This window comes from Myotis yumanensis, unplaced genomic scaffold (assembly GCF_028538775.1).
Source record: "Myotis yumanensis isolate MYYU_CA2020_CCGP unplaced genomic scaffold, mMyoYum1.0.hap1 SCAF_11, whole genome shotgun sequence".
NCBI lineage: Eukaryota > Metazoa > Chordata > Mammalia > Chiroptera > Vespertilionidae > Myotis > Myotis yumanensis.
In genome coordinates this window covers 7,810,170-7,882,258 of record NW_027223762.1, presented here as the reverse complement: position 1 = coordinate 7,882,258, position 72,089 = coordinate 7,810,170, and the positions used below count along the sequence as shown (strand labels likewise).

Sequence of the window (72,089 nt, the reverse complement as noted above, 5' to 3'; positions counted from 1 at the left end):
GTGATTCTGACAAATCCACTCCACATGGAACAGAGACTGAAACTTAGAGACATTAAAAGGGCCTCTGGACCAAAAACAGCCCCTAAAGCCCATGCACTCACTAGATGGTAAAGAAAAAGCAGGACCACCTTTGCATCATTCCTTGTGGACTAAACGCTATGTTTAAAAATAAAGACACCTTGGGCAGTTTTCCTAATCCCAGGGTTAGAGAGGGCAGTGGCAAGGGCCATCACTAACACAGACAGCATTTAGAGGTGAGAGCCCATGGGGACAGTTTCTGTTAGAAGCTGCTGGCTGAAGTTTCAAGCCAGAAGGTGACACCGTATTAAAGCCCTAGGACCACATGGAGACTCCTACGGACCAAGAGAACTGAGACCTCAGGAGGGGCAAAATGGACTAATAGCTTCACTTCACAGATAGTAAAACTGAGGCTCGAGGAGTCTGGTAAACTAGGGATAGAGTCAAAGTGCTCTCACCCAAAGTCTATCAGGTCCACTTCCCCCGGATAAGCCACACAAGCTGAAATAGAGCCCCAACTGATAGGGGCAGAAAAAGAATATTGGGGACCAGCTACAATTGTAAGAAATCTTAATCATGCTCTGTTAACTGTGATTGCTTTGTTCTGATTAAAGAAGCGCATTCTAACCTGGCTGCAAGTTGCATGTGGGACCTGGACGCTCACCTGGAAATGTGGCCCATCCTCTCCATCCGGGAGCTGCCTATTATCAGGAAAAGATTAACAACCTTGTTGCAGAAACCAGAGCAGCCAGCCCTTTGAAGAAGCCCAGCCTTTGCATACCCTCAGGCCTTTGGAAATCTCCAGCCTGCATTACCTGTAAACTGCCCATTTGGCAAATCCTTTTGCCTACTTCCCATGTAATCTCTGTCCTCCTACCCAATATAAGTGGTGGGTTTATGGTGAGCTGCAGAGCAGATTTTTGTGGATGACCTGCTGCTCTCCCATACTGCCGGCAGTATTGGAATAAACATTCATATGATTCAACCCTGTCTCTGCTTAATTGGCTCAAGTCAGTGATGGCAAACTTTTTGAGCTCAGTGTGTCAGCATTTTGAAAAACCCTAACTTAACTCTGGTGCCATGTCACATATAGAAATGTTTTGATATTTGCAACCATAGTAAAACAAAGATTTATATTTTTGATATTTATTTTATATATTTAAATGCCATTTAACAAAGAAAAATCAACCAAAAAAACGAGTTCGCGTGTCACCTCTGACACGCGTGTCATAGGTTTGCCATCACTGGCTCAAGTAGTGACAGGCAGCCCAGACCCACTGATTGTCCCGTTACACAATGCTGTTTTAAGTGGGAAGGGCAGACAGCAATATATCTCTTCCAAAAAGTTCCCGACAGCATGTGCTTCTAACCGAGGTGACTTCCGTGATCTGGAAGACACTTTTGTAGAGCAGCTCCTCCCACAAGGACACAGGGTAAGCAGAGGTCCCGTGCCTGTGGGAGAGGGGCTCACATCCAGCCGTGAGGAGGCAGGCAGCCGCCCCAGCTCTGTGAGGTACCAGCCAGCAGCAGCAGATCTGCCTGCCTATGATCTAGCCTTCCATCTCTGGAGACCTAAGGAACTAAAAAGTACGTATGGCCAGAGGCAGGGAAATCACCCAGCAAGCCTTGGGCACGCTACTGGATTTGTGCGGCTTCTCTGCTGAATGTTAATGAAGTAATTAAGAGCTAGATAATAGAGATGGGGCTCTGCAGAGCGATGCTCATGGACCTAACCTCTTTGATATGTTCCTGCATCAGGAAGGAAGTCTATCACTAGTTGGCTTCATTAATATTCCAGCCAGCTCTCCTCTCTTAAAGTGAGCTATGCCAAAGTTTGTTAGTCTTTTAAATTACCTGCTGAGCTCCCCTGAAAAAAAAAAAAAGGAAGGCATGCTTTCTTTGGAAAGAGTAGTGTCACAGAGGGGTGCTAGAAGCAGATCCATCGGGTGTGCTGATATTGCCTTTGCAAAATGAGCCTGAGTCATAAAGAAGAAACAATTCTGGGATCAGTTCCCACAGACTGGCCGGGAGCCTGGGACTGTGGTGTGGCAGCCCGGAAGAACAGGAAGCCTGTCTTCCCCTGGGACTCCTCTCTTTAAGAGATGACCCTATGGAGGATAACTTGACACCTGGACAACCAAGCTGTGAACTCTTTGGTCCAGGATGGAGATAAAGACGCCTGCTGCTTGGGTTCCATGTGACTCCCAGAACTTTTCTCAGAGAAAAGGAATCCTCTACCCCAGAGGTGTCCCTTAGGCACCTAGGGTCAGGGAGCAGAGAAGAGCAGAGATGGGCCAGAGAAACAAAAGAAGAAGCCCTTCCCCCTTTAGTTCAGCTGGTGTGTTTTCCCCTCTTCTCCTTTGCCCTCCTGTTCCTCAAGGTGCATTTGAAACCTTGCCTTCATCGGGGTACCTTTCCTATATATTCTTAAAAGCTTAGAGATGGGACCTCAGGTTCAATGTACTCCTATCCCCTCTCTCTCTCTCCTGTATTTTTTAGTTAAAGAATTCCTGATAAAGAAAATACAGCTTCTATTTGAATGCCTCCAAGGACAGGGAGCTTACAATTTCACAAGTTCAATGTCAGGCATTTCTTGCTTGAAACATATAGTTCTACTGAGAACTCTGTTTCCTACTTCAATGAATTAAAATGAGTTGTCTGGGATGGTAATAAAGGAGTAGCAAGAGGGAGCCTTTTGGTCACTTTCAAGTTCCATCTTGAATGTGGCAGTGTTTACATAAAGCTATGCACAGATCTGCACACACACACACATACACACAAACACACATAATACACACACTTACACACAGATGGGTATATGTAAAACTGGTGAGATCTGAACCAGCTCTGTAGATCAGGGGTCCTCAAACTACGGCCCGCGGGCCACATGCGGCCCGCCGAAAACATTTATCCGGCCCGCCGGGTGTTTTTGCCGCCGCTGCCTGTCCTGCTTAGCAGCCGACTCGTCCCGGGCCCACAGTGCACATGTGTGGAATGTCTGAGGGACAGTGAACTGGCCCCCTGTTTAACAAGTTTGAGGACCTCTGCTGTAGATTGTACCAATGTCAATTTCCTGGTATCAATACTGAACCATAGTTATACAAGGTGTTAATTTGGGTGGGGACCTGGTGAAGAGTACATGAGATTTCCCTATACGTTTCTTCACAACTTCCTGCAAATCTATGGTTATTTCAAAATACAAAGTGAAGAAAATAGCTTGCATCGCTTGAAAGATTACTGTCTGCCATACACTGTTTAAATATTTTTTGGATGAAAATTCAGGTATTTGTTTTAGGTATCAACTCACTTAAATTTGACAACCGCCATAAATAGAATTTAAGTGCCAAAGCAGGGATCTGAGCCCGGCCGTCTGGTCCCAGAGCATTCCTGCTTGACTGCTACCTTGCCTCATGACACTCCACCTGAAACAGGGAGTGGAAATAAATTTCACCAGCCATAATGCACTATGTTGATCTCTATAATCACTCTGTTAACAACCAATAGAGAGAGAATTCTGCCCCTCAAAGGGCTTTCACATACTGTATCTCATCTGATCCTCACAGCAACCCTGTGAGACAAGGGTTTGTTCCCTATGATTCTCAGATGAGAACCCTAAGCTTCCAGCACTCAGACCCTAAATTGTAGGCTGTGACCCCTTACTTCCCATGCTTCGCTGCTTTCCTGTGCTGTCAGAAAGAAACACCGTTGTTTTCAGTGCTGAGCCTTTATTAAGTCCATCCAGACTTTACCTGCAAATAATGACCTCAAAGCCCAAGCCCTCCAAGGGGCTGGCCAGAGGAAGAGGATGGGATGGCGTGTGTCAGGGGTCAGGGCTGGCTGCCTAATGAGGCGGCAGGAAGCAGTGTCCAGGGCCCCGCCTCTTGCAGAAGTCCCAGGTCATCTTCTTACCTTCCAACAGCAGGTGTCAGCACAACCAGGTCCTCTTAAAAACGTGTGTGTCCTGAGGCCCCACAGTAAGTTTAAATGGAACCAGCTTGTACATTTCATTGTCTGCCTCTCTACCTCAGTCCCAAGACAGAGGAAAGGGGTCCCAGAAGCAGGTGAGCAGGTCTCATCCTAACACAGGAGGATTTAAGGAACCTTTATAGTGGGATTGGGGTGAGGGGAGCACGTGAAACTCTCCACCCCAAAGGGCTGACCGCCTAATGCCATTTTTGGTATTCTATCATTGGTGATTCATTTCTCTGCCTAGAGAAGTCTTCTGCAACTCCTAGAATTCCCTTTAAAAATACCAATATCTCTGAGAAGGATTATTTTTCGTGTCTTTATGAATTCAGGTTAGTGGGGATGAGCTGACAGCCAGCCAGCCTTTGCTGGGATGAAACATCACAGTGATGCCTGAATTTTGGGGGGAGGAGGATTGGGGAGAAAAAGAAAAAGGAGAGAGGCAAAGTCATATGGCAAAGCTCATGAAGGTACCATTCTATTAAAGGGAAAGAAAAAGTTACGATCAATAATATATCAGTCAGTAATAACTAATATACTATTTGAGACAACTTCCCAAATCCTCAGATACCCGTGACAGAGCAGGGCCTCTGAGGCCCAGGACATGAGACAGAATCAATTGGGTTCTCAGTGACATTTCCTTCCCTGGTGACCTCGCACAACAATAGCCCATTATAACTAGGAAGCAGCTGTAGACACAAAGGGAAACATCCTTCATTGTGTCTCCCTGGCTTTGTTCCAGGCCCCAGCAGAATAGACCAGAATCCCAGGCAGCCTTGGCACTGGACTAAGGCGAATCATCTCTGTAGCCAGTCTGACAACCAGAGAGAGTAGAGACATAGGGTCAAATGCCAAACCTCCCTATCCACTCCCTGCCACTGTCCTCAGACGCTCTGTGTCCTGGTCCCCAGGAGCAGCTGTAGTCACCCACTCTTCAAAGCCATACATTAACAACTGCCATTTTCAGAAGGGCACACTTTGTGGCCGCACCATGCAAAATATTCTCTTTTGATATACTCTTCTGAAGACCCTGTGAGATGGGCATTGATGACCCCACTTTCCAGATGAGGTTCAAAGAGGTTAGATCATTTTCTCAAGGCTATGTAGCACAGACCTGACTGGGAGCCAGAGTTAAAGATGAACTGGATGGAGGTCATGGGGCTGGACCCCAGCTCTTACGTTAAACAACACCCAAGTGGTTATTTCAGTTCTAGGGTCTCATTTCTAGCACTTGTTGCCAACATAAAAGTTGTAAGAGCACTACAGTATAAATTAGGGAAGAGCTCTGGGCAGAAATGAGCTTTCAGTGTCTGTCACAGAACAGACACAGGAGTTCCTGGCCCAGGACTTCAAATCTCACCTTCCATCAACAACCAGCCCCATTCTCTGGTGATGACTAAAAACATGGTGTCAGCAGAGACCATGGTGTCATCAGGAGAGCGTTATTGTCCAGCTGTCTGGAGGTCGTCTACTAGAGGAGCCCTGGGGTGCCGAATGTGGTAGATGTGGGGCCTCCTTTTGAGTAATCCAAAAGGCCTGGCAGGGAGGCCCCCAGAAAGAGACAGGGCTCTACCTGGTTTAGCCATTCAAACCCCTCTTCCTTCTAAGCCCCCAATTTTACAGGAGTCCACTCCCCAAGCTCAGAGGGGCAGAGACAACTGGCCTGCAGCGTTGGTGTAGCTGGGGAAAGTGGCGGCATATTTCTTCTTTGATGGCAGAGTGACTGAGGCTCCCACTGCATTCGTCTTGTGGGCCAGACACATTGTTACTAATCACTCAGCAGAGGGCAAGCCCCCCCCTTCCTCCTAACCCCCCCTTCCTCCTAGCTCCCCTTCTTCCTAGCCCCCCCTTCCTCCTAGCCCCCACTTCCTCCTAACCCCCCCTTCCTCCTAGCCCCCCTTCCTCCTAGCCCCCTCTTCCTCCTAGCCCACCACTGAACAGCCTGGTGGGAAGGGGCTCGGCAAAGCCATTCTGAACCAGTAAGGACAGTCAGACCCAAGGGAGAATCTCTCCCCTTCTGAGCCAAGCTTTCCTTCCTTGTGGCAATCAACCCATCAGCAGATGTTCTCGTGAAATAAATGAAGCAGATGGAGTCATTTCAGGCAGAGTCTCAGCCTTCACAAAGTGCCCTGTTTGGATGGGGTAGCAAGACTCACACAGAAGCAGCCAAGGACATCACACTATGACTGTACCAGTAACACAGACCCTCAGAGCAGCAGGAATTCACAGGATGGGGAGAGACCACCTGTGACTCTCAGCTCCTAAAGGTGATGAAGCTTGAGCTGGCTCCCGAGTGAAAGACATCAATTTAAGTAGAGAGAAGGCTCAGAGAATTTTAAGTGTGAAGCACCATGTGAGCCTGGGTGTTGTGTAAGATATGCAAACAGTAACTTTTCAGCAATGGCAGAATGGGCCATTCAATCCCACTGTATAAAATGGTGCTGTCTTCTTAGGCTTGATATTAGTTTAAAATAAAATAAAACCATTTCCCGCTTGATTACTGTTAGAATCAGAGAAGGGTTTGCAGTGTGACCCTCGGTAGTGTTTAAAATAGTGGAAACGAGCAGATAAGGCATTGAATAAAATAAATGTTTCTGATCTCAATCCAGTTACTGCTGAATGCAGCAGCAGACTGGAAAGGTAGGTTGCCTCTGGCATTCTCAACCATAAGAAATTTAACGACGGATGAAAATGGATAAAATCAAGATGCTCTGATAGAATGGGGAGGCTTCAATATCTCAGAAAATTAGGATCCTTGTAACCAATTTTACAATGGTTGGATTATAGCTAAATAGGATTTTAAGTCTATTGTAAATGAAAGGAAATCTAATTTAACTGGGCCACATCATTTTTACTGAAATGCGATAAATGCTAATTTCCTTGCCAGGCACCAGTGACTTGGCTTGTGATAGCTGTTCGCGGGGTGCTCAAGTCTGACCAATCTCAAATTGGCCTTTCCCAGTCCCAAGGCTGAGCCTGGAATCCACGTGCTCAGGACGGGGTGGGAAATGAAGGGAAGCTATCAAAGTGGTACCGTGTTGCTCCAGGGCCTTATCACTTGTGCCCAAGATCATTCGGCCACTTTTTAGAACCAACTTGAGGCTGAACAGAGCTGAAAGACAGAAACCCTGAGCACCTGCTTTTAATTATCCCTCTTTACGTTTTTAATTATTCCTGTCTGTGTTTTAAGCAAAGTAAAAATTACCCCTCCCCCCAAAAATATCCAAGGCAATGTTTTCTGATACACAAAAGCCAAGAATCAGAGAGGGACAGGCCAGCATGGCAGACAGAGAGCAGTGAGCATGGCTGGCACACAAGGTATCAGATGGAAGGCAATGGCAATGTATGACTGAGATGTCCCCAAGCATTCCAACTCAGGAGTCATTCTCCCTCTTATATTCAAATAAAATCACTGACTTGGGAACGCAAACATGTGGTGGCTGCTAGTCCCCTACACCAGTGCAAACCATGACTGACACTAAATTATTGTTTTTAACCAACTTTCATGAACACTTGAGGATGTCATAAAATATTACATTACTGAACAAGAAAATTTAAAACATACGTACTCCTAAAATCTACTAGATTATCACTTGCTGCATACCTTTGCTGACCCTCTCTCTCCTTAGCCATGGCCGTGTAGCTGAGATCTGCCCCTGGCTCAGATCAAGTTTATTCTGCTGGCTTGTCTTTGCCTATTACCTGGGCCCCAGTCCCTGTCCCGAAACCATCTAATAATGATAATATCATTCATAATTATAGCTAATATTTACTGAGCATTTCCATACGACACTGCTTTAGGCCCTTTATCTTCATTAATTCACTTAATCCTCCTAATAGTCTTATGAGATGGGTAATCTTATATTCATATTTTACAGATTGAGAAGCTAAAGCACAAATAGACTAAGCAAATTATCCAAGGTTTAGAAAACTAGTATATGGTAGAGGTTAAAATTCAAAGCCCGAGTCTGACTCTAGAGATGGTGGTATGAACTACTTTCTAATACCGCACATCCAGAGAACAATCTCTATGCCCAAGGAAGACCTGGTTCGTGTTCATATGTAAGGCACTTTAGCATTCTGTGATGGTATGGCCAGGTGATGGTGCCCAGTTGTTTGATCAAGCACCAGTCTAGATGTTTATGTAAAGGTATTTTTTAGTTGTAGACTCTGAGTAAGAAAACCAGTAACTCAGTAAATGAGCAAATAAGTAAATGAACAACTAAATAACAGGCAAATAATTGATAAAATCAGTAACTAGTAGACTTTGGGTAAGTTAATGTGGGTGGGCCTTATCAAAGCAGTGAAGGCCTTAAGAGAAAAGACTGAGTTTCCTGAAACAGAAGGAATTCTTCTCAAGACTGCAACACAGAGTGTATTGTCCACTTAAAATCTGCTGTGTTCACATTTTTCTTATCTCTCCTGTTCATTGGAATATCACACATCCTATAAGTTTACTGTTCCTTTAAGCATCCTATGTCTCTCACAGGACATAATTCTCCTTCTGAGTCTCCAAGCCCTCTGTTCACTCTTCACATTCTGTACCGCACCTCGGTTATCTGTGTGAATGGCTTACCTCCTCCTCCCCCAGGATACAGGGTGATCCAAGAGAACAAAGCTATTGTGTAATCATGTCTCTCGGGGTCGACACATCTGTACTCTTACTGACGTGAGTTCTAACAAGTAATGTCAGGGCTCTATCTTAGACCATAGCAAACCAGCATGAAAGCCTCTGCTTATCACCGGAAGCCAGATTAACTTTATATTATGCAATAAAGGCCGCAGGAGCATTTCTGAGCCCATGGGAATCACAAGTGGGGTTGGTAGCATGGGTTTGAAAACCAGAATTTTGTCAATCTATCCAGGAGCTAAGCTAACGCATCCCGATAGGGAACTTATGCTCAGATAAACTGTCCACTTTCCTATGGGCCAAAAGAACTGGCCTGCCATTACCCAGGTTTTTCAAGGCAACGTATTATAATTTAAAGAGCGGGGCAGCCAGAGAATGAGGAGACACCAGAAGTGGGGACTTAAGGGCTAATCTGAACATATAGATCCAACGGAGTCACCAGGCATGCAGTCCCTCAGGGAAATGTCACCTGACTGTGGTCTCACCTGTGATAGGAGGGCATGCTTCTAGGCCAGGATGACCAAACACAGGAAGTGAGCTGAACTCAGGAGCCACTGATGTGGATCTTTTCATCATTAATCTTTAAGATGCCTTCAAATACACTTCTTAAGGACCACCTAGGCGCTATTGCTGGTGAATTAACCAGCCTCCTCCAACTAAAAGCTCTTCTTACTATTTCAAACTGACCACGTTGTAAGGTTGTCAAGCTCCTTAAGGTTAGGCCTCCTATCCTACTCATCTTTGTGAATCTACTCTACAGAAATGCTCACCAAAATGATTGCTTAGAACTGACAAAGCAAATTTCTCAGTGCAACAGAAATCTGGGACTAAAGAGCCCATAATTCATCATGCAAAATGTAGGCAGAAGAGCATTGTGACCTTAAAGTAATTTATATGGATTCTTTTTATGGCTTTATGATTTAATATTTTCAAATGAGAATATCCCTTTTTTATTATAAAAGCAATGAATGTTCTTTATTTTAATAAATCCAAAGATACTGGCATATATAAAGAAATATAAATCTGAAATTCCATTCCTCAGAGATAATTAATACTTTTATGCTACTTCTGTGTATTACTATGTACATATATATTCTTGAATATCTTATTCATATTTATTTTAAAAATGGAGTCACTCTCTGCATACTGTAAAACTGACTTTCTTAATATAACAATATATTGTGGGCATGTTTCCATGTAATTACACTCAGTTATCTGTGTGAATGGACAGTTTAACAGAATTTAATTGTATGAATATAACATCATTTATTTAACCAATATTATATAAAGATGTTTAGGTGATTTTCACTTTTAGTTAGTACAGTAGTCCCCCCCTTACCCACAATTTTGCTTTCTGCAATGTCAGTTACCCGGGGCCAACCACAGTCTGAAAATATTAAATGAAAAATTCCAGAAATAAGCATAAGTTTTAAATCATGAACTATTCTGAGCAGCATCATGAGCTCTTGGGCTGTCCCACTCTGTCCTGCCCAGGACATGAGTCATCCCTTTGTCTGGCAAATCCACCCTGTATGCACTACCTGCCAGTTAGCCACTTAGTGGCCCTCTTGGTGATCAGATCACTTATGAGAGAGAGAGAGAGAGACAGAGAGAGAGAGAGAGAGAGAATGAATGAATATGAGAATAGTCACATAAATTTTATTACAGTATACTGTTCTAACTGTTCAATTTTATTATTGTTATTGCTAATCTCTATTGTGTATAACTTATAAAGTAAACTTTATCATAGGTAGATATCTATAATAATAAAAGCATAATATGCTAATTAGACTGGACAGCCGAACGACCTTCCGGACATCATTCCAGTCATCCTTCCGGACTAAGCCGACGCGGCGGGGGCCGAGGCAGAGGCGGTTAGGGGCCATCAGGCAGGCAGACAGAGTTTTTAGGGGCAATCAGGCAGGCAGGCGAGCAGTTAGGGGCGATCAGGCAGGCAGGCAAGTGGTTAGGAGCGATCAGGCAGACAGAGTGGTTAGGGGCGATCAGGCAGGCAGGCAGAGTGGTCAGGGGTGATCAGGCAGGCAGGCAGGCAAGCAGTTAGGAGCCAGTGGTCCCCGATTGCAAGAGGGATGTCTGACTGCCAGTTTAGGCCCAATCCCGCAAGGATCCCTGTGGGATCGGGCCTAAACCTACAGTTGAACATCCCCCCGAGGGGACCCGGATTGCGAGAGAGTGCAGGCCGGGCTGAGGGTCCCCACTGGGCCTCTAGTGTACAGGATAAAGCACAGAATATACAGGGTTAAGACTATCCACTGGGGGTCTTGGGATGTATCCCCGTGGGTAACGGGAGACTACCGTATAAGCATTGCTTCAATTGAAAAACGTTTTGCATAAATCTCTGAACACTTGTAGTTATTTCTTTAGGATTCATTAAAGTTATGCACATTTTAAACACTATTCCGCATTGCCAAATTGATCTCCAAAAGCTGTATAATTTATATTTTCATAAGAGAAGTTGAGATGCCTATTTGCTTGTACCCTTACCAGCACTGGGTATTATCAAGCCTTTAAATCTGTATTAACATGATAAGTGAAAAGCTATATCTCATTGTTGTTTTAAATTACATCTTTAATTACAGAACTTTTTATTTTTCCATTGACTTTTGGTACTTAGAAAAATTACCTTTACATGTATTTTGCCTATTTTCTCTTAAGTTGTTCATTTTTTTCTATTTATTTGTAAGAATTTATTATACATTTAAAATTTTAACTCATTGTATGCCATATTAACTATCTATTGTTCTCATTTCTGCCTTGCATGTCATAGTTACACAATAAATACTAGCTGACTGAAAGAATGAATGAATGCTATACTTTGTCATATAGAAATTCTAAACTTTAAAGTCAAATTTATGTTCTTTTCCCTTGTGGTTTCTGGCCATGATACCAAGCAATGGAAAAAGCCTTTCCCACTGAAAGATTAGAAGAAAAGTTTCTTCTAATAATAGATTAGATTTAAAACAACATGCAATCTTTAATCCAGGTGGACTTTCTTACTGTGTAAAATGTAAAATAGAGAATCAATTTGAATTTCCTAATTCAGGCCAATTGCTCTAAGATCATTGACTGAATAATCAGTATTTTCTCCACTGACGAGAAGTGCTGCCTCCATCAATATAAAATTCTAATACAAACTAGGCTCTACTTACAAATGTTCTCCTCTCTTCCATGTATCTACTTATTCCTTTCCCAATACCACATTATTCCCATTACATTTACTTCACAGCATACTGTGATATCTGAGAAAGCATATCCCCCAATTTTTCCTCCATATTTTCATTGACTTTTTGTACTTTGAAAAATTACCCTTACATGTATTTTGCCCATTTCCTCTCAAGTTGGTTATCAGTATTCTTTTTTTCTTCCCGATGAAAGCAAAAATCGATTTATTAATTTTTTTAAACTTGCAATTTGTTATGAATCAGCATTACAAGAATACACTCTATTGGCCAGAACTGACATCTCTGCAGTAGTCTTCTACTGTAGAGAATACATATATCAAAAATCAACTCCCAGCATTACCCTGCATAGCTCTGAATGCATTCTTCATTTTAAGCTAATAACAATAATGTCTAATTATTACTGTTAAATTATTCTATCCATTTGATAGCAAATATTGAACATTAATTATAAGATACATTAATTCTGCAATGACATTTGTTTTAGGTTATTGGATTATGGGTTTGTTAAAATATGACAGCTGTTTGCAGCCAGGTCTCTTAATAATTAAAAATCTTGTGACCCCATAATGGACAGAGTTCTTCCACACTAGAGTAGGGTCATGATGAAATCTGTTCTTTCAGGTGCAAATAATCATAATAACAATGATAATATTTAGATGATAGTGTTCTTACCAATTTATAAAAGTTAAAGGCAAAAGTTAGAATAAGATCTGATTAGCTAGCTCCATCTTTCTGGAAAAAAAAATGAGGCTTATGGGAAATGTTTCCAGTATCTAAAGGAACAATGCTGGAGTTTTGGGCAGTTCTTATGTTACATAGTGAAACCTACCTTCCAATCCTTTAATCCTCCCCTGTCTAATAAGCATCCAGATATTGAGTAAATTAAGAGAAAAATCTCTAAAACACAAATATAATGCAGGTTATTTCTACTCTGGGGAAATTTACCACATAAAAATCTGCATCCCATAAATTTAAAATCCTATTGGATAGATAAGTCTTTATAAAAAATATGTTTTTATTGATTTCAGAGAGGACGGGAGAGGGAGAGAGAGATAGAAACATCAATGATGAGAATCATTGATCAGCTGCCTCCTGCATGCCCCACACTGGGGATGGAGCCTGCAACCCCTGCATGTGTCCTGACCGGGAATCAAATCGTGACCTCCTGATTCATAGGTCGACACTCAACCACTGAGCCATGCCAGCTGGGCTGGATATATAAGTCTTGAATTGAGAAGCTTCTGACATTTTCCATGTTCAGATTCTCTTGAACTATTCAATAATCTTCCCATTGCCTTTTTTATCTGCAACAACTAGGAGAAAGTACATGACCAAGTGACTAGTTTTGTGGCATAGCTATCAAGTTCTACAAGCTTTAGAAGAGGCTAAGGAGGCATACACACATGCAAAGTTGCAGCAGAAAAAAATGAACAAAAATAATAAGGGAGAAGTAGCCTCTGGTTGGGGAGTAATGAAAGATAAAAACTGATATACAGGAGAGAACCAAGATGGCAGCATAAGGTATATACCTGTATGTGCTGCCCCCCACAACCACATTAAAACTACAACTAAAAGACAAAACGGCCATCATCCAGAACCAGAGAAAGGCTGACTGAGTGGAAGTTCTACAACTAAAAGGAAAGAAAAAAGCGCATTGAGACTGAGTAGGAGGTGCGGAGGCGCCAAGAGCAGAGGTAGGGAGGCACGCGAAACGGCGGCACCTGGGTGCACGGGTTTTTTCAATTGGAAGGGAGATACAAGCTCACTACTGCACTGAACTCGTTTCCAGCGAGACTCTGGGGACCCAGACTCCTACTGGGAGAAACCGGGCTGTCTGGCATTGGATCGGAAAGTGGAAAGCGAGGGTGGCTTTCTCGCAGAGCTGCTCGCAGGGATCATTGTTATTGTGGGGGCGCGGGACACCAGGACTCGGGGGAAGCAAAGACGCGGAGGCGGCTGACGGACAGCCATGGCTGTTTGCTGCGCCCTGGTAATTCTCTGAGACCCCACCCCACCCAATTTACAAGCTGTGCGCAGCAGCGCAAATGAATCGCCTGTCCGCCCGCAGCCTAACCTAACAATCCGAAGCTGAGTCAGAGAGCTCCAAAAGTTCCAAACCCCAAAAAAAGAGGAGAAATCTGTAGATCTTGCTGTAGCTCCTGCTGAGTGGGTTCACACTGCAGCTGACTTTGCACCTCCTTAGAGATCCAGGAGCCAGTGTACCCAGTGGTCAGATACCAGATTTCAACTCCTCACATCCATAAGTGACACACTCAAGAGGCAGACTCAGTGAGCACCAAAGCCCCACTGAAGCAAGTCCTGCCCCATAAAGGTGTCTCCTGCACAGCAGTTCTCCCACTATAGACACAGCGGGTCCTCACAGTCAATTGGCCTGGAGGTCATTTCCTCCCAGGGACACCAACAGCAATCAAGGCTTAACTACAACAAGACTGTGCGCCCAGCCCACAAAGGGGTACACCAAGAGTGTCCACCTCAGGTGATTGAGGAGGCTGAGCCAATGGGCCCAATAGGACACCTACCACACAAAGCCACTCTATCAACACAGGGAAGCAGCCAAAATACAGTCACAAAGAAACAGGTCACAAATGAAAGAAAAAGAGGAAAGCAGACTACTGGATATAGAGTTCAAAACCACAGTTATATAAGGTTACTCAAGAATCTTCTATGAACCTCCGAGGAACTTAGTGAGACCTTCAAGGATCTTAATGAGAATGCCAAAAAAAATGGAAAAGGACCAGTCAGAAATTAAGCATACACTGATTGAAATAAAGAATAATTTACGGAGATCCAACAGCAGACTAGAGGATCCCAAGAATCAAGTCAAAGATCTGAAATACAAGGAAGCAAAAACAACCATCCTGAAAAGCAAAAAGAAAAAAGATTCCAAAAATATGAAGATAGTGTAAGGAGACTCTGGGACAACTTCAAATGTACCAACATCCGAATTATGGGGGTGCCAGAAGAAGAGGGAGAGCAAGATATTGAAAGCCTATTAGAAGAAATAATGACAGAAAACTTCCCCTACCTGATGAAAGAAATAGACTTACAAGTCCAGGAAGCAAAGAGAACCCCAAATAAGAGGAATTCAAAGAGGACCACACCAAGACACATCATAATTAAAATGCCAAGGGCTAAAGACAAAGAGAGAATCTTAAAAGCAGCAAGAGAAAAACAGTTAGTTACCTACAAGGGAGTACCCACACGACTGTCAGCTGATTTCTCAACAGAAACCATGCAGGCCAGAAGGGAGTGGCAAGAAATATTCAAAGTGATGAATAGCAAGAACCTACAACCAAGATTACTCTACCCAGCAAAGCTATCATGTAGAATCAATGGTCAGATAAAGAGCTTCACAGACAAAAAAAAAGCTAAAGGAGTTCATCACCACCAAACCAGGATTATATGAAATGCTGAAGGGTATTCTTTAAGAAGAGGAAGAAGAAGGTAAAGATAAAAATTATGAACAACAAAGTGACAACAAATACATATCTATCAACAAGTGAATTTAAAAATTAAGTCAGTAAAACAAATCTGATGAACAGAATAAACTGGTGAATATAATAGAAGCAGGGGCATAGAAAGGGAACGGACCGACAAATTCTCAGGGGAAGGGGGTGTGAGGGGTACAGGAAGAGATTGGACAAAAATCTTACACCTATGGATGAGGACAGTGGCGGGAGGTAAGGGCATGGGGTGGGGTGGGAACCAGATGGAGGGGAGCTATGGGGGTAAAAAAAGAGGAACATCTGTAATAATCTGTAAAAATAAAGATTTATTTTTTAAAAACTGATATACAGGATGATGTCAAATCACAGATGAAGTTCAATCTCAGTCCAAAAAGTAAACCGTCTCTCAAACAAAGAAATAACATGACGCCATACAGACCTTCCTGCCATGAGAGAAGAAGCAAATGGAATTATGATATAAATGTTAGAAAACACTATCACATATAGATTCAAACACTCATTCATTTTTTTCAAGAAATATTTGTGGCAGGAGAATTCAGTGGTAACCAAACTCAGCACAGAACTTTCATGGGGTAGGAAAAGAGTCAGGGTAATAGACAGTATACAGGCAAATAGACAATATAGTATTATGTCATGTGAAGGGCTATGGAGAGCAAGCAGATAAAGAGATCGCGAATGGTAAGGAACTGCTGCTTTAGTCAAGGTGGTCATGAATGGTTTCTCAGATAAGATGGTCCTCTGGAATTCACGATCCATCATCAACAAAATCCCTGAAATCCTCAATCCTTTCAGTGAACGTTCCCTGTCTTCTTTCTTATGTTTTAACACACTTTACTGAGATATGATGGACATGCAAAAAGCTGTATATATTTAATGCATATATTTAATTTAATGCATATATTTAATGTATACACCTTGATGAGTTTGGAGACCAATAGAGATTGTGGTGGTGGTTTCATAGGTATACACTTATCTCTAAACCCTAGACTTCTTTCTCTGTCTTAGCCTGGGAGGGCACACTGTTCCCGTACAGCCCACTTGTGTGATGGCTATTTACTTTCCCACATGCTTCCACTTCTTGGCCTGGACATGATAGGTATTCCTCATGCTTATCACTGTCACTTCTCACTAATTTAGAAATGAGAAATTCAAAAACTAGAGAACCAATGAATGTCTACTCCTTGCTTATGAAATGCTTGTTGAAGGTGGGTATCACATTTACATCAGGGATGACAGGCAAGTTTTAAATTGATTCAAAGATCTTAGGAACACAACACCTGGTTTGAGTCTTCACTTTCTCTTGTGAATAATGATCCATGCCCCAGCACAACTCTTAGAGCACACATTGCATCCCTAAAACATAGAGATATAGACTCCGAAGACTAATCATTCACCCGTGGGGAACGGCTGTCAGGGGAAAATGTAGATGTAGAGATCCTAATCATGAGACTTTTCTCAGTAGAATTTCCTGGTTGTGGCAGATCGGTTCTGCTATGTAAAATTTTTATGTATGTATGTAGGCATGGGTTTTGTTCTATGTGCACACACAAGCAAGGAGAATTTCTCCAAGGGAATAAATCCCTTGGGACTTTTTCAGAGTCAAGGAGATTCTACACTGGAAAAATGAGGATGTAGAGGGTTCCCCTGACACATGGCTCATCCTTCAGAGAGTTCTGGGCATTTGCAAGGCCTGGTCCTATCAATCATGGGCAAGGAAAAAGCTGAGGCTTCCCACCGTCTTCTCAGCTCCTTGCTCTCTTGAATACCTCCCACCACTAATAACACACTTCATGTACTTGGTTAAAGAACAATCCAGCCCAGCTGGCGTGGCTCAGTGTTGGAGGTCATGGTTCGATTCCCAGTCAAGTCACATGCCTAGGTTGCAGGCTTGGTCTTCAGTAGGGGGCCTACAGGAGGCAGCTGATGGGTGATTCTCTCATCATTGATGTTTCTATCTCTCTCCCCCTCACCCTTCCTCTATTTTAAATCAATAAAAACATATTTTAAATGAATAATAAGTAAATAAAAAAAGAACAATCCATGTCTCTTAAGTATTCCCATATTACCCTTTACTACAGTGGAGAAAGTTAAAAGATTAACAACACAGATGTTGATGAGTATGTGGAGCAACTGAAATTCTCATGCTTTGAAACCATATTACAAAATAGTTTGGTAGTTTCTTAAAAAGTTAAACATCTACCCCATGACTCAGCAATTTCACTCTATATATTTACTCAAGGCAAGTGAAAATATATGTCCACATTAAGACATGTGCAAAAATATTCTTAGTAACTTTATTAATAGTAGTCAAAAATTGGAAATAAACCTAATGTCCACCAGCAAAAGAATGGGTAAATTGTGGTATATTCATAGCATGTAATACTTCTCAGTAATTAAGTGGAAACTCCACTGTTATGTGCAACAACATGGATGAATGTCACAGAAGCTACAATGATCAAAAGAAACTAGACTTCCCAAAAAATACATACTGAATTATTTCCTTTCCATGAAGATTCAGAGCAGATTATTCTACTCTGCAGTGATAGCAGAACAGTGGCTGCCTTTGGTGGGGAAGAATTGCTTAGAAAGAACCCTGAGGCAACTTTCTAGAATGAGCGTAATATTCTAATTGACATGTGTGTTTACAGGCATGTGTATATTTGCTAGAACTCAACAAACTGCACCCTTAAAACCCATGTATTTTATTGCATATAAAGCATCTTATATAATAAAAGGCTAATATGCAAATCGACCAAACAGCGAATGACTAGCTGCTATGACACGCACTGACCACCAGGGGACAGACACTCAATGCAGGAGCTGCCCCCTGGTGGTCAGTGCGCTCCCACAGGGGGAGAGCCGCTCAGCCAGAAGCCCTGAGCTGGGTTCATGGCTGGTGAGCACAGCAGCAGTGGCAGGAGCCTCTCCCGCCTCCAAGGCAGCGCTAAGAATGTCCAACTGTGGGGAGCAGGCCTAAGCTGTCAGTAGACATCTCCAGAGGGCTCCTGGACTGCGAGAGGGCATAGGCAAGGCTGAGGGGACCCGCCTCCCCCCCCCCACCCCCCCCCCCCCCCCCGCCGAGTGCACAAGTTTCATGCACTGGGCCTTCAGTACCTAAATAAGAAGACAAATGCTCTCTTTCATACCAGCAACAATTAGAATATGTAATTTTTAAATATATGTCTAAGCTATGTACTCTACTCTATAGATTTATATGTGCATGTATATGCCACTTATAATAAACTAAAATTATAAGAGACATAGTCATATACAATTCTCTCCAAATTAATCTATAAATACTATAAACAAAGTATTTTATAGAACTTGACAAGCTACTATTAAAATTTAAACCAAAGAACAAAAGCCCAAAATTGTCATGACAATTGTAGTAAAAAAACAAATAGGAAATTATGTTCTGACAGATGTGAAGACTGACTCTAAAGCTACAGTAAATTCAACAGTGTGATATTGGCACAGGAATAGGCAAACAAACTGAGGAACACAATAAGGAATTTAGAAGTAGACTTGCGTGTATATGGAAATGCATACAGGAAAGGGGTAGCATTAAAACCTATACATAAATTGTATTGAAAAAAACTGTTTATATAGGGGGGAATTAGAGTGTCACTTGGAAATATAAACAGGGTGGGGCAAAAGTAGGTTTACAGTTGTAAGTACATGAAACAGTTTATTCCTGTCTTATTATTTATTACCTAGAGGCCCAGTGCACGAATTCGTGCATGGGTAGGGTGGGGTCTGGCTAGTCCACCCCAATTGGGGCCGATCGAGCCAGGCCAGCTGGGGGGAGGGGCCATGGGTGGCTGGCCCGCTGGCCCAGCCCCCTGGTCAAACTCCCGGTTGAACTCCCAGTTGACTCCCGGTCAAGGGGACAATTTGCATATTAGCCTTTTATTATATAGGATTATTGTGTTATTTTCCAGATGAACAACTGTAAACCTACTTTTGTCCCACCCTGTATACATAAATCTCAGATAAACCAAAAAGCTAATAACAACTTTAAAACATTTAGATGAAAAGATAGATCCATACCTTTATGGTCTTGATAGAGGGAAGAATTTAAGAACAACATCTGCACATACTAATAGCCAGTAAAGGATAAGATGGACACATCAGATTCATCAGTTTACAACTGCTTCATAAACCACCCCCAAAACTTAATGACTTATTTGCTCACAAATTTGCAATTTGTGCAGAACTTGGTGGGGAGGCTATCCTCTTCTTTACCTGGTGCTGCTTGATTGAGGTAAAGGAACCACCTGTGATTTGGTGTGTGTGGTGAGAACACTTACAATCAACTCTCTTAGTAACTTCAAGTGGACAGTCCAGTATCACTAACTACAGTCACCTTGCGCTACATTAGGTATGCATCCCACATAACAGGGGGAGGGGGGGGAATAAAGAACCCACTTTTAAGGTGGCTCACTCACGTGGCTGGCAAACTGGTGATGGCTGACCAGTAGGAGTTCGGCCACGGCTGTGGGCCAGGGCCTTGCTTCTCCACCTGTGAGCCCCTCCACATTCTGCTGGTCCTTCTCTGCAGCCAGATGGCTGGGTTCCCAAGATCACCTGGCAGAAGTAAATGGCATTTTTTGTGACTTGGTTTTCAAAGAAATATAACACCATTTCTGCCAAATGGTGTATATTTAAGGTATACAATGTGATATTTGATATGTGTATACATTGTGAAATGATTACCATTATCAGGCTAATTATGTACCACCCTCAAAGAGATGCCTGCATTCCCACATTTATTGTTTCCCACCCCTGTCCCCAGCAAGCACCACTATACTACTCTCTGCTTTTATGAGTTTGACTTTTTTTTAGATTCCACATAAATGTGCGATCATACATTATTGTCTTTCTGTGTCTGGTTTATTTCATTTATCATAATGTCTTCCAGGTCTATCCATGTTGTTGCAAATGGCAGGATTTTCTTCCTTAAGATTGAATAACATTCCACTCTGTGTATGAACACATCTGTTTATCTATTATAAATACACACGCAGGCATACCTCATTTATTACATGTCCCTTTATGATGCTTCACAGATGTTGCATTTTTTTACAAATTAAAGGCAAGGCCCTCACCAGCGAAAGATTACAGCTCTCTTCACTGCAAGACTCGCTTTGTTATTTGGTCTGGAACCAAACCTGCAACATATCCGTGGTATGCCTGTATCGCATTTTCTTCATACATCCATCCATAGCTGGACACCTGGGCTTTTCCCCTATCTTGGCCATTATGAATAATGCTACAATAAATGTGGGAATGCAGGCATCTCTTTGAGGGTGGTACATAAGTAAATTAACCTGATTGTGGTAATCATTTCACAATGTATACACATACCAAATATCACACTGTATACTGTAAATATACACCATTTTTGTCAATTATACCTCAGTAAGATTGGGGGGAATAAAGAACCCACTTTTAAGGTGGCTCACTCACGTGGCTGGCAAACTGGTGATGGCTGACCAGTAGGAGTTCGGCCACGGCTGTGGGCCAGGGCCTTGCTTCTCAACCTGTGAGCCTCTCCACATTCTGCTGGTCCTTCTCTGCAGCCAGATGGCTGGGTTCCAAGAGATGCACCCCCAAGATCACCTGGCAGAAGTAAATGGCATTTTTTGTGACTTGTTTTCAAAGAAATATAACACCATTTCTGCCAAACTCTATTGTCAAGGTAGTCACAAAGTCCTTCCCAATTACAGGTGCAAGGGACATAGGTTCCATCCCTAGAGGAGGAAGTAGCAAAGTTTTGGAACAGCATGCTGGGCAAGAGATATGGTGGTAGCTATCTTTGGAATATACATTCTTCCATAATTAAATTAATCACATTTCATTATATATTAAATTAAAAACAGAAACTTGACAAAAATTAAAAAGTACACAGTTGAAAATTTCAACATATACTACTATACAACATATATATACATATATAAACAGCCCATATAAATCATCTTTTAACATGTGAAAATCCAGTGGAAAAAAATAGTAGGAAACACAAATAGACTTGCTTCAGATGAGAAAATCCAACCATCAATAAAAATATGAAAATATGCTCAACTTCAGGAATAATAATTTGGGAAATATAACAATGAGAAACCATTTTAAATGCATCATATTGGCAAAATTTCTGAAGTCAGTCATTGACAAGTGTTGGTAATAAAGTGAACCAGCTAGTAATCTCATATACTACTGGTCAGAGTTTCAAAGGTTAACTACTTTGAGTGCTGAGTATCATCTGATAAAGCTGAGGATGTACATAAGGCTATAATTTAATTTCTACTTCCAGGTTTATACATTAGAGAAATAATCATATGCACAAGGACACAAGTTTACAAAAGACTGTTTATTGCAGTATTATTTGTGGAATGGTGAAAATGAAAGACAATGCACATGTGTGTCAGTAAGAGAAGGGTTATATAAATTGTGGTATTTTTATATGATGGAGTATTATAGTAATTAAAATAAACAAACTAGCTCTATAGTAATAAAATAGCAAAATACATGCAAGAATATAAGGGGGAGCAAAAACCAAAGCTACAGAATGGTATATCTGTATTATGTCATTTATATAGTTTTAAAACATTAAAAACAATCCTATGTATTGATTATGGATATATGCATATATTGAAAAGTATAAAACCATGTATAATCATATTAAACACAAAATTCAGAATAGTAATTACTATAGGAAAAGCAACAAGAGAAGACGTAGAGTGGGATTAGGTTGTGGTGCCCAGTGGCCTTCAACTTCGTGCAAAGTATTTTATTACTTTAAAATCAGAGGCAAAAATGGCAAATGTTTAATACTGTCCAATGTGTGTCTATTATCCTCAAAGTAGACAGCTGCCTATCTTTGAAATGTATCTTAATAAAGCCCTTTGTTTCTATACCAGAGGTTGAACAATTGAATTATAGCTAATTTAATTCAACAATCCTTTTTTAAAATTCTTTTTATCTTTATTGTTGAAAGTATTACAGATGTCCCCCTTTTTTCCCCATTGACCCCTCTCCTCTCCACTCCTGCCCCCTCCCCAGGCCTTCACCCCACTATTTTCTGTGCCCATGGCTTATGCATATATGTTGATCTCTTCCATGAGGATCCTCGGTCTGTTGCATACTTCCATGTTTAACAATCCTTTTCTACCATGGGCCAAAACTCATTTTTCAGACGTAGAAACTTGTGTCCAGAAAGAAGACTAAAGTTCCTTAAATCCACATAGTGAGATATCAATATAAATGGAATAAGGCCAGTCCCATGCTTTCCAGATAATCCCTTTCTTCTACACCTCACTCTTCAGGAGGATTTTAAAGAATGACCTTGGCTGCATCTGTGAAACAGAAGTGTCAGGTGTGACAATTCCTTTCAAGCAAATTCAACAGAAGGGCTAAGAACAACTAGATGAGCCTTCATACCCAGGCAGGATGATGGATCATAAATCTAGGTATAACACTGCCTAAGACCCCATCATTCTTCTGACTTCATCATTGCCTTAATTTACTAGAAGAGGAGAATACCTAGCCTGGCCGGCATGGCTTAGTGATTGAGCGTCGACCTATGAACCAGGAGGTCACGGTTCAATTCCCAGTCAGAGCACATGCCTGGGTTGCCAGCTCCATCCCCAGTGTGGGGAAGAGGTAGTGATTCTCTCTCATCATTGATGTTTCTATCTCCCTCTCCCTACCTCTCTAAATATCAATAAAAACATATTTTTTTAAAAAAGAGGAAAATACCTATAGTAGATATGAGGTCTTCAGTCCTCAGAATGAGTTTAGAATGGTCCAGACTTGGTGACTTTTAGGAGGAGAGGGTGCAAGGTGTGGCAGGGGACAAGGCTGGAATGCTCATCCTATCTAATAAAAGAGTAATATGCAAATCAACAGTCACTCTGTCACAAAGATGGCAGCACCCAGTCCCCTTAGCCCCACTGCTAGAATGTTTGGGCCTGTCGGCCCGGCCAGGGGTTGCGGGGACCAAGCAGGGAGGCAGGATCCGCCCACTCCGGTAGTGGATCAAGCCTCGCTGCTCTGCCGCCTCTGGAGTGTCTGGGGCCTCGCCACTCTGCCACTGCTGCTGGAGTGTTTGGGCCTGTCGGCCTGGCCAGGGGTCGCAGGGACCAAGCAGAGAGGCAGGATCCGCCCACTCCGGTAGTGGATCAAGCTTGCTGCTCTGCCGCCTCTGGAGTGTCTGCAGCCAGCAGGGCCTGCTTGGCTGTCACCGCGGCAACCTGGGAGCAGCCAAGCCCGGCCCACAGGCAGAACCCAGAAGGGCCTGCTTGCCCATTGCCATGGTGTGGAGCAGGCAGGCCCCACAAAGAGCAGAGAACCATGGGGAGCACGCCCAAGCCGTCAGTAGGACATCCCCTGAGGGCTCCCGGAATGGAGAGGGTGAAGGTCGGGCTGAGGGACATCCCCCCCCCATGCACAAATTTCGTGCACCGGGCCTCTAGTATATAATAAACTGGCATTGTGCCCGAGCCAATTCAATTTATCTAAGCTCAAACCATTTAGGGACTGAGACCCTAAGAAAATGGCCAACCATCCTACAGTCCAAAAGATTGATCAGAATGGGAACAGGAACTAGCTTCTATTTCCAGACAAATATTTAACATTTTGAAGTCTTGTAAATAATTTAAGTAGCCTAATACTCATTAACTTTAATGTATTCTCCACAACTGCTTCCATAAAATGTTAGCTATTGTTTCCTTCTTCTATTTTTTCTTAGCATAACGAAGCTCTTAGTCTTATTGTGAGCAGCAGCATTCATGATGGAAATAGCTTCCTTGAATAGGACAATAGAACCTCTCTCAAAATATTAGAAGATAAAGGCAAACAAATTGTTTAGATCCTCCTCCCAGTTCTCTTTCTATTTGACCAAAAGCTGTCCAAAACCCTGGCTGGTATCCTGGGTTTCTGAAGGACAGTACCAACCCCTACAACCATCTACTACATAGTGGCCAGGTATCCCACAAATGTGTTGCTTCACAAAGCAGGGGAGTTGGAGATTTGGGCTGCAATCCCAGCTCTGACATAAATCTCTAAGTGACCTTGGGCAAGTCAGGGTAGCCTCCCTGAGCACTTCTCTTCATCTGTCTAACTGGCATCAGGATTCTGAGATGTTCTACACAGGGCTTTCCAAGTGTATGTAAGCGTGGGAAAGGGTTTTGAAATATTGTTGTCTCTGATTGCAAGTTCTGGGAGATGGTAAAGGTTCTACATGATGCATGAGTGTGTGTCCACTCCACATGTAACCACATCAGTCCAAAAGGAAAAGGAGAAAAGGAGGAAGAGAAAGCAAAACCGGGAGGCTACTTGGATCCCTCCTCTGTGACCAAGGTACATTCTCACACTTCACCTCCTTTCCTCCTCTATTCTCCATTCTTCATTCATCCTTATTCTACCCCATCCTTTACATCTGGCTCAAGACAGGGTACCAGCTGCTATACAAGCAAGAGCTTTCATTGTCAATGGCCCAATTCCCCTACCCCTTCACTTACTCCTCATGCTGCTTCATTCTCATAAAAGCTCTAGGATTTAACTGCTGTACCACACAACACTTTTCCACCTCTCTTGACCCTCAACGTACATCACGTTAACCCAGGGGAGGATCTTCACATTTAGGTAGAAACTGTACTGAAATACAGATTTTCTTTATAGGAATGCTACACCAGATCTTACAACTACTTCCCAATCCAGGTATATGCAAACTGGATTATATTTTCCTGGGTTTTCTTAATCTGCCTTCCAGCTTAATTAATATTCTGTGCCTTCCTCCCAACTGAACTGTTCTTTCACTTATGCTTGCAATAAACCCGAGATACATTAAAAAATAAAAACCTGAGGCACCATTCACTTATGAGGTTTACACCCGGGACAAAGAACATCATTAACCTTTGCACCATGGGCCCCCACTCTCCATAAACAGATCCTCACCTCATTTGTACGTGGAGGGCGGTTCTCTTCCCCTGCCTCAGCGCAGCAGCATGCGTTTTCTATTTGAAAAAGGTGATTTTAATTCCTGGTCACACTCTCATGAACACTCTGCAAACTCTCCCTATGATGTTTGACCTTATATTGAGAAGTCCTGCCCTGGGCATATTTTAATCAGATAAGGTTCAATGATAGGTAGTCTGAAGCTTTACTTCTTGCTAAATTTATAACATTGTTCTTTGAAATCAGTCTCTTCCAGTTTAAATAAGTCACTTGTACTTGATCTTTTTATTTCTCTTTAATACAAAATGCAGGCTAATCTGCAAGAATTTTTAAGATTAAAGTATGAAAAAGGTGAGATAGATGCTGCACTTTATATGATATAATAATTATTTTTATCACAGCACCTATATTTGACTAAGGGATATAAGAAACAAGAGATCGCTACTGTTAGATACAGAGTTTTTCTTGTTTTCTACATAAGTGAATCTCCCGATCTTTCCATTACAGCTTCCAAATAGAAGCCAATGACCACATGTCTGCTTTTGCAAGGTGGTAGGCTTAGGGCCATCACAAGAGCTTCCATGCATGTTTGTTGAGCATGTAAATGTTCCAGTCACTGGGCTTGGCTGCCAATAAGGTGGTGGACGAGGTAGAATATCTGAGTTCAGGCATCTTACAGTCAGGTGGGGAATTGCAGTCACATAAACAATAACAATTCTGTGTAATAAACATTATTAAAGAGAAAAGTGGGACCCCAAGAAGGCCTCCTAATCCAGTCTGGTCATGAGGTCAAAAACATTAGTAGGTGATTTGTGGGAAGAGGGAAGAGATGAAGGTAACAGCGTGAGATGCGAGGCCAGACACTGAGGATCTTATAGGTTTTATTAAGAAATTTGGACTTTTCCTTGAAAGCAATGTGAAGTTATTGCATAATTTTTAAGCAGGGGGTGGGCATAATCAGGTTTTTGAGAGAACATTCTGTCTATAGTATGGAGGAGAATTGAAAGAAGAGACAGTCTGGAGACATGAAAAATTAGTCCTGAGAAAGATGGTGGCTTCACCTGGGAATTTGCAGTAGAGAGAGGGGAGGGTTGGAATTGATTTTGAAAACTATTTAGGAGCAGAATAAACAGGAAGTGGTGATTTGCTGATGTAGAAGACAGATTTAAGAAGGATGCAAGCATAAAAGTAGGAAAGGATATGTTATATTGGAAATGCCTATGGGACCTCTCAATGAAAATCCTTATAAGCTGTTTAATATACAGAGCTGAGGCCCTGAAGAGAGAATAGGTCTGCAGGCATAGTTTTGAACAGTGTCCCATTTTAGGTGGTAAGTGAAATGAAGGAGATTGTCAGTGGAGGGCGGGGAAATATGTAAGGTGAGAAGTGGAGAAGGCCCAGAACAAAACCCTTAGAAACAGCCAGGGTTCTTGAAACATATAGCTGGTAGAGGAAGAAAAAGAACCTTGTAAGTTAAAACGAGTTCTTTAAATATTTGGGATGTTCAGGGGTTTCCCCCCGCCAAAAAGTATTATGGTAGCAATTTTTTGACACCATTGTTTCTTATGTAAACCTGTTAGTTTTCACTCTAGAGAAATGTAATTTCTTTGTTTTACTATTTTAGTTCACACAAAATAGAACTCAGCATCAGTCTTGTTCCTATCTATAATAAACAAGAATAATATGAAAACTATTAGATGCATGTTGCAATTTTCAAGTCACATGTACTGTTAAAATAATTTAGTCTAATAGTACATGTATCTGTTATGTTAAGTAAGATAACTCATGTTATGTGTTGAGTAAAAGAGAAAAGCAATAAAGTTTTTTTAGGTAAATCTGACAATATAAATATGTTTGTTGTATTCATTGTCCTGGAACAGGATAGCAAAAATATTCTTTAGTCAAGCCTTAATAATAATTCACTAGAGGTGGTTCATATCCAATAACTTTATAAGTATAAGAATTAGGAGTTTAATGTATTTATTAAATAAAACAGTTCATAGTTATTTTATCATTAAAACTTACATCCAGTATACTCACTTCTATAAATATATCCCAAATAAACTAATCTCAAATACAAAAGAAAACCATTTGTTTTCTATTTAAAAGTACTGCTATTGGCAACTGAAAAAAATTAGAAGTCATATGTAACAAGATCAGCTACCTGTTCAACAAAAAAAAAAAAAAGAAAGAAAGAAAGAAAGTGATTTCTCTTCTCAGAAAAGTGTTTCATCTGAAAAGTGAATGCCAATCCGGGAACTATCTATCCTTCTCCATTTTCTTTCCCCGTCTGCTGACTAAATTCAGAAGATTCTGAGACCCTGGGGTATGACAGAGCCTCAGATGGAAAGAGCCTAGGTCCCTGAATCACTACATGGAAGAAAGTCACTTGTGTTGAACCTTTACATGGGCAAGAAATCAAATTTCATTTCATTAAGCAACTGAAATTGTGTGATTTATAACAACTAGTGTTATGCTAAGTAATACATCAACCAAATGCTCAATAGTGCATAATAATTAAAGAAGCTATAGCACATAAACACAGCGAGATAGATATTAGCATTTCTGGGGCAAGCACTGTGTTGAGCCCCCTCATACCTAGCCTCTTGTGGGATACATGGAAATTACTCACTTCCTACTCAACAGGTGCAAACACCCATTTATCCAGACATTTGCTCCCTTTGGATTTAACTACACTTCTTTTTCCAAAGGTAGTCTATTTTCTTTTCCCTTTAGACCAATCTCTTTAAGCTGTTCAACCTTCTGCTTTAAACCAATATTACAGAGCAAAACGTGTAAAAATCAATAGAGACCTATCTTGAGATTATCAGGCTAATGATATAGCTATCGCAGTGCAGAATGCTTTGTGAAAAGAATACCACTGCTGGAGAATAAATGTGAACATGTTTTCTAGAATTTCATGAGGCAGCTACACTGCATGCATGTGCCAGGTTTTTGTTTGGTGTTTGCCTGAGCTGCTTAAGGCTTTTGTCCAGTGGAGGGACAATCCTGCCTAATTACTACACTCCATTTGTCCTAAACCTAAGAATATATAGTTTTGTTCTTTATTAGTGTCACCCAGCACCACAGAACTATGACACAGAATCTGAACTCAAGCCAATTAGGGAACTTTTAAGTTGGAATAAAAGGAAGACGCTCCACGCATACCTCATAAAATCTGCATTCCAGAAATAGATCTGAAACATCCAGGTGGGCCAGAGCCAGCAAGTTCGCTTTCCTGTCACCAAGTCACCACTAATAGGAGAACGGACGTCTCTGCACCACCAAGGAATATTTCCTTATGTGCCAAAAGGAAATCACTTTCCCTCGAGGAAGCCAGCCCTTCCGATCTCAGAGATATAATGGAGAGTCAATCATAATCTCCCTGGCACAGCACATACAAGGAAGCAACCCACTAACTTAGTTCTATTCAATGTACTTTGGTGTTTGTGTTTTTTCTGTAGCCCCCTTACATTTGACTCTCACTATGGAAGCTACAGTCAGCCTTTTAAAATGTCAGCTCATATCAGTCCTCTCTCAAAGCCCTGCCTTGGCCTCCTATTTCTGCCCAAGCAATAATAAGGCCTGTATGGTCTCACATCCTCTCCTCTTCCCTCACTAACTCGGCGCCAAGAATGCTGGCCTCCTTGCTGTTCTTCAAATACAAGAGACCACTCAAAAGTCCACACAAATAAGACTGAGACTTTTCCTGTCCAATAGGGACTGTGCATCTATACCCTCATTTCCATCTTCTTTGACCTATCAGAGTGGCTCCATTCCACTTTGAGCCAATCAAATGTGAGGATTTGGAGTCCTCATTTGCATGAGGGCAGACCAATTAGGGAAGTGGGGTGTGGTATTTCTCTCTATGTAAGTCAGCTCCCCTCTGGCTTGGGGAGCACACTTTCCCTTTCCACTGAAGACTGTTTCCCCAACTGGAGCTGTGGCACCAAAGGCACCAAAGGTGAGAGGAGCTGTCTAGCCAGCTGGGGTGGAGCAGAGCAGAGCCATTTCAGCAGATCCCAGGGGAGCAGAGCAAAGCAGAATGGAGTGGAGCTGTCTAGCAAGAGAGAGGCCAAGCTGCAACACTGGGGCCAGGGCCACCTCCCCCCAGAGCTGCCTTATAGCCCTACTGTTCCACAGTTGTGCTGCTCCACCGCCAAAGCTGTATCACAATGCAGTTGTTCCACAGCCAAGCTGTTTCATAACTACTAATAATCTGGATTGTTTCATAATTTACACTGAATTGAGTTTCTCTCCCCTCACTTCACCCAAATTTTGGGACTCCTGTTGGCATTAAATTTGCAGCAATGACCTTTGGTTGACAGTATATACGTTAGTAGTTAATAATAACAATTATAATACTACAATATAAATTGAAGCATTTTATAGAGAGAAGGCTGAGCTTTCAGAGAGGTAAAATTGCTCATCGTTGCATAACTATGGGGATCCAAATCTGACCTGCAGACATGCCTATGTTCTTCTATACCTGTCGTGCTGCCTCTGCACCAGTGCAGAGTCCAGTCCTGATAGAACCTCCTTAACTTAAACTTAAGGCCTCATACTGCCTAATGTTATTAAGGAAATTAATCATTAGTGTTTGGCAACATTTACCAACTCTTAGTGAAAAGATTACATAACACTTTGCATTTAATCATTTACTAAGCAGCTAAATTACTATTTTAATCTAATGTAAAAACAGCTCTTAAATTGTTAGTGTTAATGAGAAACTGTCATATCTATATTACTGACTCCCACTCCTAAATAACTGATACTCCATTCATATTGTAGTTTGCAGTATAGTGTTTACTGAAACTTAGTTTAATTGTATCAAATAATTTGGAAGGCAGAGATATAGATGGGATTCAAATTGGGTATTTTAAATTTGGGGAAAGCAACCATATTTTACAGTATTAGAATCCAAAAGATAACATAACTGCTCCAACTTTCTCTACTCTATCCTTCTAAGTTTAGTTCCATGTGAGATGGATCATTAAGATTCAAAAATAACAACTGGATAATTAAACTTACAGGAAACATCAGAGAACAAGAAAAAATTATAAAAATTTATTTCTAAGTTAAAACCAAAAAGTTAAAATGTAATTCAGAGAGTAGCATTTAATTCATCTACTCTTTATCTACTCAGATAAATGCACAAGAAATCTCAGAATGAGAAAGATAATTTTAAGAGCATTATGAATTGGCAATACTGGTAAATGATCTACCAAAAATGTCATTTAAAAAATAATTTTAATTCTAAAAAGTATAGGTGGGGTCCTAAGTCAGAACTAAGGGACTAAACACACTAATGGCAGATTTCCAACCAAGACATTCCTTACCTCAAACTCACTGTGGGGAGTTGAAGAGGTCGGGAAGAATAGGAACAGAAAAGTATATATGTGAAAAAATTATAGAAACAAACTTCCCAAATAAGGAAAACAATAAGCCTACAAGTAAACAATTCTAACTAACTCCAAGCACACAAAAAATAAGAAGAAAATAAGATAGCACATAATTTTCCAATTTCCTAAAATTAATGATAAAGAGAAAATCTTAAATACACTCAGATGTGTGAAGGGAATACACCTCTATAAATAGGAACAAATATCATGGTGACAGCAGACTTCTCATTAGAAATAGTGCAAATGAGAAAACAGGGTAGCAACATGTTTAACCGTTTGAGTCCCAACTCAACATAAAATTTCTCGACATAAAATAAAACAAGCGCTATCACGCTGTTTGGGTCTTTTCGTACTCATTTAGAGAAACCGCGGTTGCGCTGTTTGGGATTCTTCGACAGTGTTTTTTCAATACCCCCTGGGACTCAAACGAATCATATGTTTTCTCAACATAAAATCTCAGCAGCGCGATCGCGCTGCTTGGGACTCAAACAGTTAAATACGGAAAGAAAAAAACTGTCAACCTGGAATTCTATATCCAGCAACAGTATCTTTCAAATATGAAAGTGACTGTAGAATTTTTCAATCATATGCAAACTGAAATAATTCATCACCAGCAGATCAACACTGCAAGAAATATAAAAGGAAGGCATTTTTTAAGCAAAAGGAAAATAGCAAATGAAAATATGCGTTCACACAAAGGAATGAAGAACACGGAAAATGGAAACTATGTGGTAAGTATAGATAATTTTTCTTATAATTACATCTCTTTAAAATATAATTGTTTAAACAAAAATAATAATGCATTGTGGGGTTTATACCATATACTAGAAGCCCAGTGCACGAATTCGTGCACGGGTGGGGTCCCACAGCCTAGCTGGTGATCAGAACCGATTGGGGCCACAGGAAGTTGGCTGTGGGAGCTCACTGACCACGAGGGCGCAGCTCCTGCATTGAGCGTCTGGCCCCTGGTGGTCAGTGCGCATCATAGCGGTCCACCGGTCATTCGGTCACTTAGGCTTTTATATATATAGATAGGGACATGGAATGGTAATCATATCACTGGGCCTAGGATTCCTCAAACCACTCTGCTACTAATTCTATCTCACCAAGGATATGAAATCCTCCAAATGACAAACATAGGCACTGTCACTACCCAGAGGATATTCCAATATTTCGGCTACCATGGGCAGTTTAAAGAATGGTTTCTTGAACAATGCATGCCATGGGGAATTCTATGCGTAGGGAAAAAATGAAAGCAATTGTACCAATGATCACGTATAAGTCAACTGAAAACTTCTTCCAAAATACTTCTACTTGTCTTATAAATCTTCATTACCACATTTAATAGAGCCGTCTCATCGTCTCATCAAAATTCAAATCCATTTACTTTACTATAAAGTGTAGAAATGTCTGATTAATAAAACAAGTTGCCTTCATATCTATTTTAGTTTTTATTTATATATAATTTACATCAGGGAAAATACTAGTATCTGTGGATGTGTGTCCTATTATCTCTTTTCACCAGCCTCATGATCAATTTATGGAGGTAGTCAACATCCACCACGAGATCCAGGACATGGCTCACGGCTGTGCCTGGCCAGGCTGGAAAGATGAGCAGAGGCTAGCACTGTCAATTCGCTCACTGGTCAGGATGGCTCTGCTGGAAATCCAGAAGGAAAAGCAGCACATGCTACAGGATTCGCCAGTGTTGACACAATCATGAAGCATCATTTACAAGATACAAGCTCCAAAATGAATCTCACAGAAAGGCCCTCACAGACTGCATCACATCAATCAAAGGCAAGAATGAACACCAGGAACTTTAAAAAGTAAAAACCTTTTCTGATGTTACTGTGGAAGAAATCAGAGAATATTTTCATTAATTTCAAAAACTATCATTTCTTTTTTGGTGAAAACATGAATCCATATAGCATAGTAGGTCTGCTGGACAACTGTGAGGATGATATGATCATATATATGAATTTATTCCAGGGTTATTTTAAAAGGAATAGTGTTAACCCACGTAGACATTTCCTATCATCACTTTTCAGCATAACTGGCTGTTGCTTTTTTTCATCACATCAGGGCTTTGACAAGCTGATGTTATCTTGAGCTTTCATTTATTTATTTACTTGGTGTGAGACATTGTTGTTAAAAATGTAAGCTGTCTGAAAATCAAGTACATTTAAAATAAAACGAATTAACTCATTTACAACATAGCAGAAGTGCTGTGACCAAGCTCTTTACCCAAGCACCTGAGTATAACCGGAGGTCCATCTACAAGAGGCAGAATTGCTAATAAGGATGAGGTCGCCACAGACCTCAGAAAGATTATGCTGCTCTTTTCCTGCACAGAGTCAGCTCTGTGCTCCCATATGAAACAAGAGGATTCCTATTGGCAAAGCTGATAGCATATTGAAATTGTTTATGAAGAGGAGCACCTAAATACCTTCTCGAGCACACACAGCCTAAAATAATCAAGCAAAATGACTATTCAAATTCAGACCTCTGCATAACTCTTTCTCAGCAATGTCCTACCTGCAGTTTCCATATCCCCAGTACCGTCGTAAGGACTCCGTAGCATACGATTCCCTAGGTAAAGTCCATAGATTAATCACTGTGAAGGCAGCTAGACCTCTTCCTCTCTCCATGAAAAAGTAGACCATAGGGAGGGCCACTCTTCACACACTGTTGTACCTGCCAAATATTAAGAAATGGATGCAACAGCATTTCCACTGTGCTTTGAAAAATCATTTTAATTATACGTGCATGTGTATGTGTTATTTCTCCTCATGCACACTCTTCAACACTAAACTGGAAAAAATAAGCTAAACTAAATCATGACTGTTCCATGAAAGAAAAAAAAATGTGCTCTGCAGACCCACGCACAAATTTCTACAGATTCTGGGCACACATGGTGCACAGCTGTTGACTAAATCTGGCCCGTGGGGCCAGGATAAAAGAAAACACAATTAGAGGTGAAATAAGCAGGTGCTTTCCTCTGTTTGTTTGCTTTCATTATCTGCGTGGGAAGAGCAAGATAACTTCCTATATGGCAAGTTACACTGAAGAATTTCAAACTCTTCATCTAATTGCTTTGTCTCTTAATAGCAAAGCGACGGTGTTCTTTCTGGAAATAAACTCATCTCCATACCCATGGAGTATAAAGATGAAAAAACAGTCTTTTTGGTCTAAGCTAAAATTAAAATACATTTGTGACACTAAGTCCTACTCTGCCCTATTCCTTAAATATTGAGTGGACATTAATGCAGAATTTACTCTAGCCTACCTTTTATTGCAGATCACTCTAATTTTCTCATCTTCCCTATCAAAAAATAAACTTCTTGAGGTCAGGAATGGTATTATTCATTTGTGTCCCAAGTACAGGTCTTGCATAAATATTTATGGACTGATTTGCATCCAGTAGACACACCAAAATATCTGTAGAATGAATCAATCCTGAGTCCCTGAGGGAAATGCTATGAGAACAAGATCTTTTTTGGAATGATGATATTTGAAACAAGTATAGTCTATTCATTCAGGCAACAAATTCACTTGCTGGAGTAATTTAGTGCAAGAAAACAAGTGAACATTTCAAATAAAATCCTCATGTTTCCAAAGTAGAGAAGTCACAGAATGAGGAATTATTTCTCTGCCTCCAACTCATTTCTATTATATTGCCTTGCCCTGTATATTACTTACACAGTTTTAAAACACTGGGAATCCTAACACATAGAATGAAACTATATTGCTATGTATGTGTGTATTATACACACATATATGTACATTATACATATATGTACATTATACATATATGTACAGTGGCCGAATTTCAACTTAAAGGCTATCAGTATGATGTTGACCCTAATGTCTCTAAGAATATGTTAGGCAGCAGGAGTTACTTAAAAAAAATATGCTATGCCTGAGTTCTAATAAGGTAGCCAGTGCTAGATTAAGTACATGTAAACAAGGACGTAAAAATGTTTTTAAATGAATGTTATGTTTATACATACAGACGCACACAACATATATGTGTGTGAATGGGACACACTGAAGTTATCATCATCAGAAGAGTAAAACTAGACACCTTTATTCTCTCTTTAGTATTTTTAATACTGACATAAAATCCGCCATGTACCACCACCCTTGCAATATTTTTAGTATGTAGCATCTCTAATTGGCCCTGGGGACAGACCCTTTTTCTAAAAAGATGTTTTTATTGATTTCAGAGAGGAAGGGAGAGGGAGAAAGAGAGACAGAAACATCAATGATGAGAGAGAATAATCGATTGGCTACCTCCTGCATGCCCCCTAATAGGGATCAAGCCTGAAACCCACACCCTGACTAGGAATCCAACTGTGACCTCCTGGTTCATAGGTCAATGCTAAATCACTGAGCTACACTGGCCAGGCATGGAAAGGCCCTTTTTAACCAGCATGATGGCAGTACCCAACTGAGAGAATCTCAAAGAAAAAGAGTAGGAATAAAATTAGGACTGTACATCAATCCCCATCACACCTCCACACACAAGATTTTTCTTCCAAGTTTTTTATAGTTCTAGGGCTTGTTTTATTAAGAACGGTGCCACTACCTTTAAAAAGCTCTATTAGGTAATAAACAGAAAAAGCACTTGGGCTTTATATATTTTAAAAGAAACTTGTAAAATTTCCCCAAGTTAGAAAAAAAGATTTCATATTTTATACTATATTAAGTATTTTTCTATATAACTTTACATCTCTATACAAAGAAAATAAATTTAAGCCATGTAAATACACATTTGTATTTACAAAAATATTTAAATCTAATTAAGTCCTTAAAATAAAAACTTCATATATTTAAATTTTATCCACAATTTCCCTTTTAAAAAAATATCCATTTTCCCCCATATCTCAAGTTGACTGTCATTCTATACCTCTGATCCTAAAGTCTCATCACATTGAACTACGAAAAGCTTAAAATCAAAGAACACCTAACATTTGTATTACCAGCACCTTAATTTCAGAGTGTTATTTTTAACATCCTTATATTTTCTCTGAGTATAGGGCAAGTATTTTTAGTCATTGTCTATCAGAAAGTGGGTAAATTCATCTAAGAGCCAACATGTATGTCTAACTTAGAATCACTTTTCTAATGTAAATTTCAGGAAGAATAGGGAGGAAATACTTCTAAATACTCATCTTCGAATTATAGCTATGGTCATCCTAGAAAGGCTACTTTACTAATTTTCAAGTTAGAAGAGGGCTGCCTTAAAGTTTTGTTTGGGGCAAAGTTCAAACTTATTTTATTAGGAGCTTCAATAGGTCAGTGTCTTCCCACTGGGTAACTACAGGTTTGCTACTGGAGGTGCAGAGCTCTGGGTTGTCCGCAGTATGATCATTACGGCCACACCATCTTAAGGACAGCACTCAAGGCACAAAGCAACAGCACGCACTCCTCATTCATGGAGGGCTGACTTGGGGCGTTGTCCTGATTTACCTCCACAAACCTTCAGCGCTTTCAGCGATTTCAACAGACTTTAATCTCCTGCTGCAATTAGTGCTCTCCGCAGACCTGGCATATTATCTAGCTGCTACATCTCCAACCTGAACATATCTCACTGCCCTTTCACTAATTTGATAAAAAGCCTCCTTGTTTTCAGAGTTGATGATTTCCACCCGATATATATCCTGGTAGTATTAAGACATATAAAATGCCCACTTAAAGCTTACAATATATACACTCAAAGTCCTTTGCTCTCAGAATGTTTCACTCTTAACAGTTCTTGGATATTCTCAATGTTAAGGGCACTGCATACAAGTGAGGGTGGAGAGTCAATAAAGTTATTTTCTTCTATTTTATATTCTATTTTTCACACGAACTGAAAACACCACAATTATTTCTTGAAAAGGATATCTGTTCATTGCGCCACAAGACCTTGCAGCCACTTTTCAGGCTGCTTCCTGTCTTTCTATGGCTATTGCTTCTTCCAAAACCATTTCTTATAAGAACAATAAATTTAAACTCAGAATGCTAGAGAAAAGACACATATAGAACCAGTTGCCCAACCATTTAACTTTTCACAGCTGCCACTACAGAAAGAAGAGGAAATATGTAGACATAATACATAAATAACATAATTGACTAGATTCTATCAGCAGCTAAAAGAACCTAAAAAGGGATAGAGTTAGAGCATTTTCTAGGATAGAGTCTAGACTTACCAGTGGATTGCTATAAGCACAGCTGAACATGTCAGCATTGAATTCCATATTTTTAGTACCCCATGCCTTTATGCTGTTCTTTCAACCTTGGATGCTCTCTCTTCCTTACTCCAAAAACTCTACTAAGCCTTCAAGATCATTTCAAATGCCACTAATCAATGAAACCATGCTCTCAAATACAAAGAGCAAATAAATTATTTCCTCCTCAGTGTTCTAAAAGCAACTTTTATTTATTTCATTATAATTTATAATCCAAAATCCCACCACCAGAGTTATAAATAAAACACAAGGTGTTACATAAAGTAGATACACATTTATAGCAAACTGAATTATCAATAAGCCTATGCTATCTGTTACAAAGAAAAAGAAGTCCAATTGCAGAGCAAAACTCAATATATCCTTTTATTAATGGCATATTAGGCAGCCATTAAATATATGTTTACCAAATGTTAAGAAACTGTTCTGATATAATGTTAGGTGAAAAAAAAGCAGAAAAAAAATTGTACAGAATTCTGATTTCAGCTCTACATAAAATATAATTTAAACAAATATTATAAGAAAATACAACAAAACATTTATCAGATCCTTCAAGGTCATAGAATAATCAAATATATTTAATGCCTTTTCTCTGAAATTGAAATGGCTTAATATAAACAAACTTCTTCCCTATCTCAGTCCTAAAGAAGGAGGGGAATACATCCACATGTCAGAAATTCATGTAAAACATGCCATAAGAGAGTCCAGAATGAGGAAAAGGCAAATTCTACATTACTGTGATGGGAAATCCTAACCAGAAGTAAGTTGGAGGTAGTGGTATCCCAAACAAAACCTCCACCCACAGTTCCAAAGCTTGGTTGTTGGCTACCGGAGGTGAGAATGGACTGTGAAATAATAAGTAGGGAGCAAATTCCGCCAGCAGCTCCAAGGAGAGGCACCTATTCCCACCCACAGCACAGCAGCCCTGACGCTCACACCTGGCCTATCCTTAGAGGAGCCAAGAGTGAAGCAACAGAGGCTTCTAGGGCACAAACTTTAAGACGTTTAAAGAGGCACCTATTGTCAGGGTCCTGCAAGCCCACTAGGCCACTCACTAGCCTCACACTAGTCTGCAGGTGTCTCATTAGTTGGGCTGCATTAAAAATAAAAAATAAAACCAAACATTCTGAAAAGATGCCAGTCTGCATGGTGAGTGAGATTACTGTGAAGATAATGCTGCCTAGTCATTCCCTACACCTTACAAAAGCATTTAGATCTCTAGGCTAGATAAATAAAATTAAAGTAATTCTATTATTTTCTTTCTCACTAATCATAAATTATATAACTTCCAATAGTAAACAAATATGCATTCCTCCACACTAACCATCAGTAACAGGATAAAAATCAGTAAGTGATCACTCTAAAGGAATTAAAACAAATATATTTTCTGAAGCAAAAATTAAGACACTATTAAATCTTAACTTAGTATTCTCATGCAAATGTGAAAACACTGCATCTGTAAAGAAGAAAATAATAGAGACAGATGTTAAAATATACTATAAATTTACAATTAAAAACTATGATACTAGCACCAGAATAAACAGATACGGAAATGAACATAATAAAAATTCCAGAAATAACCCAAAATGTATTAAGAAACAATTGATTTGACTACACTGATATTAAGAATGTGTGTACACCAATTTTAAAACCTCTACGTAAACAAATTAAAAGGCAATCAAGTGTAAACAAAGCTAAATGGCAAGAGAGAGAAGGAAAACACATTTTCAACATGAGAAGGTAAATATTCTTACAACATAAAGGTCTCCTAAAAAACAGAAGGCAAACATTCAATAAATATAATTCAACTCAACAAATCTCTATTGAGCACTGTTTTCATTTGCTTGGGTTACCATAGATTGGTACGTTTATAGGAATACCAGATATATCTCCAGAGGATTCTAGAGATTAATGCACCCCCAAATTATTGAAGTTGCTGAGTAAGGATCTTTAACACATCCCCATTAACTTCCAAAATATATCTTATAGAAGGAAAGCCTAAACAAGTGGTTCTACCAATGGAAGCTGCTTGTCCAGAGGTGGTCTCGTCACTAAAGCAAATCAACCCAATACCTAGCACCTGGCATGCAGCTGCTAAGGCAAATTCCCTCTTGACCATCCTCTAGACCAGCGGTTGCCAATCGGTGGTCCGAAGACCACTGGTGGCCCGTGAGGTCCCAAAGGTTGGCGACCGCTGCTAGACAAAGAATCCTCAACGCAGCCTGCTCTCACTCGGTGGTGACAGCAGTAACTTTCACTGTTTTGCCTCAGACTTAGGCCAAGTCTCAGGCTCTGTGAAACAATTGAATCTACACTGATTGTTTTTATCCCACAGAGTGACACTAGTGCATTATACTAACAGAACCAGATTGATCGGATCTAGAGAGTAGGAAGCACCTTGATAAGGCACTTGTGTGGTAACAAATCTGAGATAAATGTCACTAAAATACAGAGGCCTGAAGCCTCAGTGAAGATTCTGGACATCAGCAATGTAAGGCATGTTAGGATATTCCCTACAAAACAAAAGGCAACTTTCCATGCCTTTTGTTACCACACCTGGGGATTGGGCCTAAGCTGGCAGTCAGACAACCCTCTCGCAGTCTGGGGCTCTCACAGTCCAGGACCCCTGCCTCCTTACCACCAGCCTGCAGCGGAGGTAGGAGAGGCTCCCGCCACCACCACTGCATTCACCAGCCATGAGCCGGGCTTCTGGCTGAGCAGCGCTCCCCCTGTGGGGCAGCTCCTGCATTGAGGGTCTGCCCCCTGGTGGTCAGTGCACATCATAACGACTGGTCATTCCCCCATTCAGTTGATTTGCATATTACGTTTTTATTAGATAGGATTATTATATAGGTAGTTCTCCCAAACCTAGGATGGTGCCTGACAAATGGTTGGTGCTCAATAACTTTTTGACTGAAGCACTCTTCAATGCTGGATTTACAAATAGCATCTCACCTTACTTCAATCAATACATGTATACTGTTGTTTTGCATATCTGGAGTACATATTTTGGAGGGTCAGGGTACATATAGCAACTAATTCTTCATTTTAGTTAATCCTACAAGGTTATGAATTGACTTTATAGGTGTCCAATTTGCATATAACTTTCAAAAGAGAAATAAGTTCTATGAACTATTACCATAATGTAACATAGAGGAAACAAATTATTTATATTTTAAGAATAAAAACAGTAACAACCTCTGTGGTTAAGAGTAAAAACAGTAACAACCTAACAGGCTATATTGGTTTTGAACATTAAAAAGTAAGAATTTTAGCCTAGCTCAGTGGTTCTCAACCTATGAGTCGCTACCCCTTTGGTGGTCGAACGACCCTTTCACAGGGGTCGCCTAAGACCATCCTGCATAACAGATATTTACATTACGATTCATAACAGTAGCAACATTACAGTTATGAAGTAGCAACAAAAATAATTTTATGGTTGAGTCAAAACATGAGGAACTGTATTTAAAGGGCCAGAAGATTGAGAACCACTGGCCTAGCTGGTGTGGCTCAGCAGTTGAGTGTCAACCTATGAACCAGGAGGTCATGGTTCGATTCCCAGTCAGGGCACATGCCCAGGTTGTGGGCTCGATCCCCAGTAGGGAACATACGGAAGACAGCCAATTGATGATGATTCTCTCTCATCATTGATAGTTCTCTCTTTCTCCCTTCCTCTCTGAAACCAAAAGAAAATATTTTTAAAAAGCAAAAATTTTGCCCTAACTGGTTTGGCTCAGTGGATAGAGCGTCGGCCTGCGGACTGAAAGGTCCCAGGTTCAATTCCAGTCAAGGGCATGTACCTTGGTTGCGGGCACATCCCCAGTAGGAGGTGTGCAGGAGGCAGCTGATCGATGTTTCTCTCCCATCGATGTTTCTAACTCTCTATCCCTCTCCCTTCCTCTCTGTAAAAAATCAATAAAATATATTTTTTTTCAAAAAGCAAAAATTTTAAAAGTCAAATTAGTTATCAAGTCTCTGGTATGGTGTGGCAGGAAATGGATGATTCTACATGTCTCTACAAAAATAAAATTGAAAGGTTGAATAAAAACTTACCAATTGCTTTCATTCTGGTACTTAAGACCCTGGGAAATAAGAATTCCAGACCTCAAGTACTCAAAATCTATGCAATATCAAAACCAATAACGTTAAATACACTGTAAATGGTAAGTGATATAATGATAGTGCAAACACACACACAAGAACACAAAAGAGGAGACTATGTCACTTTGGTTCGGAAGAATTAAAGAAGGCTTCAAAAATTACACCTGGTCTGAGCCATCCAGTCCAGAATACAGGAAGAGTCATATTACTGGGGCCTGACCATGCTAACACGTTTGGATTTTACTCTATGCTGAATGCATCTTTGACAGACATGGGCAGGTCATCTTTATTTTAGGTACATTAGTCTGACAGGATTATAGAAGGCCAATGGGATAAAAGACAGAGATCATTCAAAAGGTGACTGCCATTTGCAGGGATGAAAAGAAAACTCAAGTGGAGTTCACCAACATCTTCACAAGGGGACAGGAGAAGAAGGGCACATTTTTCCTCCAATGTTCAGGTCAAATAGCAGATAGGTCACAAAACATTTTTCTTCTCCTAGCATTACCACAAAGACTTTAATTTGTTTTATTTTTGTTGTGGCCATCTCTGGAAGCAAAGTGAATGAAACCCAGAGAGGAAAATGTTGTAAATTATTTTAAATTTCCTTTCTGGTGTCTTTTTCTTTCTAGTGTGAGGAAATCATATTCTCTAAGAACTTAAAGGAAACTATTTATTGCTTTAGGCATCTCATATGGCACACATCGTCTCCAAACTACATGAACTATAGAAAAAGACCAAAAGTAAAAGGAATAAAGTGATCAAATCTGCCAACTTCGTTCATTTAGAAAGAGCAAGCAGACTCAGACTTGCCTGGACAGTAAGAACATCCGGCTGCAACAAACTTCTGGGAGCCTCCTGCTTTGGAACCTTCATCGCCTCTCCACTCCACAGTACCAGGAAAGCAGACTTTTGTTACACCTATTTGATCATGAGTTATTTTTCCCTTTTTAAACTCTTCCCTGACTGGCCCCTTTTTTTCCACGAACACAAATCCCGTAACTACTAAACTCTTACCCATTCTGCTCTACCCACACATTGTAACTTTCTTCAACAGCCTGTCTGTGCTCTTCCAACCTAACTTCACCATGGAATCAGCCAAGTACCCTGATGTTTGATCTTCGGATGAATCTATTTATGATTCCTTTTTACTACAAATTGCTAACCACACCAAAACCTTCCTGAATATAGGTAATACAGGGTATCCCCAAAAAATGCATGCAAACTTTAACAGCAGGTAACTCACTCAATTTTCACTCCTTTTTGGCTGTAACTGGTTTGAAATAATGGGTGAAGCCAGACTAAGCTTTAAAGAAAGAAAATTTATCCACTAGACTTTTTTATGGAGATACATAAAAGAACAAGTTTACAGTACAAAAAACTGGCAATAGTTGGTGAATTGAGGGCACACAAGTACTGAACAAAAATATTCTTGATGTTTGCAATTCCATTGTTTCATATTATCATCAGTGCCTGAAACAGAATGATCATCAGTTTGAAAACAGGCATTGACAAAAAATATATATTCACTTCTATATTCTTTTAAATTTTGAAAATGAATTGTATGTTAATAAACACTGACTTTAAAATCATTCAAAGTGTGTATATATTTTGTAGGGATACCCTATTTATCTAAAGCAGTGGTTCTCAACCTTCCTAATGCCCCGACCCTTTAAATACAGTTCCACATGTTGTGGTGACCCACAACCATAAAATTATTTTCGTTGCTACTTCGTAACTGTAATTTTGCTACTGTTATGAATCATAATGTAAATATGTGATATGCAGGATGTATTTTCATTGTTACAAATTGAACATAATTAAAGCATAGTGATTAATCACAAAAACAATATGTAATTATCTATATGTTTTCCGATGGTCTTAGGCGACCCCTGTGAAAGGGTCGTTCAACCCCCAAAGGGGTCGCAACCCACAGGTTGAGAACCGCTGATCTAAAGAGTAAAATTGATAGAAATGTACAAAATAGGACAGCAAGAAAATCAAAATATTTGGTTTAAGCTTTTTTTATTTTTATGATTACTTCTCAGATAGTAAGCCTATCACTAAAAATCAGTCTGGGTCTCCATCTGGTGGCCAAATTTTCTACTTTTAAATTCTAAAAGACCTCATTATTTTTCAGTCCATCTTCCTGGGAGTGAATTACAAAAGATAAAAGGCATAATAAATTATCCTTTAAAAATGCACAAACTTAATAATTCAGAAGAGTATAAGTTTGAAAATGCACAGCTTAAAGACCTACTTACAAAATAAAGTCCATCATTCTTTAGAGCAGAGTTTCTCAACCTGTGGGTTGCGACCTCTTTGACGGTCGAACGACCCTTTCACAGGGGTCGCCTAAGACCATCCTGCATATCAGATATTTACATTACAATTCATAACAGTAGCAACATTACAGTTATGAAGTAGCAACGAAAATAATTTTATGGTTGGGCCACAACATGAGGAACTGTATTTAAAGGGCCAGAAGGTTGAGAACCACTGCTTTAGAGCCAAATCTCATGCAAGAAAAACAAGAAAGCAGGTATGTCCTGAATTGAACACCAAGAGAAATCTGTCACAGTCAGAAGTTGCATTTATTTATGCATTATTCAGCAAGTATTTATTGAGCACATATCATGTGTCAACTAATTACCCTTAACTGTTGGGGCTATTGTGAACAAGGGCATTTATTTCCTTAAAAGAGCTTGCGTTCTAGTGCAGGGAAATAAAAATAAATAAATACATGCCATAACATCAGTTTGTCATTCAAGTTATGAAATAAAGTACAGAAAGGGAATGGAGAGTTGGAGAGGTGATGTTACTTTTAAAGACAATGGTCAGTATTGGCATCTATAATAAGGCAACATTCAAATAACAGACTTGAATAGAGTAAATGTCTAAGGAAAAGCATTTTAGGCTAAGGAACAGTACACACAAAAGTCCTGAGGTCAACACATTTAAAGATCAGTAAGTGAAGCAGTGAGTGACAGGAAAAATGGAAGATGAGATAAGAGAGGTAGCAACGGTCTAGGACTAGGTCATGCAGGCCTTATACTTACAGGCCAGTTAAGGACTTTGAATTTTATTCTAAATGTCAGAGGAAGCCATTGGAGGTTTGTAAAATAAACAGAGAACTATATAAAGAACAAACTAGGGGGGCGCAGGTAAAGGGGTAGCAGGGAGACCACTTAGAAGTCCGCTGCAGTAATCCGGGTGAGAAATGCTGGTGGCTTAGACTCTGATGGTAGCAGTGCAAGGGGTAAAATGACAGAGGGGTTTGTCTTAAAGATAGTGCCAATAAGGATGTTTTTGAGCTTTGAGAGAAAAAGAGCAATAAAGGATAACATCAGGTTTTTACCATTACAACCACTGAACAGGAAGCCAATTACTAACATGAAGAACACTGAGGGGAAAGCAGGTTTGGAAGGAAAACTAAGAATGTAATTTTAAAAATGTTAAGTTTGAATTGATTGTTAGGCACCCAGTGGAAAATTTCAAGGAAGAAGTAGTATATATAGATCTGCAATTCAAGGCAAATGAAAGAAATGGAGATATAAACCCCAAACCAGTGTTGTAGAACCTATGCTGTTGAGCGCTAGGAAAAAACAGATGGATGACTCAAAACAATCTATCATGAGTTGAACACATGTCAGATTGATGGCAGAATAATTCAGAGTGTGTGGGTATATTTTATAATTGATTAGTTTCAAAGCTCCTTCTATGTGCTGACCATATATATAACTCCCAGGCAATGTGATTGATGTACAAAGAAAATAAAAGTTTCAGACCCTGCATAGGAATTTTCAGTTCTAGGTAGAGTGACAAGATAAATTAATAAAAAAATAATTTAACAGGAAACAAACCCTTGTTTTTGAAAACAAAGATATTAAGTTTTGTTCTATAATTTACCTTTCTGGTCACAGCATAGCCATTGTTCTTACGGCTTTTGTCACTTTATATACTTCCTAGCTATTGTCACCAATTCTCTTCCTCCACTCATTCCACTCATTCCTGTATATTTCTATACATTAAAAATCCAAGCACACTGTGATTTTTTTTCCTTTGGAGGTAAGGTAGGTCAAGTTTGCTGATGAAGAATGATATATTGTAGCTAATATAATTCCTGCTGCATAGTATATGTTTAAGCCAACACACACTTGTTAAATGTTTACTATATGGTGAGCTCTATATTGAGTATTAAAAAATTGAGGTCATAGTTTAAGTATTAAAAATTGAGATGAGAGTTTCCATCCTCAAGAAATAAACACATAACCAGATATATTTAAATTATATTGCAGTCTAAGGGGGTGGGGTGGGAATAGGATCTCAATTCATAAATGTTTGCTGAATTAACAGTTAATTTTTTAAAAATATATTTTTAATGATTTCAGAGAGGAAGGGAGAGGGAGACATAGAAACATCAATGAGGAGAAATCATTGATCAGCTGCCTCCTGCATGTCCCCTACTGCGGATCGAGCCAGCAACCTGGGCATGTGCCCCGACCAGGAATGGAACCGTGACCTGGTTCATAGGTTGACACTCAACCACTGAAATATGCCAGCCGGGCAACAGTTACTTTTTTAAAAACGTTTATCAGTCCTTTATAAGGACTGAACATCTTCCTTTAGTCTGGGGTGATATTTAGAGTAAAGGGAAGGAGGATTTTTTTAAGTGGGCAGATGATATCTAGCATAGGATTAGGGAACCATATCATGATGCATTTAGTGTGGATGACAAAGATAAAGCAATCAGGCAATCCAATCATTTTTTCCTTGCAATCCTAATTCAGGCAATGCAGAAATATTCACATAAAAGCTTAGTGGTCCAAAGTCTCAAAATAAAACTTTTGTTTCTTTTGTGCCCGACCAAAAAGGCCCAAGTTATCTGTTTTCCAGCAAAAATCTATTTAAATTGGGATTTAAGGAACACAATGCAAGCATTTTTATGACTTTGAGCTATTCCTAAAAATATGCATCACTATTCTCTGTATAAAATATAGAGGGAAACTGTGATATACTTACACAATGGAATACTATGCAGCTATAAAAAAGATATCTCACCCTTTGAGACAGCCTAGAGGTATGCTAAGCAAAATAAGCCAGTCAGAGAAAGATAAGTATCACATGACCTCACTTACATGTGGAGCATAATGAACAAAACAGATACAAAGACACTGACACATGCAACAGACTGATGTATTTAAGAAGTAGGGATGGGACCTGAAGAGAATAAACAAAGAATTTATGTACATATATGCATAGCCCATGGACAAAAAACAGTGCAGTGCAGGCCTTGGGGAGGGACAGGAGTGGTGTGCAGGAGGTCAACAGGGGTAAAGGAAGACATTTGTAATACTTTGAATAATAAAGCTCTAAAAAAATTTTTCTAACAAATTGGTGAACTTACTTTACTAGGGAGAACCACACAACTGGGGGGAAATATTAAAATACCATCTTCTAGTAAAAAAAGAATTGAAGGGACTCAGAGTATATTTATAAGCAAAAATTATGAACTCAAATAATATCAGGGGCCAGTGAGGATATAGAAAACCCTGCTTTTACAAGTATAAACTGGCATAACTAACTTAGTTTTAGCTATTTTCCTCCAGTCTGACTATATTTTTCTTTTAAATGGAGTGTTTATTCTATTGAAATTTATGTAAGTAGAGATATATATTTGGTTTATATATAATGTCATACCATTTGTTTTCCATTTGTCCTACCTATATTTTTCTTGTTTTCTTTTGAATCAATCAATTTATTTTTATTGCATTTTTTTTACTAACTTTAGTTATATATGATTTCACAATTCCTTTAAAGGCTATCCAGAAAATTACCACTTGCATCCATGATTTAGTAGTGTCTACATTTTTATTTTAACTTCTTAGACAATGACATGGTTAGAACAACTTAACTCCATTTCTCACTTCTTGCTTTTGTGTTTTTTGCTGTCATACATTTTAATCTCATGACCTATTATCTTGATAGTGTTAAATAGTTATCTGTATTTATCCACATTTCTACTACTTAACTTGGTCTTCATTTATCCTGTATTTTTATGTTTCCTTCTGGGATCTCCTTCTTTCTGAAGAACTTTAGTATTTCCTTTAACACATTTTATGAGGAGGAATTCTCTCATTTTTGCCTATAAATATATTTTCCTTGAATTTTAAAGAAAATTTTCATTGGGTGTAGAATTTTAGAATAGGTATTTTCTAATTATAGGATAGAATTTCATTTTATTTTTTAATATATTTTATTTTTTACAGAGAGGAAGGAAGAGGGATAGAGAGTTAGAAACATCGATGAGAGAAAAACATCAATCGGCTGCCTCCTGTACACCCCCTATTGGGGATGTGCCCGCAACCAAGTACATGCCCTTGACCAGAATCGAACCTGGGACCCCTGAGTCCACAGGCCGACGCTCTATCCACTGAGTCAAACCAGTCAGGGCTTAATTCTATTTTTTAAATATATTTTTATTAATTCAGAGAGGGAGAGGGATCTGGAGAGGGAGAGAGACATCAATGGTGAGAGAGAATCATTGATTGGCTGCCTCCTGCACGCCCCACACTGGGGATCAAGCCCGCAACCAGGCATATGCCCTGGCCAGGTATCAAACCATGATCTCCTGGTTCATAGATCAATGCTCAACCACTGAGCCATGCTGCTTGGGCAGGACAGAATTTAATTTTAATAGAATTGTAGAATAGTTATTTTCTTTCAGACTTTCAAAGATGTCTTTCCATTATCTTAAGACTTACATTTATCTTATTGAGGTAATCTGTAAGAATTATTTGTTTTCCTTTCAAAGTAATGTGTGTTTTCTCCTTTGGCTGTTTTTAAGGACTTTTTTTTAATCTCTCTCTTTTTTTAAAAAGTTTTTCTGTGATGTGCCTGGAACATTTCTGTAATTACCCAGTTTGAAGTTTGTACTTTCTGAGCCCTTAGATTTGGGAGCAGGGGTGGCAGTTAAAAACTGCCAGTCACTATATCTTTAAATATTTCTTTGGCCTATTATCTCCCTTCCCTCTGGGATTCCAACCGCATCATTTGTTCTGTGGCATTTTCTTTATTTCCATCCTTTTCACTTTATGTACTTCAGTCTACAGATTTTACACTGACATATCTCTGGTTACCTAAATTCTTTCTTTAGCTATGTCCAACTTAATATTACATCCATGTGAAAAAAGTGTAACACAAATCTTATGCAAAATCTTTCATAGACAGAAATTAAGAAATACTTTCTGATTCAATTTATAAGACCAATTTAACCTTTACATCAAAACTTCAAAAGTTATTAAAGGAAAATGTGTAGGTAAATCTTTCTAATGATTACAGAGGTATAAACCTGAAAACTTAGAAAATGAAATCAGAAATATATAAAAATTATAACATATCATAACCGAGAATTTAATCCATAAATGTAAGGCTGATTTAATATTTTTAAAAAATAATAATGAAATAACCACAAAAATAGAAAAAAAAATCACATGACCATATCAATTTGATAAAATTCAATACTCATTCATACTAAAAATTTTAGCAAATTAGAAATAAAAAGAAACTTCCCTATTAAAGAATATATAAAGGCCACTTTTGCACACATCATACTTAATGGTGAAATATTAAAAGGTTTTTCCAAGATTGGAAAGGACACAAGGATGCTCACAAAAATCAAGAACATTAAAGCAAGAAAATAAAATTTAAAGATATAAGGATGAAAAGAAAAAATGTCATTTTTAATAATCAACTGTTAGAAATGAATGAATTTAGCAAGATTACTAGATATAAGATCAATATACGAAAGTACAATAAACTAAAAATAAAATTTGAAAAATTATACCATCAAAATAGCATCTAAAATATCAAATAATGAGGACTATATACAAGATTGATATAATAAAAATCATAAAGTTTTTTAAAAGAATTTTAAAGACCCTAAGTAAATCTAAGAACACACCATATTCATGGACTGGAAGATTCAATATTATAAAGCTGTAATTCTTCTCTAAATGACCTATAGATTTAAGGAAATCCAAATGAAAATTTTAACAGCATATATTTTGTAGGAAATAAAAAGCTAACTTTAAAATGTTTATGATGAAATGCAAAAGTAAAGAAGGACTAAGGCAATCTTCAAGAACAAAAACACTGCTGGGCAAAAATCAAGATTTATTGTAAAACTATAATAATTAAGACAGTTTGGTATTGACTTATTGTATGGTATTACAGTAAAAAAAAACAAAGTCCAGAAACCAACCCATGAATATATAAACACTTGAATTATGACCAAGGGGATACATTAGTACAGTGGGGCAAGTATGGTCTTTTTCAATGAATGCTACTGGGTCAAATAAATGTAAAACAATTAATACTGACTCATTTCTTATCCTATCCTATATAATAAAAGGCTAATATGCAAATAGACAGAACAGCAGAACAACCAAACAACCGGTCGCTATGACGTGCACTGACCACCAGGGGGCGCATGTGGAACATGGTGGGCATGGGCAGCAGGCGGCAGAACGCGAAACATGGCAAGCGTTGGCCAAGGTGGGATGGTGGAGCAGGTGAGCGGGGGCGCCAGAACAAGGCGGGGTGCCAGTCGCTGTCATCGGGGCAAGCCTCTGGTGGTTACTGAAAATTCTTTGCTCCCACATGCCACAGTCCCTCCTGGTGCTCACACCCACTGCCAGTGCTGGAGCCGCTGCTCGCACCCGCTGCTGGTGATGGTCCCGCTCACACCTGCAGCCAGTGCCAGAGCCACCACTCGCACCTGCTGCCAGTGCCCAGTGCTGGTCCTGATCGCTCAGCACCATCAGCAGGTGTGAGCAGCAGCTGCCCCCGAGGGCTTCTCCACTTCCCCGTTCCTGAGGGGCGATCAGGGCAGCAGCTGCTACTTGCACCCACTGCTGGCACCAGGCCCAATCACTCCACACCATCAGTGGGTGTGAGCGGGGCCAGCACTGCCAGCAGGTGGGAGCGGCAGCAGTGGGGGGGGGGGGGGGGGGGGGGCCTGCCGGCAGACAGGGACCGGAGTGCCATGGCAGGAGGGGCCGCGCAAGGGCATGGAGATTGGGCCAAGACCTGCCCCTGGGTCCACTGCAGCCTCACAGCCCACAGTTCCTTTCAAGGTGCACAAATTCGTGCACTGGGCCCCTTGTATCTTATATAACAATTAATTTTAACAGAATTGTAGATTGAATATAAAAGCAAAATAAAATTTTTCTAGGAAACTGTTTTCATCAGCTTGGATATGTAAAATTTCTCCTACAGGACATACAAAGCATTAAACACAGAAAATAAATGTATAAACTGAACTAATTAAAATTAAGAGTTTCTGTTAATCAAAAAATAATAAACTACCACAAAAAGTCACTAAGTGAAAAAGATATTGACAATGAAGGGCGCGTATTCAGAATATGTATATATAAAGAATTTCTACAAATCAGTTAGAAAATGTCTTCCTCATAGAAAAGTGACCAAGTAAGAGCAATTCTTAATTAAATGACCAATAAACATGAAAAGTTGTTCAACTGCATTAGTTATCAGAGAAATGCAAACTAAAGCCACAATAATATTCCAACACCTACACATAAGAATGACTAAGACAGCCTGGCCAACGTGGCTCAGTGGCTGAGCATCAACCTATGAAACCAGGAGGTCATGGTTCAATTCCCAGTCAGGGCATATGCCTGAGCTGCAGGCTCAGTCCCCAGTGTGGGGCATGCAGGAAGTAGCCAATCAATGATTCTCTCTCATCATTGATGTTTTTTTTTCCTCTCTCTCTCCCTCTCCCTTCCTCTCTGAAATCAATAAAAATATTTTTAAATGATTTAGACAATAAAAGACAGACAATGCTAAGTGTTGGTAGAGATAGAGAAACTGTTCTAAGTGTTGGTAGAGATAGAGAAACTGGAATTCACATCACTGGAAGAAATGTATGACAGCTTTTGAAAATGCTCTGGGCAGTAATTGCTGACTTACCTATGTGCCAAATGAGCCATCAGTTTCTCTCTGAAATATATATTCAATTGAAATGTATGCAAAAAAAGTATCAAGAGTAATCTACAAGAATGTTCACAGCAGCATTATCCCATATAGTCAAAAACTAAAAACCCATATATCCATCAACAATGAACAGAAAAGGAGTCATATATTAACAAATGGAATACAAGACAGCAAGGAGCATGAATGAATGTTGTTGCACACCACAGTGTGGATAAAACTCACCAAGTGTTAAGTGAAAATATGAGATATAAAAAATTAAATACTGTATTATTTATATTAAGGCTAATAACCAACAAACTGAACTGCAATGTTTAGGAGTTCAGCTTAGGAGGCAAATATATGAAGAAAAGCAGGAAGGCGATAATGCAGACTTAGTCATTAAGAAGAGACAAGAATTGTTCTGAACAACTGCTATTCACTTTGTGATAATTCTTTAATATGGCATTTCACTGTGTGTATATATATCTATATAGAGAGATATATGTGTGTGTGTGTATATAGAGATATACTGTGTATATTTTAAATTTTATTAAAGTAATTAAATTTCAAATGGATTAAGACTTAAATGGAAAAACTCGGACAAAAAAATATTTTATAAGATTAAAAAAAGGAAGAAAAGGAAACTGGAGGAATACAATCCATCTGTGAAGAGGAGTGTTTTTTTAATTACATCTGAGAAACTCACAGTGTCTCAAAAACAAAACATAAAAATGTTTAATTGTATGATGAGTAAACTTTGTTGTAATATCTTTTTCCATACAAAATATTTGTAAATTGGATAAGCAAGGGGTTAACAAAGTACAAATGTCAAAATTAAAAAGTTAATAGATAAATAGATTCAGAGTTAAACATAAAAAGTTGTTCAAATTCTCTAGTAATCAGGAAATTGAAATTAATAAATCACTTTACACCTTCATGCAGGAAAATCTACTATTGTTGCTTATTGATATTTCACCTGCTTTTAAAAGCAATATGGCAACATCTATTAAAATTAAAAATACATTCATTTACCCAGCAATCTCACTGCTAAAAAGCTATCTCAGAGAAACAAAGTCACCCCTATGTTAGGATACAGATGTATAGATGTGTAATGCCACCACATCCAAGGTGGCAAAAACCGCAAAGATAAATGCCCATCGATAGAGAAGTTGCTGAAAATGAAATTAAAGCATATCCATACTTTTAAAATTATGCATACATTGAAATGAATAAATTGAGCTACATTACTTATCTTAGATTTCTAAGAGATGCATAAAACTATATATGGTCATATTTTTCTAAAACATAATAAAAATGTGTACACTGTATTTATGTATTTACATAATTATATTCACTCATGCACTGAAATGGATGCACATGGAGAAAATCTAGGCTGTTACCATGACCCACCTTAGGGCGGGGTAAAGAAATTATATCAATGGCAAAAGGAGGAAGATAGGAAAATCCAAGAAAGTGAAAAGAAAACATGCAGTAAAAAAAAAACTACACTTAAGAATGAATGACATATTTATTCATCTATATTAAATTATATATGAGATATATGCATAATACACATCTCAAAAATTGCTATTCTCACTTTAGGCACCTAAAGTATCTCTTTCCTGAAAAAAAGTTTTAAAACTAAGAGAATATAGTCATGGAAAGATAAGTAGAAATAAAGCTAAAAGAAATTTAAAGCACATAGGACTGAATGCCACTAGATGTCAGTAAAGCCCTCCAAAAAATTATAAAAACATTTTTTTTCTTAACAGCTAAAAAGATCTGCTCTTTTACCTCCAATCTTTACCTCATAAAAAATATTCAAATTAGATGTATAGTTTACCAGGAATGAAGTTCCTTAAAAGACAGACTATTACCTTTACTAATAAAAGATTTAATATATAATTCCATGTTTCCTAAGTCATCCATAACATTTCACATTATTTTTAAAGCTCATGACCTATGCCCTCTGAAAATATAAAATTTAATATTCAGTCAATCAATATGCATTTATATCATATAAATTATACATAAAACATAGAGGCAAACTGAAAGAATTATTATATTTATTGAGTTTTCAATCAAGTAGGAGAACAAAATGCAAATTAAATGGAAAGTTTACAAATAAACCAGTATAAACTAATGTGCAGTGGCACATCAACTATCTAGAAATCAGCCACAGCCATATGAGTTAGTATACTAAAACCAAATAAATGAATAAATAAGTCATTAAGCAGCTAAAACGCATATCATAAACTTTTTCACTAAAATTCATACTTTACTCATTATAAAGCCACTTTAACTAAACACCAAAAGGTCAAATGAGATTATAATGTGGTTTTTAAGTTATTCAGTTGTCCCAGTTACTACCTCAAAGCTTATGTATAAAATACAACTATTTTATTAGGTTCATGGATCATTCAGCTTAGGAATTTGGACATGAATGGCATGATGAAGTTGGCTTATCTCTGCACACTGCCCATGGCCTCAGCAAGGACACATCAAATGGCTAGGGTCTAGACCAGTGGACAGTGGCCTTCCCATATGGCTTCAGCTTCCTCACAGCTTGGATGTGGTAGTTGGATTTCCTGCATGATGGTCCAGGGCACCAGGTGCAAGTGTGTCAGAAAGGAATGTGAAAGCTGCATCACGGTTTATGACCCAGCCTTGGGAGGTCACATGGCATCACCCTAAGCTTTGGTAAAAGGGCCACAAACCTGCCCAGATCTATAAGACCTTCTGATGGGGAATGGCAAGTTCACCCTGGATAAGAGCAAGTAAGATGAGAAATATTGAAGTGGCAATCTTCGGATAATACAATGTAACACAGTCTGCCCTCTGGCCACAACAATTCACACCATTCCCATATGAATAATACACTACACCTTCCCCAAGACTCCAAAGTCTCAGTCCATTAGGCATCAGGACAGTTTCAGACCTCATCCTTTCAATCAAGTCCCAATGTAGATTAGGTTCCCCAGCAGTGGATTCTTAAGTAGAGTTCCTCTTGATCTGAAGACCTATGAAATAGAGTGCAATATTAGCCCACACACGTCCAACATACGTTTGTGGGACTAGCATAGAATAACTTCATAGGCACTCTCATTCAAAAAAGAGAGAACCAGGAGGCATATAGTAATCACTTGGAAATCTCTTTAGCCCCTCAGTTCAATAGATATATCTGCAATTTTCCATATTATGGCAGTAGCAATTTTGCTAACTTTCCTTACTATATTTAACAAAGGTCTACAGCTTCCTTTTCTCCAGCTCCCAACATTTTCTCCAACTTCCTCAAAGCCCTCACTGATAGTCTCTGTGAGGCTTGTCAGGCTTCCTCTCTTCAAGGCCCTTCCAGTTTCTGCCCACTGCTAGGTCCGAAAGTATGGCGGCATCTCCCTTTTGGTACCAAAATCTATTTTAGTTAAAATTTCCATATACTAACTTATTCCATAACCTAGTGATAAAATAATGACATTATTTTGTTCATAAATTCTGAGAGGCAGAAATTCAGACAGGACACCTCAGGGTTGGCTTGTCTCTGCTCCACAATGTCTAGGCCTTACCTAGGGATACCCTAATAGTTACAGGCTCAACTATCAAAAAAGTACCTAAAATGGACTCTCCGTGTGGCTTGGGTACCCTCACCACAAAGCAACTTCAGGATAATAGGCCTTCTTACCTGCAACTCAGCATTAAGCACAAGTATCCCAATGACCAACCTAGAGGTGCACAGCCTTACATGACCCAGCTTTGGAAGTCAACAGGATCATATGGTGTTGTGATTTTATTTTGGAAATAAAATCTTCTACACCAATTTATCAAGAAAAACTGATGAAGAAGACCACAGTGCTGTCAACATACATAATGACAGGAGGAACTAATGTGTTTATCTTAGCTGCAATAGATCTGCCCTTAAACTTAACTTTGATAGGATCCACGTGATCCATTAATACCTGGCATGATGAAGTTGGCTTATCTCTGCACAATGCCCATGGCCTCAGAAGGACAAATCAAAGCCAAAACCTAGTGATAAAATAATGACATTATGTTGTTCATAGATTCTGTGAGGCAGAAATTCAGACAGGACACCTCAGGGTTGGCTTGTCTCTGCTCAAAAATGTCTAGAACTTATCTAGGGATACACTAATAGTTTGGGGCAGGCCAGCATGGCTCAGTGGTTGAGCATCAACCCATGAACTAGGAGGCCATGGTTTGATTCCCTGTCAGACCACATGCCTGGGTTGTGGGCTCAATCCCCAGTAGGGGGCCTGCAGGAGGCAGCCAATCAATGATTCTCTCTCATCATTGATGTTTCTCTCCCTCTCTCCTTCCTCTCTGAAATCAATAAAAAATATATTTTAAAAATTCACTACCTACTAAAAGAATATTCAAAATATCAAGAGAAAGGTAACATAACCCAAAGCTACTACAATATACATCCACATTGTCTTTGTTTACCATGTAATAAAAAATATTAGGGAAAGAAAGCAGGAAAAAGTGACAGATAACCAAGGAAATAGTTCTAGCAAGCATTTATTCATGAGGAAAATTTTCAATAAACTTAGAATAGAAAGGAATTTCCTCAGTGTGATTAAGGGTTATAACACCTACACAAACATCATACTTAATGGTGAAAGACAAGGCCTTTCTCCTAAAACAGACAAGGCATAGATTGCTACTCTCACCACACTACTTCATTTCAACATTGTAATAGAGGTGCTAGGTACTGACATCTAGGGGGGAAAAGGCATCCAAATTGGAAAGGAAAGACTAAATTTTACTTGTTGGCATATGACATAATCCTGTATTCAGAAAACCCAAAAGAACACACATATGCACACATATACACACACAAATAGGAACTAATGAACAAACATAGCAAGGTCAGAGGACACAAGATCAAAAATCAATTGTATTCCTATAAATAAACAATGAATAACTGGAAAATAAAATAATAAACACAGTATCTTTCACAACAGCCTCAAAGGAAAAAATATTTAAAATATAATAAAACTGTTCAAGATTTGTGTACTAAAAATTATAAATGTTACTGAGGGAAATTAAAGGTCAGCAAATGGAGAGATACTCCCCCGTTCATGGCTTGAAAGACTCAAAATTGCTATAATAGCAACTCTACCCAAATTAATCTTGATTCAACTAACTGCTATAAAAATTCAAGCTGATATTTTTTCTGACTTTTACAAGATGATCCTCAAATTCATTTGGAAATATAATGGATCCAGAAGAGCCAAAACAATTTTGAAAAAGAACAGATATGAGGGCTTACACTTTCTGATTTCAAAAATACTCCAGAGCTGTAGCAACCAAGAAAATGGGTACTGGCCAAAGGTTCTACAACAACTCAACAGATAAAGAACAGTCTTTGGTAGTAAATGGTGCTATAAAAACTGAAAATCCATCAGCCTTAAAAAGGAAGAAATTTCTAACATCCTACAACATGCCTGAACCTTAAATACATGATGCTACGTGAAATTTCACGTAGGGACAAATCACAAAGGGACAAGTACTATGTGATTCCACTCATATAAGGTACCATTCATCAAAATAAAAAGTTGAATGGTAGTTGCCAGGGACTGTGGGGAGGACTTAATGGGGAGTTAGCATTTAATTGATACAGTGTTTCAGTTTTGCAAGGTGAAGAGTTCCAAAGATGGATGATGGTGATGGTGGCACAACAATGTACTTAATAACGCTGAATTCCATACTGAAAAATGGTTAAGATGGTAAACTCTATGTGCATTCTGCAACCACAATTTTTCAAAACTGAAGAAAGGCAAATAATCAAAATTAAAAATGAAACTGGGAACATCATTACTGACTCTATAGAAATTAAAAGTTTTATAAGACATATGATGACTTTATGCCAACATAGACAATTTGGGTGAAAAGGACAAATTCCTAGAATGACACAAATAACCCAAACTTAACTGATGCAGAAGAAATAGAAAAACTGAACACATCTATAACGAGTAAAAAAAAAATTTAGTAGTAATTAACAATTTTCTCACGAAGAAAAGCCCATTCCCAGTTTGCTTTACAGGTGAATTCAGAGATTAACTTGTAATGCAAAAAATATACATAAAATTTCTAGCCTTGAATAAACTTTACTTTCAGGATATCAAAATTAAACTTATAAGTATTCATAAACAATACTACTTCTAGAAATTGTTTCCTAACCTCAAAAAGTGACAACAATACCAACATATCCAATGTGCATGAACAAATAACAATAAAACTGATTGTCCCTAGCAAGCTTAAGAAATTTCTAAGTGTTTCCAAATACTCTTTAAATCACCACCTCTCTAGTCCTTCAAATCTATTTTGCGTACACTGACTCTTAAGTACACTTACATAATTTTATGGTTCTATCTCTGCACCAAAACAATACTCAGTTTGCTCAATGATTACTTACAAGATACATTCCAATTCACAGGTAAATGCACTGACAAATACCTACCCTCCAAATAGATAGTAGTGTTCTTGAATGTCACAAATATCCACAACAACCAAGAATACTTTATATAAGAGCAAATTAAATATATAACTATAAAATAAAGTGAAAAAAAATGAAAATTTTTCATTTTTTCTTGTGAGCTAGAGGGAAGGATGAAATTAAGCATGACTTCTAAATCCTTTTAATAAATGTTAGTCCGCCTTGGCCGGTTTTGCTCAGTGGAAAGAGCTTCGGCCTGTGGACTCAAGGGTCCCAAGTTCGATTCCGGTCAATGGCATGTACCTTGGTCGCGGGCACATCCCCAGTAGGGGATGTGCAGGAGGCAGATGATTGATGTTTCTCTCTCATCGATGTTTGTAACTCTCTATCCCTCTCCCTTCCTCTCTGTAAAAAATCAATAAAATATTTTTTAAAAAATAAAAAATAAATGTTAGTCCTATAAGCACCAACATTTTCTAGGGAATATAGTTATGTAGCATTAATTCCCTATGTATTTTAATTATTACGGTACAAAGTAATTAATTAAACAAAGGCTTTGTTAGGAGACACCTGAAAAATAGCTGAAGGTAATAAAATATTGTCTAATGACTGTGGAACCACCTGCAAAGAATAGTGTATCGAATAAGATGTTTACCCTTGAACAACTTAGGGGTTAGGTGCATCGACCATCGGCTATAACTTTTGACTCCCCAAAAACTGAACTACAGTCCATCAGTGTCCACAGGGGATTGGTTCTAGGACTCCCGTGAATACCAAAATCCATGGATGCTCAAGTCCCTTATATAAAACTAGAGGCCCAATGCACGAAATCCATGCAAAGAGTAGGCCTGCCTTCCTCTGGCTGCCGGCACCAACTTCCCTCTGGCACCAGCTTCCCTCTGGCACCCAGGACCCGGGCTTCCCTCCGGCCGCCAGCAGGCACCTGGGACCCAGGCTTCCCTCACAGCCCCAGCTTCATTAGGAAGGACAGAAGGATGTCCAGAAGGACGTCCAGTCTAATTAGCATATTATGCTTTTATTATTATAGATGGTGTAGAAAAATGTACACATTGGCCCTCTACATCCAGATTCTGAACCTTGGACTGAAGATACTGTTTTCTATCTGCAGTTGGTTGAATCTATGGATGTGAAACCCAGGGATCTGGAGGGCCAGCTGTATATTTATTGAAACAGTGTCAACTGTACCTTAGGGGTGAGCCATATTTCCTATGTAAGTTTTTTCAAATCATATCATCACAATTCTTGTTCACATAAAATTTCTGTAACATTCTCATCATTGTGTCGGGGGGAAGTAATCTGAACAATCTAGATTCCTTTAATGTACTTTAATGTTAAAAGTTGTCCTATGCTTACCACTTTGATTATGTATCTGGAGCATCTAAAGCAAAAGAGTACTTATTGGGTGTCCTATGTGTCATTTGTTGCCAAACTGATGCATAAACGATCTGAGCCTTCATCTCCCTCTACTGAAAAACAAACAAAAATTTATGATTTTCAAAGCACTATATATTTTATTGAGAATTATTAAAAAGTTTATTTTGAAAATTCCTACTATAATTAGAACTTCTTTTTACTTAATTCCTAAGAAGTCACAATAGAAAAGAGCACAAATTATACATACTATAACATATACATGTAATTACACATATAGTCTAACAAATAGAAACATCTTTTCTTAAACAAACAGTAATATATATCCACTTTGGAGAAATACATATAGCCTATTCTAGTCTTTATTTAAAACTATAATTGTCTCTTATCCATAAATCCTACCTGTAAAAAAGAAGTGTAACCATTAATCTAACCATTAGTCTATAAATGTGTGCATGTGTACATGTATACACTATCCTAAATATTTGTTTCTTGCAGTATCATAAAATTAACTTACTGCCAGGCCGGCGTGGCTCAGTGGTTGAGCATCGAGCTATGAACCAGGAGGTCAGGGTTCAATTCCCAGTCAGGACACATGCCCGGGTTGCAGGTTTAATCCCCAGTAGGGGCCATGCAGGAGGCAGCAGAACAATGATGGTCCTCTCTCATCTACCCTCTCCCTTCCTCTCTCTCTGATAAAAGCATACTAAAACAAACTAAATATATATTTCATCTGATAAAAATACATAATAAAAAATTGATTCTTCAAAATGAGCCCAGGAAGTTCCCTAATTGCAGCAAGATCAATTTGAGATCTATGGACCATCAGAAGTTTTGTGAAACCCTGAAATTATCTGTAACATGTACATGCATGTGTGGTTAAATCCTCTATACTTCATTTACATTCTCAAAGGTTGCTGTTCAAATGACCATTTTGTTGTTCAAATGATCACTCCAAGTTTATTCATTTGTTCAGGTTTTCTAGTAAATTTTCTTGCAGTAGGATATTTTCAATTTGGATAATTTTCATACATACAAACTTTTATAAAGAATCAAAAATAGAATCTACAAAAAAGAATCTACTTTTTATAACTGGCTACTTACCCTTTAAGTGTTCTTCTGATATTTTTCCATTAACATGCATTGCTTGTACTGCTGTTCTCAAATCCATTTTGTTCTTTTCCTGTATTTCTCCAGTTGGTAGCTTTTTGACTATGTTTTCAATGCAATTGGTATTGTCCTTCAACCCATTAGGTAACAGTTCCCAAAATGAAGCTGCTGCACACTTATCAAATGGAATGGTACTTTGAGGGTTATGTTTTCCACTTTCAACCTTATTCCTCAGTGTTAGATTTCTAGAATATAATCTTTTACTAACATGGCTTTTGCTTAAGGGGTTCTTACAGACATATTTCCTCTTTATAATTTTCTGCTTTTTTAGCTTCTGTTTCTCAGTACATGTACAAGTTATATTTTCTCTTTTGTAACAACTGTGATCTAATAATGAGTAAACATGCTTCCTCTGTAATTTATATTGGATTTTAGTAGATCCAGTAGTAGTAACTGCATCAAGATGATCTGAATCCTTAGAATACATTGCAAGACCATATGCAACTAAGATATCTGCCAGACTGTTTTTCTCGTAAATGACATCTACTTTCAGTTTTGTTTCAAAACTATATTCCCTAAACTGAAAAACTAAGCCTGGTTTACTTAGGAAATCTAGAAAAAAACTTTTGGCTTCTTCATTCCAATGTTTCCTGTTAGCAGGTAAGATACCGTATAAGGCACAAGGATAACTTAGCCTTGGCAAATTCAGAAGGTCCTCGGGAACAACTCTAAGATTTCTTATATCTGAGTAAGGTATGTAAATGGAAAATCCATAGTCAATCAACACAATAAGTAAAGACTGATCAGAGACTTCAGAAATTTCTATTCTATTCCATTGATCTTCCAGTTCATATTTGAACAAACAACTAGAACCAGGAATTATGTGCTCTTGAGACACTGTTTGCAAGGTTTCTGGTAGATCAGAAAGCAACATAAAGACCGATTTCATTGTGTCAAAGAAATCATCTAACTGAATGCAGAAGTCTGATGGATCAGAAACAGCAGTGGCAATACCAGAATATTGCCTACCATTTTGGAGTTGTGCCCAAGTAAAAGATCTTATTGTACTTGGTGACACAGGAGTCTTAGATGCCACACTGAAAATAATTTCTGAAGATCTAAGTTTGTTTTCTTCAACATGAACTGTATTTAAATTTAAATATTCCAAAAGTAACAGGCCATCTACCAAAATTTCAACTTCCCAGGCAGAGTCTAAATATTTTAGGAAAAGGATGTCTATTTCCAAATGAGCAAATAAATGCACAATGGACTCAAATGGCATGTTTCTAAAATTTTCAAACCAAACCCATTTACAAGGCACAGCTTGTCTAGGAATATTTCTGATTTCATTACTAAGTACCCTGATATTACTTAAAGGCACTATGTCATACCTACCACAATCTACTAAAAAAACAAGCAATGTCTCAACACACTTTTTTTCTACTTTTGATCGATACCATTTCAAAGTATTTTTAGATTTTGCCAAGCATTCTAAGCCTTTTTCAATATTTTCCATTGGTGAAAAAGGTTGTTTTACTTCTTCAGTAATTAATACTGTTAAGTCTGATAATTTTTTTTTATTTTTAGATAACTTCACATAAAATACCCCACTTTTTGAAACATAAAGTATTTCAGCCTTTTCAAGTTGTCCAGGTTTTAACTGTTCTAAAGGAATATTAACCAGTTGTCGGTAGAATGGTTGAAGGATCACAGAACTTTCATATTCATTTGATCTTACTTTCTTCATTTCACTCTCATCGTCAGAGTTTACCTTCTGAGAAACAACTTGAGGCCTTTGCAATACTGTTTTCTGTAGTTTTGGACATGCTGTCCATTTCAGTAGTTCATTAGTGACACATTTTTCATCACAAATTATGTTTACTTCCCATTTCTGCTCATGCTTTTTCAAAAATTCACAAGAAACTATTTTGTTACTTACTCGTGAAGCAAAATAATCTATAGTTTTACTGTCCCATATTTCACCAGGCTCATTCCACTTTACTCCACTGAGAAAAGAATGGAGTCCTAGCTGAGGAACAGTTAAGAATTCTCTCTTAAGTTCATAAATTTTAGATATGTTTACTATTTCAGTGTTACCATAGTCAATAAATTCCACTTCAAAAAAATTTCCTGGCAAAATGTTCTTAATAACGGCTCTGTATATGGCATTTTCAGTAGAGTATTCTGCAATTACAAGATCTCCCACGATAGGTTTAATTGATTTTCTCTCACTTACTATATCTGCTCTTCTTTCATTTAGAGCATCTGCAAGTCTGATGATTACATTTTCATTCTCCGCAAGATGAATATGGAAACTTGCTGGGTTACTGATATTAGAAACATATCCTTTAACTTTAGCATTCAAGTAAATTTTGGGTTCAGGAAGGTCTTTGATCTGTGGTCTTGTAAGGTTATTAGGGTTTTGTGAGGCTACTTGATGTAATTCTCTGATAAAAGACTGTGACACAACCCTTGCAGATTTCTTGCCCACATTACTTTCATCAAGAGTATGTGCAAATCCAGGGACAACATCTATACCTTTATTTTTAAGTCCATCATTCAAAGACTTCTTTACTTTGTTTTTTGACACAGGTTCAATTTTATAACTAACTGATGGTTTCAAAACCCGGGCATATATACTTTTGGAATTCATTAATTGATGTATTTTGCTTTCAGAGTATGTTACTAGGCTAGTTTTATTTGTCATATCATGGTGATAGTTTTCTCTTTTGCCTTTTAAAGAAACAGCAAGTCTCTTATTCTCGTTTATTTTAAAGCCCTTTTCCACACAGTGTGCTGGATCACAATGTTTTTTTCCATAAGCATGAAGCAACATTTTAATTTTCTGATTTATATGTTGATATCCATCATACAATTCTAAACCAAGCTGGCCATCTGACTCCTTGGACAATATTACTGCCCTTAATGGTTTTCCCAAGAAACTGTCTTCAAACCATCTATTGATTTCTACTGGAATATCTATATCTCTAAGATCTGACAAAAAGCACTTAACAGCTTGCATAGGTGTAAACAGCAACTCTGGAAACTGATCTGAAATAACCCTCAACATACTTTCTTCTACTAATTGCTTATTTCCAAAGTCCACAAAATAGACCAGAAAGTCAGATAATGAATCTGACTTTGGCATTGCTAAAGCTCTATAAGAGAGACCATCCTCTACGTATTTACATATGCACAATCTCTTTTTGCTAGAATATTCTGGATAATTTCTGAGGTTATTAATCTCTGTGATTTTTGTTTCTATCATCTTTAGGTCTTTATTATTTCTACTAAATTGGCAATAAAACTTTTTGGGACTATATATATGAGATATGTATATTTCTTCCTCACTTCCAATTTTTATATTAAAGGAGGAATAATAGTAGCTGTAAAGACTAACTGAAGATGGGAATGGCTTTGATAATGTACTATACTGTGCAGAGCCATGATTAATAAGAAATTCTTTTGCACTCGTAAATGGAGATTGTAAATCTACCAAGTTACATAAATGGTTTGGATATATAACAACTAAGGCACAGATGACACAAGTCAATAACCCTCTAGATGAAGAAATAAAATTCCCAAAGTCTCTGCATGCTTCTTTTGTCCAACTTAATAATTTACAACTAGTGGGTTCAATTAAATGGTTAAGTCTACATCTGAAGGCTTGGCCTTCTAAAAAAAGAAAATATGGGTTAATCGAACAAAGATCTTTAATTAAAACTCTTTCCTGGTAACCATAATCAACAAATACTACATCAAATTCTTTATTTGATACTTGAGTCAAAATAGCAGCTCTATACCACTTCCTATCTTTAGAATACTTAGCAACACAGGCTATCTGCCCAATCTGATAAGGATCAGAATGAATGCTGTAATAATTCTGAATTTGTTCCATCAATAATTTCAGGTCTTCTAACTTACATCGAAGCTGGCATGAAAAGTCACCTGGGCCATAACAATAAGAACACTTAACTTCAAGGACTGTTCCTGGTTTAAACATATATTCTTTATAAGGCCATGGTAACTCAGGTTCCACAGACAAGGTGAGAGGATTTTTTAAATTTGAGAAATGAATAGCTGGGGACTTTACCAAAGTATAATTACTTTCTTTAAGCTTCTTTGAGTGATACTTTTTAGGTTTAGGTCCTTCAGGAAGGGCAGATAAGGTCTTCTTAATATTAACTTTGTTTTTAGATTTGAAATTTAACACCAAACATGGACTTACAGATTTTGGATAACATTCTGGCTCTACTTCCCAATATTCTGCATATCCAGCTTGTACCATAAGAGAGACAACATCAATATTTTCAGAGGCTTCAATACTCTGAATATTTACAGTGTACTTGTCATCTCTTTTTGCTATAACTTGAAGCAAAACTGCTTTGTTTAAGACAATTTTTTTAAAATAATCAGTTGCTGCCTTCACCCAAATATCTTCAACAGGAAATATATGTACAAGTGAACAGCACATGGCTAAGGCAGGCAACTCACAAAATTCTGGAAGCAAAGTTCTTACATCAAAAAATGGTATGGAATCAGTATTTCCATAATCCAAAAAATACACATTAATCTTGTAACCATTAATTTCATTGATGACAGCTCTGTAAAAACGTCTGTCCTTGCTATATCTCGCACAACAAAATGATCCAGGTTCTGGATTTCTTAGAATTAGTTCATCATTTTCACATAAATCATAAAATCTGTTTATATTTTCCATTACATCCTGAAATTCATTCTGATGTTCATTGGTGCGTACCCAGAAATTTGATGGGTTTAATACATATACTACAAAAGCTATATAGGCAGCTTCTATCTCCATTTCTATAGTTTTAATAGGAAAACCTACTTTCAAAGCACCTTTATTATTTAGAGAGTTTATCAACTGTTCAGTATTTCCAATAAAACTGTCAACTGCAACACTCTTTACAGCAGAAGTACTAGTCTCTCTCAACATATTCGATATTTTTAAATCAGAAACTGGGCAAAGTACTTGTGTGCCTACAGTCTTTAGCAGACACTTAGAATTCATTGTAGACTCTTGAGTTTGTAATGTTACATAATACAAATGCTCATCTTTATTGAGCCAATCAATTTGTGCATATACTATTTGTCCTAACAAGGCTTGTTTAAATACACTGAGTTGAAATTTTCTTACAGTTTTATCTTGACTGTGTAAATATGTCAGAGAACATGGAAATGAAAACAATGGTACTGAAATAAAATCCTGTTTAAGTTTCTTTACATGAATTGAGGGTATAACCTCACTACTGCCATAATCCATAAACCAAATTTTCACTTGATTATTAGGCAAGAGCTGCTGAAGAATACCTCTATGCCACTGTCCATTTCTCCTTTTGGCAACACAAAGTAGTCCAAAATTATCACAAGTAGGACTACTTTCTTGATTGATATCATAATGCAAATTCATGCACACTGTCAAGTCTTCTAACTCTGGAATCCATTTAATTAATTGACAATAAAATTTACTTGGGCTCAACGCAGATGATACCTTTACACTTTCAATATTACCTATTGGCAAAGATGGCTGCAAACTATCCAGAACATGTTGGATATCAAGTAAAGTATCATTATTATTTAATGATAATTCAGGTGTCTGATGTTGTAATAAATCAGGAATTTGATGTGGGAATTCTTTTAACATTTCTACAATAAGACAAAATGAATCCCCATCAATAAGTCTTCCTAATTTTAATTCAAGAACCTGGGATATAATTTTTGGCACTTCAAGAATAATCATGTGAAGAGGCAAAATAGCTTGTAATATACATCCTTTCACTTGTAGTCCTACTAATGACTGGAAATAATTCAAAGCCTTAGGAGACCATTTTTCTCCAATTGGTAGTATGTTTGCAAAAATACCAAATACTACCCGCGGTGGTAGTTCAAATAACTTGCCACAGGCTGAAGCAACCTGCATACTACTGACTCTTAGTTCTTCTCCACGATCTATTAGGAGCACAGTATATAGTTCATTTTTCTTTTCCAAAACTCTTCCTCTCTGCCATTCTCCAGATACTCTTTCTTCTACCAAACAAAATTCATCAATGTCCACATTCTTTTTTACTTTTGGAATATGCTGTATCTCCCTCTGCAATATGTGATAGTCAAACTCACATTCAATATTACTTCTCCCTTGAAATTTCACCAGAATGTCCTTGGGACAAATTTCTGTATGTGATATTGTCAGATCCATATCTAAAAATGTTGGTAATTGAGATGTAGAATCCATTTTCTAAAAAGCAAATAATAAATACTAATTAGCTTCTGGACAGACAGCTGTAAAAATTAAATGAAATTAACCTTATGTAAATATGTATGTAAACACAGCCTTGAAAATAAGTATATGCCTGTATTTATCAAATTGAATGTTAATAAAAATTATATACATTGAACAAGATAATAGAAAGATAAGCAAAATGCATCTAACTCTTCACTGCCTTCCACATTTTCAAAAAATTCTACTGAAATAACAAGAATATAAAAATAGGAATATATACATATAGAAAATTGCTGTAACACAAAGAACAATCTTTACTTTCCAGAAACTAACAAATTTCTATGAGGTATTGGACAGATGTGATATAAACAGAAGGAAGCCAAATAAAACCCACAAGAGATCTCTTCCTCCTGTGAGAAAACTATTTTCCCTCATGCAGACTTCTCCAACCTGTATCTCAAAGAAGTGGGTGCTAGAAGCAACAGTAGATTGGAAACCAACAGGGGACAGACAGGGTTTGCACTCCCTACTCTACATCAATTAGTAATATTTGGACCTGTCAGCATCATTATACAAACTAGGATCCTTCTTGGACCGAAGGCAACAGGCTGAGTCCTGGACAGCACTAAGGAAGGCCAGCCCTGGAAAGATCGTGAGGCAGGTTAGGTACACCTAGGCCTTGTCACAGGCATGGCTGGCCACAAAAGTATGCATTAAGGAGAGTAGGTGGAGAAGAATTCTTCAGCACAGAGACAAAGATCCTGACAATTCTGTTAACTTTCTCTAGAGTGTTAGAATTTTTAAAAAATATTTTTTTATTGATTTCAGACAGGGAGAGGGAGAGAGAGATAGAAGCATCAATGATGCGAGAGAATATTGATTGGCTGTCTCCTGCACACCCCACACTGGGGATTGAGCCTGCAACCTGGGGATATGCCCTGACTGGGAATCGAACCATGTTCATAGGTCAACACTCAACCAGAGAGCCACACCTGTTGAGCTAGCTTGTTAAAATTTTTTAAATGGAAAGGCATATATTCAGAACTATAAAATATTCCCCAAATTCCTGTAAGAACCAACTCTATTATGATAGTACACAGCTCAACTTTGAATCTGAGTTAACAGCTGACAATTATCAAATTTTTTATGAGGATGAGAAAGAGAAAAACATTGAACCTAAAAAAAAAAAAATGAGGAAACCACTTAAAAGAAATCAAAGAAATGCTCCCCTCAGCAATACATGTACTGAAGGAAATAGCAAAGAATTCTTTTTCAAAAGTCTGATTCCTGTTTTCTAAAAGGTCAAAAGAGAATATTGTATTTTATATGACTAAGTAGTTATTAAGATGCCACAACTAAGATTAGAAGTAACTCTATACACATAAGAAATTTAAAACTGCATGGTAAAAGTTAACACAAAATAAAGATAAATGGGATAGAAGAAAAGTTTGAGAGAATACTCTAAAATTCAGGAGGAAATAATAAAAAGATAAAAGAGGAGCATGGAGGATAGGAATATAGGAAAATCTTATCAAAGCATAAACGTTATCTCAAATATAAAATGACAGAACAGGAGACCTTTCTAAGACTTAAGACCCAAGTCCACAAACTGAAATAGGCAACTGGAAAGCTAGAGGAAGAGATAAGATTTAGGAACATCTGGGTACTGACTATGGTTTTTATTTCATTCTAAATAACTAATTTGGTGTGGCAATCAGCATGCTCTGATATATAGAGATTCCAAGCTATGCCTACTTAATCCTGGAATCTCTTAAGAATAGAATCAATGGGCAACACACTAAAGATATTTATTAGAATAAACCAAGACTTCAGAACAAAAAAAGCCTTCCTAAACCACCATTATTTAAAGTCACAGGCCATTACCCAATTCTCAGACTTTAGCCAATTTATAGAACTGTAATTCCTTACATGAATGAAGACCAGCTACTCTTTTTTTCTACTGAATTCATTGGCATGACATTGGTTAATAAAATTATATAGGTTTCAGGGGTACAATTCTATAATACATCATCTGTATATTGTCTTGTGTGCTCACCATCCCAAGTCAAGTATCCTCCCATCGTTTATCCCCCTTTTACTCCCTCCTATCTCCCCCCTCCAAGACCAGGTACTCTTTTTTTTATCCTCACCAAGATACGTTTTTATTGATTTGAGAGAGAAACATCAATGTGAGAGAGAAACATTGACTGGTTGCCTCCCACACATGCCCCAACCAGGGATCAAACCCACAACCTTGTGCTGTATAGATGATGCCCTGATCACCTGAGCCATGACAAGACCAGTTACTCTTTCTTTTTGCCTTTTAAAATTTTATTATTTTTTATTAATAATCTTTATTGTTGAAAGTATTATATATATATATATATGTATATATATATATATATGACCAGTTACTCCTAAGAAAGGATCTTGTGCTGACTTATACCAAGAACACTCTTTGTGGTAGCCATCCAAAGGGCCATGTGACCATTTATTTACCTGAGTAAATGGGAAAAGAAAAAAAAAACTACCTATAAGAATTAGGAGAAAATATGGCAATATTTTTTTCTAATCTTACATTAAAATAGTCTTTCTTCAAGAGACAAAACTTAGAGGCTACCAAGAAAAAAATATTAACAATGTTAAAACCACATAAAAAAATAAATAAACTATAACGAAATTAAAATTAATATAATCTACCTTTGTTCTTTATGATAGCTTGAATCTCTTCTTTGGTTAACACCATTGATACAAAATCCTAAAGCAGATCCGTGTTGTGGAGGTGGGAAGCCAGAAGAAACTTTTGGGTGCATTAACGGATATGTTTATCTTGATTATAGTGCTTTCCTGGGTGAATATGTGTATCAAGGGGTACCAAAGTCTACACCTACTGGGCAGATGGCTGTACTTCGATTAGACTCTAAGTCAGTGGTTCTCCACCTTGGCTGCACATTAGAATCACCTGGGAATCTTTTCAAAATCCTGGTTTCTGGGCCTCATCCTCCGGAAATTCTGTCTTTGTAACTAATGTTGTGGCCCCGCCCCATAACAAAGAAACAGAATTTCCGGAGGATGAGGCCCAGAAATCAGGATTTTGAAAAGATTCCCACGTGATTCTAATGTGCAGCCAAGGTGGAGAACCACTGCTCTAAGTAAAGCGGTCAAGCACACACACCCCCCACAACCTACATGCTTATTAACGATGGAATATTAGAGTAAATCACGGAGCTCTTTCATTCTCTCTATTCCTAAGAAGCAGCAGCAGCTGAGTTACGTCTGGTGGCTGTTGTTACTGCCCAGGGCACTGAAAGGAGCCCTCCGCGGGCACCTGAGGGTGGGCGTGAGAATAAGGTGGAGGCGGAACTGCACAAACAGAAGGGGGTTCCTTTACCTTCCCTCCAGCGGACGTGCTGCAAAGGGCTTCTACTTCTTTCTGAAATTCCAAAAGGCAGAAAGCTGTTTGTGCGTGTGTACTGAAGTATGACGACCATAAGGCGACCCGGCAAAATGGAGTTTCTTCAGGAGAGCGCTTGCACCCTGACCGTATGCCTTTGGCGCTCCGCAGGGAGGCCAGGCCCGGGACAGGCTCGGCGGGCACTGCGCTGACCACTGGCCGCGGGACACACCCTCCCTGAACCCCTGAACCCCTGAACCCCGCACCCCGGGGCCGAGCGGGCCGTTAGGAGGTGAGGAGGATGGTGGGGAGCCAGGGTCATCCCGCCACAGGCGGCAAAGCCCTGGCCGCTCTTCTGAGGCCGAAGCCACAAGGTTCAAGGGACAACGGGGAGGTGGGAGGGACACGACACCATGGAAACAATGACGCTGGACCGTCAATAACCAGAGCTTGGACTTACGGGAGCTCCGTGGTGCAGCTCCAGAAGGACCGCAGGCCCAAGATGGCGGCAGAGTGCCGTCTGCTCCCGGCACATGCGCAGTGTGAAGGCCACGTGTAGGCCCGGCGCATGCACAGCGTGAAGGCCACATGTAGGCCCAGCGCGCATGCGCAGCGTGAAGGCCAGGAGCCTCGTGGCAGGCTCGCTGCCAGCTCCGTGCAGTGCTCCGCCCCCCACGCCCTCACTCTGCCCCCAGGGCTGCACCTGATCTGAGCGCTGAGCTCCAGGTGGGTGACTTTACAGCCTTGTCTCTCAGGAGCAGGCCAAAGCCTGGTTAGAGCTTTACTGGGGGCAGAGGGGGCGTCTGGGCGGGGACAAGATATGGCTCATCGTGGGGGGCGGGGGAAGGGGGGTCTTGTTGTGCCAGGATTACAGAGCACGGATTGTGGCTGCCCAAGACAGAAACCCAGGAGCCCCCAGGGAATTTACAGATTCGTGAAAGTAAGGGCCAGTTATTGAACGCCTGTTGATCAGGTGTTTTTGCATGTCATTGCATTTCATTCTGTTTCTCTGTCTTTAAGAAACTTGGATGGGATTTAGATGGTAGTCATTTATTATGCAAATTTCCTGATCCCTGTGGGGGTGTTGGGGATATGTAGGAGAAAAACCTTGTTTGCAAGGAAATAAACACTCAAGTGCTGGGGATGGTTTGGCATGTCATCAGCAATTTATTCTCAAGTTAGTTATTGGGGAAGGGGCATGTTCATTCTACTCTTCTGGAACTGTTCCTGTAAATTTGAGATTATTTCAAAAGATAAAGGAAAACGTTAATTTAAAATTACGCTAGCCTCATAAAATGAGCTGTGCAGCTCTCACGATTTTTCTGTATTCTGTAGCAATTTACATTACACAGGAAGTACAGTTCCTTGAAAGAATAGGAACTCAGCTATAAAGTAATCGAGGCATGGCTGTTTTGGAAAAGACAAAATATTTGACTTTCACATAAATTCTAACAAGCTCACAGGTCTAGTCAGGTTTTCTATTCCTTGCACGAATTTTGTCATTTTCTTCTATCAATGTATCTATTTCCCCTAGGTTTCAATTGATTAATGTACAGTTTTAATAATACAAGAGCTGTGCAAGTAGACCCTAAGAGAAGAGAATCAGCTGGTAAACATTAGCAGCACTCCCAAAATAGATTAATGGCTCCAAGGCCACTACCTCTTCTGTTTATGTTCTCCAATTACCTATCTCTCGATTAATGGGGTCATTAAGCACTTCAGACTTGCATTAATTTCCATCCTCTTCCCTCCCCCCTACTTCTTTCATTCTGCATCAATCCAGTTTGCAAATGATTACATCTTGTTAAGTATTATACACTTTCTGTTTACAAATAGAACAAATGACCTAGAAAATGTTTGGCAGCTGTCTTTTTTCTCTGGCGCTTAATGGGAATAGTGGAGCAAACAGGCGCACCAGCCCTGTAAGTGTGTGGTGTGACATATTAATGGCTAGTCTTTGCTACCAGCTGACTTAATACATGGAAGTGGAATTCATTTTAAATGGCCTGAAGTTGCATACTTTAAGTCACTATAATTCTGCTGAATGTAGAAAAGTGTAAAAAAATTAATGAATTTTAGCTCTAAGACTCTTTTCACTTTCCATCACTCTAATAAATTACAATAAATGAAATCGTCCCTACTCTTAAGAAACCAAGAAATAGTATAATGTAACAATGGACATGAGACATAAACATAAGGAACTATCAGAAAAGATACTATACATTCTCAGAGGACAGATATTTAACAGGAAGAGATCCTCCTGTCTGGAGAGACTGGAAATGTTGATGGAAGTAGCCTCCTATAGCTTTGCCTTACTCATGCCCACCTCATGCCAGATCCACCATATTGGGAGCTGGAGATAAGCAGACACTATCCCTCTACCCATGGAATTTATTTCCTGGAGGCTAGTCAGTCAGTGCACAATTATTTATTGTGTGCACTCTGTGAGTCAAACATACAAACAGGCAATAATGACTTAGTGTGATCAGTGTTAAGATAGGGCAGGG

General features: G+C 38.8%; 1 protein-coding gene across 1 annotated transcript; it reads right to left on the bottom strand.

Annotated features, from left to right (window-relative positions):
• Positions 1–53,982: 53,982 nt before the first annotated feature.
• On the bottom strand, positions 53,983–66,200 carry TDRD15 (tudor domain containing 15). The gene is made up of 2 exons (XM_070428575.1): positions 59,942–66,200; positions 53,983–54,011 (listed from the first exon to the last, which is right to left on the bottom strand). The coding sequence occupies exons 1-2, from the start codon at positions 66,198–66,200 to the stop codon at positions 53,983–53,985; spliced, it is 6,288 nt and encodes a 2,095-aa protein (XP_070284676.1).
• Between the last annotated feature and the right edge of the window lie 5,889 nt (positions 66,201–72,089).

Coding starts and splice junctions, on each gene's coding strand:
- TDRD15 (XM_070428575.1), bottom strand. CDS start 66,200: ATGGATTCTACATCTCAATTACCAACATTTTTAGATATGGATCTGACA. Junction 54,012..59,941: donor ATCAGAAGAACACTTAAAGG/GTAAGTAGCCAG, acceptor TCTATTTCATAG/GTCTTCAGATCAAGAGGAAC.